This window comes from Poromitra crassiceps (assembly GCF_964638095.1).
Source record: "Poromitra crassiceps genome assembly, chromosome: 6".
Taxonomy (NCBI): Eukaryota; Metazoa; Chordata; class Actinopteri; order Beryciformes; family Melamphaidae; genus Poromitra; species Poromitra crassiceps.
In genome coordinates, this window is record NC_139627.1 from 749,807 (window position 1) to 821,895 (window position 72,089).

The 72,089-nt window shown below is 45.5% G+C and overlaps 3 protein-coding genes across 3 annotated transcripts in view; 2 read left to right on the forward strand and 1 right to left on the reverse strand.

Annotated features, from left to right (window-relative positions):
* Window positions 1-557: 557 nt before the first annotated feature.
* LOC310778778 (nuclear factor 7, ovary-like) lies at window positions 558-1,964 on the reverse strand (the record flags this gene model as incomplete). Its single annotated transcript, XM_083639225.1, has 1 exon — window positions 558-1,964. The coding sequence occupies one exon, from the start codon at window positions 1,962-1,964 to the stop codon at window positions 558-560; it is 1,407 nt and encodes a 468-aa protein (XP_083495351.1).
* Window positions 1,965-6,560: 4,596 nt separating this feature from the next.
* tafa5l (TAFA chemokine like family member 5, like) lies at window positions 6,561-36,612 on the forward strand (the record flags this gene model as incomplete). Its single annotated transcript, XM_083639176.1, has 4 exons — window positions 6,561-6,657; window positions 20,513-20,662; window positions 27,443-27,570; window positions 36,589-36,612. 4 exons carry the CDS (start codon window positions 6,561-6,563, stop codon window positions 36,610-36,612), a joined length of 399 nt encoding a protein of 132 aa, XP_083495302.1.
* A 31,973-nt stretch (window positions 36,613-68,585) lies between these two features.
* mapk13 (mitogen-activated protein kinase 13) overlaps window positions 68,586-72,089 on the forward strand; it is a 22,560-nt gene continuing 19,056 nt past the window's right edge. Inside the window, exons 1-3 of the mRNA XM_083639168.1 lie at window positions 68,586-68,768; window positions 70,297-70,426; window positions 71,300-71,358. Coding sequence (XP_083495294.1) covers window positions 68,656-68,768; window positions 70,297-70,426; window positions 71,300-71,358 — 302 coding nt within the window. The 5' untranslated portion in view covers window positions 68,586-68,655. The remainder of the gene's footprint in view (window positions 68,769-70,296; window positions 70,427-71,299; window positions 71,359-72,089) is intronic.

Consider the following 72,089-nt stretch of genomic DNA (forward strand, 5'->3'; position numbering starts at 1 on the left):
TTTTTTTTTTTTATCAAAGCACGTAAAAAAGGTACAATCATTTCCTAATCAAACTCTGTGTTTTTATGCAAATAAGAACTATAGATGACAATAACAATAACAAAGGAAATAATAATAATAATAATTTTGGATTGTTTACACTGACTTCAAGGAGGTTGAAATATTTTTTCTGGATGGTTCCGGGGCGGCGATGTCATTCTGCTGCTGCTATTTTGGTGAAAGTAATGCAAAAGTAGTGTAATAAGTAATGAGTTACTCTACACAGACAGTAATATTGTAAAGTAACTTATTACTTTAAAATGAAAGTAACTAGTAATATGTAGTATATAACATCTTGAAAGTAACTTGCCCAACAGTGCTTAAAAATATCTGTATAAAGCTGAGGGCACTTAATATGAACAAGTTTTCACAATTTCGTCTGTAACCTATGATTTTTATTACCTGGATAATTACAGCTTCAATTGAACAAATGATCTACAGTAATGGCCTTGTTGATTATAGTGTTGCAATGACTTAGTATATATAGAGAGTAGAGTATATATAGGCACAGAGAAGCCTCAGCTTGAGAAAACTTTGATATCAATGGTCTCTGCATCACCAGCTTTTCCAACTTCAAAATATGGGTAGAGTTTCTCAGTGAAAGTGCCTTTGTGAGTGTAGATGTGAGTGTTGTCCTCAGAGTTGTTGAAGGACAGCTCGCCCATGTCATAGTCCAGCTGGACTCTGATCCTCTGGAGACTCTCCTTCATTGTAAGGATCTTACCAAGCCCATTAGTGTATTTTCCACTGCGGTGCAGTAAAGCCCAGATTCCATCATCTGGTGAGGCACATCGCTCCCCCTTCCTGTCAACTGACTCTTTAGCCAAACCCACAGTCCAGTCAGGATGATCTCCCACCTCCACCTCCCAGCTGTGTTTCCCTGATCTGAAGCCCTCAGAGCCCAGAACAGTGGGATACTTAATGTGTCTCTCGGGGTTGTCAGGGAGCTCCTGGCTTGTGTCTCCACATCTCACACTGGTCAGGTCATCAGACAGAGAGAGACAGCAGTGTGCAGTGTTTGGGTCCAGAATGACAGGACTGAAGGTAACCTCCCCCTTCATCTTCTCCCAGACTCTGAAGGACAGGTTGCCCAGGTATTTGGCCACATCTATCAGAGCTCCTGAGGCCAGCTGCTGTGGATCTGACAGTGAACACTGAGCTCTGGCTCTGGTCTGAGTGGGTTTATAACTGGTGAGGAATGGCACATTGTGTTTCTGCAGGTCTTCTTCAACAGCAGAGATGCTGTCTGAGAGAGAGGAGATCTTCTCCTGAATGATCTTCATTTGTCTAGCGATAGTATTTTCCTTCTGCTCCTCTTCCTCCCTCAGAGCTGTCACTCTGGCCTCCTCTTCCTCTTTCAGGAACTGGTGGAGCTTGTTGAACTCTGCTCTGATCTGCCTCTCTGTGGCCTCCAGCTGTTTCTTGGAGTGTTGAACCACTTTGTTATATGTCTTCTCCACCTCTTTGTATTTGTCCCTCTTGTCCTGTAGAGACTTTAAGTCAGGTTTCAGCTGCTCCTTCAGCTCGCTGACTGCTTCTTCTATAGGAACCACCTTGTGACCATGGTGGAGAGAGAACTCACAGACAGGACACACAGCTCTCTGCTCTTCCTTAGAGAAGAATTTAGGCACTTCTGGATGTGTACACACCACCTCCACTTTCTCCTCTCCTTTAGCCGTCTCAGATGACCCAGCTTTCTGCCTAAAGGCGTCAGCTAGTTCCTTCAGTGTAAAGTTCACTCCTGGAAAACCCTTTGAGCGTTTTCTTCTACACATGGGACAGTTCCTGATTTCAGCTTGTTCCCAGAATAGTTTCAGGCAGCTGGAACAGAAGCTGTGGCCACAGCTCAGAGTCACAGGATCTCTAAAAGTCTCGTAGCACACAAGACAACTCAAGTAATTTTCCAAATCCATTTTCTCCGCCATTTGCTTTGGTATCCAAAATATCTTTCAATAGCAAGACTCACCAAATCACATTCACTTCAACTTGCTGCTTACAGTCCTCCAGATCTGTGTGTTTCAGTAGAGATCTCACACCCTGTAATGGCGTCTCTGCTCTGTTCAGCAATGTCAAAGTCTGCTTTTAATTTCACCTGCCTCTGTCATGAGTTAATTATTCATGGAAGTGCTTCTTGGAGTAGGCTACCACTCCGCTCAGAGCCTCCTGGGTAATCCTAAATGTGTATATCCATGGAATGAAAAGGTAGATGCTCCGGAAGTGTGGTGGGGGAAGGCGGGGATGACATGCTAAGCGAGCACATACAGACCATAAATGCCCCCGTGCTGTTTAATCATTTCATGAATGGACGTAGTTACGTGGCTCGATCATTTGGAAGAGAGCCAAATTGTGAGTAAAGTAGCCTAAAAGTTGAATTGTTTCTTTTCTTCCATCGGCCAGTTTGAAAATGTAACAAGGCGATGATACTGCACATTAGTCTATTTATTGAGTGATAAGTGCCCGGGGTATTAACGTTCACGTAGCCTATAATCGTTCCGCATATCAATTCAATGAATTTAAACAGAAAACTCGTGATCAGTGAGTGAGGACACTCAGGACAGCCACAGCCTGTGGGAGACACAACACTCTCTCCACAGACAGGGGTGAGTGAAAGCTCTTTAAAGTGGACATTTGTTCACTCGAAACACATTTTCGTTCTGAGCTTTTAAAATTAGTTTCTGCTGATTTTTTTTTAACACTCATAATTTGTTTGAGAATTGTGAAAATCGATTTTTTTCTGCCAGTGTTGGAGGGGGGGGGGGAGAAATTAATCCATAACTTCATTCTCATACAATGTAGTGTCACCAAAATCACAGCACACATCAATTACTTCCTGCTGGTGTAACCAAATGAATGTGAGTCCTCCTGATTCCTGAGTGGTAGTGAGTAGGTTGGTTAAACTCACTCCCCCAGTATAAAGGCACATTAATCAGCTCCGCCAAGGGAGCTAGCTCTCTTGGTGCAGTGGTTAGCACAAGCCGAAGGTCGACAGTTCGAATCCACCCCTGAGCAAGCCCTTATGGGTTGCTGCAAGTACCACCAACACAACACCGTTACACTGGTTATACTACAACACTAACTTTGGAAAAATATTATGTTGCATAATTTCAGTGAATTTGTATTGGGAAAAATAATCAATAACTTCATTCTCATACAATGTAGTGTCACCAAAATCACCTCACACATCAATGGCCTCCTGCTGGTTATACAGCACTACATTTGGAAATGGATGGATTTTGCATTACTTTTTTTTGGCTGATCCTAAAAATACCCCCCCCCCCCCCACACACACGCACACGCACACGCACACACACACACACACACACACACACACACACACACACACACACACACACACACACACACACACACACACACACACACTTGATATTGGGGGGATGTGTCCTTTATCTCACCCTGTTAGATAAATACCCCCCCCCCCCCACACACACACGCACACACGCACGCACGCACGCACGCACGCACACACACACACACACACACACACACACACACACACACACACACACACACACACACACACACACACACACACACACACACACACACTTGATATTGGGGGGATGTGTCCTTTATCTCACCCTGTTAGATAAATACCCCCCCACACACACGCACGCACGCACGCACGCACGCACGCACGCACACACACACACACACACACACACACACACACACACACACACACACACACACACACACACACACACACTTGATATTGGGGGGATGTGTCCTTTTTCTCACCCTGTTAGATCTTTGCTTTCAGATAGGCTACAACACTATAGCCTACAAGAAGTAGCCTACCACCAATTGAATGGAATAACAATTGCCACAATTTGCCCTCCCTCCATCCGTGCCATCTAGCCACGCCCACATCCCACCACGCTCTTTAAAAACAAAACATAAAAAAAAAAATTCATCTTTTTTTGTTTGTTTTAGTTTTAGTTGGAGTGAATTCCAGATTGTAAACGTAGGCTATACAGTAGCTGAATCGCTTGGTTTGACGAAAAATCTAACTATTTTTTATATGCATTTTACAAAATGTCAAGAATGCAGGATGAAACCGTTCTATGCCTACCCGGAAGGGGGCGTGACTTTGGCTGGAGAGAACTCTGGTGCAGCAACAGCAGCAGCAAGTCACTCCGTGGATCATCATCACAGCGAAGCAGCGGGAGAGAGAGAGAGAGGAGCCTCTTTTTCGGGGTCGGGCGAGTCGACCGGGACAGACAGAATACAGCGGGCGGGCGGACAGCTGGTCTGAAGCCTGCAGCAGCGCTACACGGAGAGCTGCCCTGACCTGAGCCGCCGAGCAAGGCAGCAGCAGCGCCAGCGTCTCTCCAGGCTCTTGGTGACCTGCACACGGCGCGCGGCGCATCCTGCTCTTTCTGCAACTTCACTGCATCCAGTGGCATCATGCACGCGCTCGGACCGGATGCGTGCATGTTTTGGTTTTGACGTGACACTATTTTTGCCGTTCACTCATATCATGTGTGGTCGCGTGTGACGCACCCCCCCCCCCCCCTGTGCGCGCGCATGTGTTGCGTTTATGACAAGTTCGTCACCGTCAGTGGCGGACAGTGCTATGTTCCCCTGCAGCCTGGCTCAGTGCACAAGTTGATGATGGAATAATAGTGCGGTGCGCAGAGGGAGATAAAAGGTGACTGAAGGCGGCTTCCAGGAGGTCTTCAGCCCGTGACTCTACCACCATCACCACCAGCATCACCACCATCACCACCATCACCATCACCACCACCAGCCCGGCGTGAGGACAGGAGCCAAGCTGCCGTCTGCCTACCACCCGCTCGCAAAACTCTCTGTCGGCGGCTCAACTTGTGGCAAACCTGCTGACATTAGTCTGTCTGTCTGTGTGGGGAGCAGCCCGGAGGACATTAGCCTGTCTGTGTGGGGACATTAGCCTGTCTGTCTGTGTGGGGAGCAGCCCGGAGGACATTAGCCTGTCTGTGTGGGGAGCAGCCCGGGGGACATTAGCCTGTCTGTCTGTGTGGGGAGCAGCTCGGGGGACATTAGCCTGTCTGTCTGTGTGGGGAGCAGCCCGGGGGACATTAGCCTGTCTGTCTGTGTGGGGAGCAGCCCGGGGGACATTAGCCTGTCTGTCTGTGTGGGGAGCAGCCCGGAGGACATTAGCCTGTCTGTGTGGGGAGCAGCCCGGGGGACATTAGCCTGTCTGTCTGTGTGGGGAGCAGCCCGGGGGACATTAGCCTGTCTGTCTGTGTGGGGAGCAGCTCGGGGGACATTAGCCTGTCTGTGTGGGGACATTAGCCTGTCTGTCTGTGTGGGGAGCAGCCCGGAGGACATTAGCCTGTCTGTGTGGGGAGCAGCCCGGGGGACATTAGCCTGTCTGTGTGGGGAGCAGCCCGGGGGACATTAGTCTGTCTGTGTGGGGAGCAGCCTGGGGGACATTAGCCTGACTGTGGGGAGCAGCCCGGGGGACATTAGTCTGTCTGTGTGGGGAGCAGCCCGGGGGACATTAGTCTGTCTGTGTGGGGAGCAGCCCGGGGGACATTAGCCTGTCTGTGGGGAGCAGCCCGGGGGACATTAGTCTGTCTGTGTGGGGAGCAGCCCGGGGGACATTAGTCTGTCTGTGTGGAGAGCAGCCCGGGGGACATTAGTCTGTCTGTGTGGGGAGCAGCCCGGGGGACATTAGCCTGTCTGTGTGGGGAGCAGCCCGGGGGACATTAGTCTGTCTGTGTGGGGAGCAGCCCGGGGGACATTAGTCTGTCTGTGTGGGGAGCAGCCCGGGGGACATTAGTCTGTCTGTGTGGGGAGCAGCCCGGGGGACATTAGTCTGTCTGTGTGGGGAGCAGCCCGGGGGACATTAGCCTGTCTGTGTGGGGAGCAGCCCGGGGGACATTAGTCTGTCTGTGTGGGGAGCAGCCCGGGGGACATTAGCCTGTCTGTGTGGGGAGCAGCCCGGGGGACATTAGCCTGTCTGTGTGGGGAGCAGCCCGGGGGACATTAGCCTGTCTGTGTGGGGAGCAGCCCGGGGGACATTAGCCTGTCTGTGTGGGGAACAGCCCGGGGGACATTAGCCTGTCTGTCTGTGGGGAGCAGCCCGGGGGACATTAGCCTGTCTGTGTGGGGAGCAGCCCGGGGGACATTAGCCTGTCTGTGTGGGGAGCAGCCCGGGGGACATTAGCCTGTCTGTGTGGGGAGCAGCCCGGGGGACATTAGCCTGTCTGTGTGGGGAACAGCCCGGGGGACATTAGCCTGTCTGTCTGTGGGGACATGCGCACCCGCACAGGGAATGTGATCAGCAGAAAGGAAAGGGGGGAATTACCAGTCCGTCTCCGGTTAGAAGCTCAAAATGGATGCCGACGACAGACTGTGGAAACGCCGCTGGAATAGCCGCTCTCCCCGCCGATCCCCGTGACCCCCCCACCCCCCACCCCCACCCTCTCTGGGCCGTGCAGTGAAGCTGGGCTGACAGAGAGAACAGGGCAGGAGAGGTGGAGGTGGAGGTGGAGGTGGAGGTGTGCACCATCACCATGCAGTCTGGAGCCAAGACGCTCTCCGCAAGTGGAGGTGCGTCACTCTGCTGCCTGCTGCTCCTCTGGATCATCTACTCCCACCTGCTCAGAGAGGGTAAGGACATCTACACCTGTCTGTCCCTCTGCCTGTCTGTCTCCTCTGCCTGTCTGTCTGACCCTCTGTCTGTCTGTCTGCTGAGGGAGGGTAAGGACATGTACACCTGTCTGTCTCCTCTGCCTCTCTGTCTGACCCTCTGTCTGTCTGTCTGTCTGTCTCGAAGCATCATTGCAACTTGAGTTTGCCTCTATCCAAAGATGGTTCTCATCTAACAAATTACTGTTGAACAAAAAAAAATCATGTAGCATGCTGTTCGGTATCAGACCACCTGATTCACCAGATCTGGTTGTTTCCTTTATTGATGGATCACCCCTCGAACATGTGAACACTTTCAAATACCTTGGTATCTGGCTTGATCCATTGCTTTCTTTTAAAGATCATATTCAATCTACGATAAACAAACTAAGTCGTAACTTGGGTATACTGTATCGCTCCATAAACTGTTTTACTTTTCAGATGAGGAAAAGAATTGTTATGCAATTGTTACTGCCTATACTTGATTATGTTGATATTGTCTATCAGAATACATTTGAAACATATTTGCAACCTCTCAATGTTATTTACAATAGCCTCTGTAGATTTATTTTAAGGTGTCCATTTCGAACTCACCACTGTTCCATGTACGAATCTTTAAACTGGTTACCCCTCTCAGCTAGAAGACAGTACCATTGGCTTCAATTCATTTTTAAATGCATTCACTTCAATTATCCCTCCTACTTAAAACAACACCTAATTCCATACACTTCTTCATATTCCCTTAGACATACGCATCAACCTTTCTTTTTTATCCCTAGAACTAATAAAGAAATTGGCAGACGTGCATTTAAATTCAAAGCTCCTTCTGATTGGAACAACCTGCCCAATACCCTTAGAACAATCAACTCATTTCACCTCTTCAAAAACTCACTAGTAGCATTCCTCAAAACACCATGCTGCTGCTTTTAATGGTATTGTCTTCTTGCCCCTTATTACTGCTTGTTTGGTCACTCTGTTTGAATCGTTAGTGCATTGTGCAATGTTTGTATAATATCTATGAGTATGTGTGTATGGTATATAAGTATATACATGCATGTGTAAATATGTACATACGGTATATGTGTATGTGCGTGGATATATACGGATATATATAATATAATATGATATGGTATATATAGAAATATATAATATAATATATATAGTACAGTATGTGTGTATTGTATATATATGTGTATAATATGCATAATACTATCTCGCTCTATCAACTTCTTACTTTTTTTTTTTTTTTTTTTGTAGGTTGTTGTGGGTTACGGGAGTGTATGGGTGGGTCGGTGAATGGAGCCTCCGTGTGCTGTGTGTTGTATGTTTGTTCATGTTGCATTGTTCTGTTTTTGTGTTGGACCCCCTTGAAAACGAGATGGTGCATCTCAAGGGGCTATCCATTAAATAAATTTCTTATCAGTCTCTGTCTGTCTGTCTGCTGAGGGAGGGTAAGGACATCTACACCTGTCTGTCCCTCTGCCTGTCTGTCTCCTCTGCCTGTCTGTCTGACCCTCTGCCTGTCTATCTGTCTGTCTGTCTGTCTGTCTGCTGAGGGAGGGTGAGGACATCTACACCTGTCTGTCCCTCTGCCTGTCTGTCTCTGTCTGTCTGCTGAGGGGGGTAAGGACATGTACACCTGTCTGTCCCTCTGCCTGTTGGGTCTGTCTGTCTGTCTGACCCTCTGTCTTTCTGACCCTCTGTCTGTCTGTCTGTCCCTCCATCTGTCTGTCTGTCTGCTGAGGGAGGGTAAGGACATGTACACCTGTCTGTCCCTGTGCCTGTCTGTCTCTGTCTGCTGAGGGAGGGTAAGGACATCTACACCTGTCTGTCCCTGTGCCTGCCTGTCTCTGTCTGCTGAGGGAGGGTAAGGACAGCTACACCTGTCTGTCTGTCTGTCTGTCTGTCCCTCTGTCTGTCTGTCTGTCCCTCTATCAGTCTGTGTGTCTGTCTGTCCGTCTGTCTGCTGAGGGAGGGTAAGACATCTAGACCTGTCTGTCTGACCCTCTGTCAGTCTGTCCCTGTCTGTCCCTCTGTTTGTCTGTCCCTCTGTCAGTCAGTCTGTCTGTCTGCTGAGGGAGGGTAAGGACATCTACACAGGTTTCTGCCTGACCTCTGTCTCCTGACCTGTTGTTGCTCAGAGGTGCATCCCAGCATGCCTCTAGAATATGTGTCTGTGTAGTGACGTGACCTTGTTGTAGGCTACTTCATTAAAGCAGGTTATACATATCCACCATTAACTAGTTGCTTATTAGCATGCTTAGTTATTAGTAGCATATTGGCTACTGCACTGATATGAACATTTAATTTTGGCAGATACCAATATAACCCATATTAAGATTGCTGTTATGGCCGATAACCAATATTTACTGATGTCGATATGATCTGTATAAAAACAAGTTTCTTCTATGATAATCAAATTTGGTAGATAATGAAAAACACGTGTAAAGACTGCATTTGAAAAAGTAATCTATTAGCTCAGTATAGGTCTTATAAGGTGGTAGACTGTATACTTAGTTCAGTATAGGTCTTATAAGGTGGTAAACTGTATACTTAGCTCAGTATAGGTCTTATAAGGTGGTAGACTGTATACTTAGCTCAGTATAGGTCTTATAAGGTGGTAGACTGTATACTTAGCTCAGTATAGGTCTTATAAGGTGGTAAACTGTATAATATACTTAGCTTAGTATAGATCTTATAAGGTGGTAAACTGTAGCTCAGTATAGGTCTTATAAGGTGGTAAACTGTAGCTCAGTATAGATCTTATAAGGTGGTAAACTGTAGCTCAGTATAGGTCTTATAAGGTGGTAAACTGTATACCGGTACTTAGCTCAGTATAGGTCTTATAAAGTGGTAAACTGTAGCTCAGTATAGGTCTTATAAGGTGGTAAACTGTAGCTCAGTATAGGTCTTATAAAGTGGTAAACTGTAGCTCAGTATAGGTCTTATAAAGTGGTAAACTGTAGCTCAGTATAGGTCTTATAAGGTGGTAAACTGTAGCTCAGTATAGGTCTTATAAAGTGGTAAACTGTAGCTCAGTATAGGTCTTATAAAGTGGTAAACTGTAGCTCAGTATAGGTCTTATAAGGTGGTAAACTGTATACTTAGCTCAGTATAGGTCTTATAAAGTGGTAAACTGTAGCTCAGTATAGGTCTTATAAAGTGGTAAACTGTAGCTCAGTATAGGTCTTATAAGGTGGTAAACTGTAGCTCAGTATTATGTCTTATAAAGTGGTAAACTGTAGCTCAGTATAGGTCTTATAAAGTGGTAAACTGTAGCTCAGTATAGGTCTTATAAGGTGGTAAACTGTATACTTAGCTCAGTATAGGTCTTATAAAGTGGTAAACTGTAGCTCAGTATAGGTCTTATAAGGTGGTAAACTGTATACTTAGCTCAGTATAGGTCTTATAAAGTGGTAAACTGTAGCTCAGTATAGGTCTTATAAGGTGGTAAACTGTATACTTAGCTCAGTATAGGTCTTATAAAGTGGTAAACTGTATACTTAGCTCAGTATAGGTCTTATAAGGTGGTAAACTGTATACTTAGCTCAGTATAGGTCTTATAAAGTGGTAAACTGTAGCTCAGTATAGGTCTTATAAAGTGGTAAACTGTAGCTCAGTATAGGTCTTATAAAGTGGTAAACTGTAGCTCAGTATAGGTCTTATAAGGTGGTAAACTGTATACTTAGCTCAGTATAGGTCTTATAAGGTGGTAAACTGTAGCTCAGTATAGGTCTTATAAGGTGGTAAACTGTAGCTCAGTATAGGTCTTATAAGGCGGCGTTCACACAGGACGTGTGTGAATGATTTGGAAATCATGTTGAGATTGCTTCCATTGTGCACAAAACACAGCGCGTGGAGCATCTTTGTGTGCTTTGTTTTGTTCTCCCCTGCAGTCATGTGCAGTACAGTTCAGGACACAACGATCACACGGACGGTAGCCAGCTGGTTTTGTCTGTTTGATGTTCACTGTGAACATGAAAGCCAGATTATTGCCAATTCTGGCAGCAGCGGAGGTTGAAGATCTCTCTGGGAGGAGAAGAGGTAGGAGAAGTGGAAAAGACAAGCAGTGTGCTTTTCCTCCAAATGTTCAACTTTTTTCAGCTTAAAGGAACAGCTCACCCTAAAATCCAAAATACATATTTTTCCTTTCACCTGTAGCGCTATTTATCCATCTACATCGTTTTGTGTTAGTTGCCTGAGTTTTGGAGATATGTTTTTGTCGCTTTGAGCGCCACAAGCCTCACAATAGCACCACAATAGCACCACAATAGCACCACAATAGCACCACAATAGGCCAAAAATCCTGCCATCACTGTCTTCTTCTGCCTCTCAAGCTATGGCATATTATCTGAGGAGTTACAGCACCACCCCCCCCCCCCCACGCGTCTGTTATTGACTTGTTTTCATCTGAAAATGATCTCATTACCTTGTTATTGTGAGGTGCCAAACTGGTGAATCAATTCCTTATGAACTTGACCACCCCCGCTGTTCCGCAGAGTAGAACTAATCTCCTCGGTTCACCCCCCCATCTCCTCCTCCAGATATGATTGGATCTTTGACCTGCTCTGCGTGCCTCGTTCACAGTCTGCTCCGCTCCGCCACAGTCTCCTCCACTCTGCCACAGTCTCCTCCTCTCTGCCACAGTCTCCTCCACTCTGCCACAGTCTCCTCCTCTCTGCCACAGTCTCCTCCACTCTGCCACAGTCTCCTCCACTCTGCCACAGTCTCCTCCACTCTGCCACAGTCTCCTCCACTCTGCCACAGTCTCCTCCACTCTGCCACAGTCTCCTCCACTCTGCCACAGTCTCCTCCTCTCTGCCACAGTCTCCTCCACTCTGCCACAGTCTCCTCCTCTCTGCCACAGTCTCCTCCACTCTGCCACAGTCTCCTCCACTCTGCCACAGTCTCCTCCACTCTGCCACTCTGCCACAGTCTCCTCCTCTCTGCCACAGTCTCCTCCGCTCTGCCACAGTCTCCTCCACTCTGCCACAGTCTCCTCCTCTCTGCCACAGTCTCCTCCACTCTGCCACAGTCTCCTCCACTCTGCCACAGTCTCCTCCACTCTGCCACTCTGCCACAGTCTCCTCCTCTCTGCCACAGTCTCCTCCACTCTGCCACAGTCTCCTCCACTCTGCCACTCTGCCACAGTCTCCTCCACTCTGCCACAGTCTCCTCCACTCTGCCACTCTGCCACAGTCTCCTCCACTCTGCCACAGTCTCCTCCACTCTGCCACTCTGCCACAGTCTCCTCCGCTCCGCCACAGTCTCCTCCACTCTGCCACAGTCTCCTCCTCTCTGCCACAGTCTCCTCCACTCTGCCACAGTCTCCTCCGCTCCGCCACAGTCTCCTCCACTCTGCCACAGTCTCCTCCACTCTGCCACAGTCTCCTCCTCTCTGCCACAGTCTCCTCCTCTCTGCCACAGTCTCCTCCTCTCTGCCACAGTCTCCTCCTCTCTGCCACAGTCTCCTCCACTCTGCCACTCTGCCACAGTCTCCTCCGCTCTGCCACAGTCTCCTCCACTCTGCCACAGTCTCCTCCACTCTGCCACTCTGCCACAGTCTCCTCCACTCCGCCGTCTCACTTCCCACTCAATTTCAAGGATGGAGGTTGTACTATTTTTATCCATACTGGCAACCTGCAAATCTGGAATCTGGAACTGGCTCCTTTGACTCAGAGCCGTATAATAGAAGAGTTCCGACATCTCCATTCACTCCATTGGACCAGTTTTTTTCCAGGAAGTAGAAAGTGGAACTCTTCAGTAAAAAAAGCAGCACTGTCGAGTTGCATCAAAATAGACAGTGTTGTACTTTGAAAGGGTTTTTCATCCCTTGAAATGAATCAAATTGTACATTATCGGCTTTATTTTAGCATGCAAAAGTAGCGCGAGACCCATTCCTGGCTGTTCATTGGCTAATGATTCTTGCATTTTGGTCCTCCGCTGACGCCACACTCTTACTAGAGGACACTACTTTGACTCAATCCTGTTGCAAGAGTCTGCACCTCTGACCACTTCCTGTTCTAAGAGTCTGCACCTCTGACCACTTCCTGTTCTAAGAGTCTGCACCTCTGACCACTTCCTGTTATAAGAGTCTGCACCTCTGACCACTTCCTGTTGTAAGAGTCTGCACCTCTGACCACTTCCTGTTGTAAGAGTCTGCACCTCTGACCACTTCCTGTTGTAAGAGTCTGCACCTCTGACCACTTCCTGTTCTAAGAGTGTGCACCTCTGACCACTTCCTGTTCTAAGAGTCTGCACCTCTGACCACTTCCTGTTCTAAGAGTCTGCACCTCTGACCACTTCCTGTTGTAAGAGTCTGCACCTCTGACCACTTCCTGTTATAAGAGTCTGCACCTCTGACCACTTCCTGTTGTAAGAGTCTGCACCTCTGACCACTTCCTGTTCTAAGAGTCTGCACCTCTGACCACTTCCTGTTATAAGAGTCTGCACCTCTGACCACTTCCTGTTGTAAGAGTCTGCACCTCTGACCATTTCCTGTTCTAAGAGTCTGCACCTCTGACCACTTCCTGTTATAAGAGTCTGCACCTCTGACCGCCATCGCACCCTATCGTCTCTATTCAGCATTAAGGCCTAAATATACTTCCACGTCAAACCCGTCGCCGAATGCGCCGAGAGCTGCTCCGCGGCCGGGGGGCCTGGCAGCGCAGCCTGCGTGTAGCTCCTCGGAAATGCGACTCGACGCAAACGAACACCGCGTGTATAATATAATATAGATAGAGAGATAACAGGAGAGAGTGAAAGCTATTACCAAGTATCTGCACTACATTCTCTCCTTGGGCTAACTTACTTTTTTCCCCGTTTGAATTGGGCCACGGGGTGCCAACGCTAATTTTGTCAATTTAAAACATAACTTTGCATGTCAAGAAAGTCACAGTTTGTCGTCAAACTGAAACGTAGGGGTTAGTTTTGTATAAAAACTACATAGCTTGTGGAAGCTCGTGGCATGTCGCCGGTCTTTCAACTTTGGCGGTAGAGAAAGTGACATCACTTAGGCGACAGTGTACAGTATGTAGTCTTTCTGATTTATAACTTCTAGTGCAACAGTTTGGCGACAAACTGCGACTTTCTTGACATGCAAAGTTACGTTTTAAGTTGACAAAATTAGCGTTGGCACCCCGTGGCACAATTCAAACAGGATCAAAAAAGTTACCTTATTCTCCGTCCACCGCCATTCATATTTTTCGCAGCGCTGGTACAGGGAGAAAGCAGGAAGTGACGTTTCACTTTGGCTCTCTATTGCAGCCTTTAGGTTAAGGCCAGCGGTGGAGATGAACCCTACATACGACCCAAATGTGGCGAAATTCCATCAAGGCGTTCCTGAGATAATGAATTAATGAGCTAGAAAATGGTGTTCGTGAGGTCACAGTGACCTTGAACTTTGACCTTTGACCACCAAAATGTAATCAGTTCATCCTGGAGTCCAAGTGGACGTTTGAGGCAAATTCGAAGAAATTGCGTCAAGGCATCAGCAGGCTGTTTGTAGTGCACTGGCCACTATGCTGTCTGTCTGTCTGTCTGTCTGTCTGTCTGTCTGCTCACATGAGGAGTCTGACCACCTCTTCTGAGAGAAAGCAGTAGATCGTTGTGCCGTTGTTTCCAATACAATAATGACACAACATGCTGGTAAGCAAGCAGTTCAATAAATGCACAGCCTACAAGTGGATCTCGCTCTGAATGTCTCTCATGTGCACATATCATGTCTGTGATTTGGCGATGCAGTAGCTCTGTACTCACCATGACCGACAGTCCGTCTCCCCTTGTGACTGAAAACGTTCGTAGAAAATATAAGATTCCACAATTTCCCTGAACTGGCATGTGTTGTTAACCTGACTCCGCCAGATGGGGCGCTATTGAGTTCACAAGGGTAAAGAGTAACGTTAACCTTTTACTTTCCAATCATCAATTAACGCTGATCAACGCTCAACATGCGGTGCGGTTGGAGACTTAATTGAAGAGGATGACAATTAAATGTGAAGATAGCCTACAAATACACAGCAGTTTCCTGCATGAGTTGTATTTCAGAAATCGATTGTATAGCTTATTACCATGCAAGAAACCTTTTTCTTCTTTTTTTAATTGCTTGGGGGGAGATGAACTGATAGTATTAATCGGTTAACGTTTAAACGGTCTGTTAACAGTTAAACAGTTATCGGTTGGAAAATGGAGCATAAACGAGCTCTTAAAGTGTTGATCCTTTGCTGGACGGGCGGGAGGCATAACTGCACCACTGCCTCCACGGCCCCCCCGGCCCCCCCGTGCAACAGAGCGATGTGTGGGTGAACGGGTGGGCCCCCCTTTCCCCCGTGCCTCATCCATCATGGCGGTTGGGACAGGAAATCAAAGCACAGTAGCCTGTGCGTGCACGCCATTGGGCCGGTGCCCGCCACGATGAATGGCCTGTCAACCCCGCTCAGCTCCCCCCCACTTCCACGCTGCCGGTTTATTCAACCATAAATTTGGAAATGTGTGGATTTCCTCGCTGGACCCCATAACGCTTCAGTGGAGCAGGCAGGCAGGGAGAGGTGGCAACCTGCCTCTGCTCTGTTAACCACAAACCGTGGCGGGGGAGGGGGAGGGGGAGGGGGAGGGGGGGTCATTGTGAGGTTGAAGAAAGAGGCATTTTTCTCCTATTTATAAGTTTGAGGTACTTGAACATTTGGCCTCTGCTGGAATTCAGTGCCATGAATCAGTGCTTTGACTTTCAGTGACAATACACAATGTGCTGCTACCAACCTGTGCTTCTGAAAGATGAAGCCAATGTGGAAGTGCCTTAGGGCGTCAGGGTTGAGGGTTCTGATCCGGCTCACTGGAGGATCTGCCTTGGCGGAGGCGGAGCTCTGCGCTCTCTTCAGTGCACGTCTAGTTTATTTTTGTATTTGTGTTTTTCTGATGTCTCATCTCTGTGCTATTTCTGCACTGCTCTTCCCAAAGATCACCTGTCAATCAAACTGTGTGGGCGGAGCTTGGATTTTCAGTTGCTGCAGTTTTAGTTTCTCTCTGTCTTTCAGGGATGGTGGCTCTCTCTCTCTCACTGCTCATGCTAACTACACAGCTCTTCTCTCTCTCTCATATATATATATATATATATATATATATATATATATATATATACACAGTATACTAGGCCTACCAGTGGGCCACAGCCCAGTGGTTGAGAAACACTGTATTAAAATACCAAATTTCCCCTCCAAAATTAAATGGACTCCTCTACAAAATCGCCCCAATCATTCTAGAAGTATTATTTTCTTTAAAGTAGAGCTATTCTGGTAATCTGGTGAAAATCGCAATATATATCGCAGGGGAGGGGTGGGGGGAATATTGCAATGTATTTCAATATCGTGCAGCCCTAGTGTGTGTGTGTGTGTGTGTGTGTGTGTGTGTGTGTGTGTGTGTGTGTGTGTGTGTGTGTGTGTGTGTGTGTGTGTGTGTGTGTGTGTGTGTGTGTGTGTGTGTGTGTGTGTGTGTGTGTGTGTGTGTGTGTGTGTGTGTGTGTGTATGAGGGGTGCGTGTTTGGGTTGGGTTGGTGCAGGGTGGCAGAGGCAGAGTAGGGTGGGCTGCCCCTGTCATCCTGCATTATAGAAATTTGCATATGTGGTCACAGCCATTGTGAATTTGCACTTGTTTATTCATAATATACATGAATAATAGTGAGGATGTTATAGGATCAGGCTTTCAAGGAAAAACGTATAAATGAATGCTTTTCTCAAAATATACATTTCGTTTATATTTGTGGCTGTTTGTCTTATTGGAGATCATAGTTCACCCTCCTTTTTATTCAACACTACTCTGTTTAAAAAAAAAGGTAATTGGTTTCAAATAGATAACTACAGCAGCTAGCCTAAGCCTACTACAAACAATGATTTTGAGTGATCACTTATGGGCTGTTAATGATGTCTCACAGCATTGTAATCTTGCACAGATGAGTAGTTGGGGTCATATCTGATTCAGTTAATATAATATGATTGTCATGCTCTAACCGTTTTACATTCACTGATGCCTTGTTAACGCTACCGTTTTCATACTTGAAAACACCAGTGCTATCAAGAGAGAAATGCTAATTGGATGAAGAGAATGACTCAGATGTATTATTAGTGTAGTCACAGTGATTAGGATTTGATTGGCTCACTTAGGGAACATTAGGGAACTTAGGGAACACTGGTTCAATTCGATGCCAGGAAATGTAGCCAGCACAGAATGTCCAAAAATATTTCCATGAATATTTACCTGCAGTAAAATGAGCAGAACAGAACAGCACTTTAGAATAAATATGTTTAGAAACCATACAGTGCCGTGATGTTAATTAAAGTAAAACCTCACTTTCGTCTTTAACAGCCCGCAAGTAATTACAATCTATAAAGGAATATTGTTTTAATATGGAAATGGGATCCTTGTCATAGTTCATTCAGTATAGCCTGTCATATATTTTTATAGCAATGTCAAGCCTTGCTAACAGCCACCAATCTGGACTGGAATATGTTTCAATGCAATTAGAATATTGCAGAGGTGGCTCGTGTGTGTGTGAGCATTGACTTATATGATTGCCTTGTCTGAAAGGTCTGAAGGTATTTAATCAATTAAGAGCAACAACTGATATTTCTGAACTTTCTTAATTTGAATTGACTTGTGAACAAGAAGGAAGCTAAGCTGAGATGTGAGATGTTCATGTTTGATTGAGTTCAACAGGAAGTAAAACATGTCGTTTGGAGTCCTGGCTGTTATCAAATAGTTTGAATCAATAACATTGCAGTGTTAACAGGTACATTAACATGAAGCACCAAATGGGTTGTGGGTTGTCCCCACAGAACATGTGGATAGCACGGTTCTTCCACTGTTCCATCAGCCATGTACATTTGGCTCGTACATTTTAAAATGCTTATGATTCAATTTCTATGGTGGTGACACAAACTCTGGGCATTCATGCTGTTAAGTTTATCACACTTCTGAGTGTTGCTGTTCATGTAGATGTATGTATGTGTCTGTTGCATGAGGGCTTAGCAAACAGAGTGAGCAGAATTTTGTTCGGCCACAGCTAGGCCGTTTTACGTGCGATCGGGCTGAAACGTTCAGGAAGTGTAAAGAGCACCCGTGCGGGTGACCTGACCAGATTTTTATTATTAGATAATTGCCCTAAATTACCCAATGATGTCACTTGAGCAATGATGACATCATCTGGTGACATCATCACTGATGACATCACTCACTGATGACATCATCAATCTGTGACATTACAGGTGACATCACCAATCTAATAAGTCAAGTTTATTTGTATAGCACATTTCATACACAGAGGCAATTCAAAGTGCTTCACATAAAATGGTTGACAGGAAAAGAAAAGAAAAGAAGAGAATAAAATGGACATTTAAAAGCATCACAACAAAACTAAAAAAAAAAGAGTATAAAAAGTGCATTAAGCAACTTCATTAAGCACACAGGAAAATAAACGAAAAGAATAAATAAAATGGACATTTAAAAGCATCACAACAAAACTTAAAAAAAAAAAAAAGAGTATAAAAAGTGCAATAAGCAACAGGCGCAGCAGTTGCAGAAAGAGCTAAAACTTATAGAGGACTCATTGGGTTTGCATAATTGGGTTTTAATAAGTGATATCATCAGTGATTTATGATGAATTTGAGTGTGGAGACCACTGTGTTCCAGACCAGGGGAGGCATCATCTGAAATAGAGAGGAGGCCAAGTGCCTTCACACAGAAACCCCCTGTCACATGAATTAACTCCCCCACGCATGATGGAACCCTGACTGCGCTGAGCCCCCCCCCACACACACACACACACACACCACATGATGGAACCCTGACTGCGCTGAGCCCCCCCCCCCCCCCCCCCACACACACACCACATGATGGAACCCTGACTGTGCTGAGCCCCCCCCACACACACACACACACCACATGATGGAACCCTGACTGCGCTGAGCCCCCCCACACACACACACACCACATGATGGAACCCTGACTGCGCTGAGCCCCCCCACACACACACACCACATGATGGAACCCTGACTGCGCTGAGCCCCCCCCACACACACACACACCACATGATGGAACCCTGACTGCGCTGAGCCCCCCCACACACACACACCACATGATGGAACCCTGACTGCGCTGAGCCCCCCCCACACACACACACACCACATGATGGAACCCCGACTGCGCTGAGCCCCCCCACACACACACACCACATGATGGAACCCTGACTGCGCTGAGCCCCCCCCCCCCCACACACACACCACATGATGGAACCCTGACTGCGCTGAGCACCCCCCCACACACACACACCACATGATGGAACCCTGACTGCGCTGAGCCCCCCCCACACACACACACACCACATGATGGAACCCTGACCGCGCTGAGCCCCCCCCCCCCACACACACACACCACATGATGGAACCCTGACTGCGCTGAGCCCCCCCCACACACACACACACCACATGATGGAACCCTGACCGCGCTGAGCCCCCCACACACACCACCAGCACCACATGATGGAACCCTGACCGCGCTGAGCCCCCCACACACACCACCAGCACCACTCCCCACTTCAGCTACCTCCCTCCCTATCCTCCATCTCCAGGCTTATCACGAAGAGCCCATTCACTGTTGAAACATGGGAGAGAGCGCCCATATCTGATTTGATGTTCTGTTGCACCTGTTTTCTTTTGGAAAAGTAAATGCATGATAGCTGTGGGATATAGGCTACTGGATTTGATTTTATTCATTGTATTTACACTCAAAAAAAGCTCTGTCCAGTAACCTGGAACACTTTTATTTTGAGATGTGTTTGAGTGAGATGGTCCTACCTCATGCAAATGATAAGAATGTGTAAGCTGTCAATAATTGTTCTTAGAAATAAAATTGAAATCGGCAAAAATCGTTATCAGCAAATCAGACTATTCAAAAATTGGAAATCGGAACCGGCCAACAAAATCGCAATCAATGCATCCCTAATTATAGTTCTTAATGGAATTAATTAATTAATGAGCGGTGTGCGTTTGAACTCACCCACTAAGTACGCCTCATGTTCCAGTATATCAAGAGTAAACCACACCATGATCATTTGTGGTCAACCCACTAGGAGGAGTACATCAAAGTATGAAACATGTTACTTCTTGTTGCTAGGTGGCACTATGATTATAACCCTAACCCTAACCCATGTAGATGTCTTCAGGCTGGGATTCTCATCAAACGTGAAATTTGGGGCAGATTTGACCATGTATTGCCAAGTTACAAACCACTTCCTATGTTGCCAGTAGGTGGTGCTATGCGCATGTCCAAATTTACCCACATTTACCCTGCACTTCCTCAGGTTCCCAGCAACAAACTCGCCAAGTCTGAAGTGGATCAGATGAACGGTTGTTGAGATAAACTATTTCCTGTGTTTTTACTAGTGGGTGGCAGTATGGTATGACAGTATGATGATGTGCATGTCCAAATTGTACCAAATTCGAGACTGCGCCTCCTCTGGCCCAGGAGACTGCGCCTCCTCTGGCCCAGGAGACTGCGCCTCCTCTGGCCCAGGAGACTGCACCTCCTCTGGCCTGGCCGGTACGTGGCAGAAAATAAGCTATTTACAGGACGTAAATACATGCTTAGCAGGTGCGCCTATGGCCTCTGTTCCAGGCCTTTGCGCGGTGTGTTGTAGCTCTAGAACCATTCATTTTCAGAAGTTTCTGTTCAGCGTGACTTGTAAAACATAAATCCAACTGGAAATAAGGTCCTGGTTGTAAAAAAAAAAAGATAATTCTCCTTTGAACTAAGGAATGTGTGTGTGTACTTTTCCCATCTCTGTTTGCAGGCCAGTTGGCGGTGGGAACCTGTGAGATAGTGATGGTGAAAAGAGACAGCAGCGTTCCCACGCGGACCGTCGCCCGGCAGACCGCCCGCTGTGCGTGCCGGAGAGGCCAGATCGCTGGGACCACGAGGGCCAGGCCGGCCTGCGTAGACGGTGAGTGAATGACTCCTCACTGACTCATGTTCCTGCGTAGACGGTGAGTGAATGACTCCTCACTGACTCATTTTCCTGTGTAGACGGTGAGTGAATGACTCCTCACTGACTCATGTTCCTGCGTAGACGGTGAGTGAATGACTCCTCACTGACTCATGTTCCTGTGTAGACGGTGAGTGAATGACTCCTCACTGACTCATGTTCCTGCATAGACGGTGAGTGAATGACTCCTCACTGACTCATGTTCCTGTGTAGACGGTGAGTGAATGACTCCTCACTGACTCATTTTCCTGTGTAGACGGTGAGTGAATGACTCCTCACTGACTCATGTTCCTGCGTAGACGGTGAGTGAATGACTCCTCACTGACTCATGTTCCTGCGTAGACGGTGAGTGAATGACTCCTCACTGACTCATGTTCCTGCGTAGACGGTGAGTGAATGACTCCTCACTGACTCATGTTCCTGTGTAGACGGTGAGTGAATGACTCCTCACTGACTCATGTTCCTGTGTAGACGGTGAGTGAATGACTCCTCACTGACTCATGTTCCTGTGTAGACGGTGAGTGAATGACTCCTCACTGACTCATGTTCCTGTGTAGACGGTGAGTGAATGACTCCTCACTGACTCATGTTCCTGCGTAGACGGTGAGTGAATGACTCCTCACTGACTCATGTTCCTGCGTAGACGGTGAGTGAATGACTCCTCACTGACTCATGTTCCTGCGTAGACGGTGAGTGAATGACTCCTCACTGACTCATGTTGTCATCTTTCTAGCAACTCTATGTCAACGTGAAAGCAGTGTCCTGTCTTGTCTGAGGTGAAATGCAAATGAACTAGAGTTACCTGATCAAATGTTTCATGTCCTCTTTAAAAAGCCCATATCGGGATATAACAACATCAATTTGATAGTGCTTACTAAGATCTATTCATGACTTGCACGGAATGTTTGTTTTTGTTGTGGGGGCCATCTTGAAGCCTAAACGCAGCACCCAGTTGCCCTACCTGTGTTTACAATGTAAGTCTATGCAAAGACTGTTCAAAACCATGCCCTCTTTGAACTAACTACTCTTTCATACTTTAAGCTACCTGTAGACACTCCATTCTTACTTTAAAACAGGTCACCACTTTTATTATTTTAGTACTCTTATTCAGCTTTTTGCTACCTTTTGTACTATTTGATAACACAATTTAAAGTTTTCCTACTTTTCTCTACTTTTTTCAACCTTTATAATGGGAGCTTATAGAGCCTAGCTAGAACAGTGATTTCATAATTCACTCTAGCTGACTGTACAAGCTGCACTTTTGACTAAATCACAGTAGAAAAAATGGCCTTCCTCAGTGGCTTCCTCAGTGTCACAACACTGAGGAAGGCCTGCTGCCGAAATGTTTGTTGCTGTGTTCCTGCCCTACCCAGACTAAGGTATTCAATCCTGCGTATGAGGGGCGGCTTTAGCTCAGGAGGTAGAGCGGGTCGGCCAATGACGCAAGGGTTGGCGGTTCGATCCCCGCTCCCTCCCAGCTGCTGTCGTTGTGTCCTTGGGCAAGACACTTAACCCTCCTTGCCTCGTATGATTGGTATGAATGTAGACATGAATGATGGTGGTCGGAGGGGCCGTTGAGCGCCGATGTGTGGCTGCCACGCTTTCGAACCACCGGTACGAATGGTGTGAACGAATAATGATTCTGTGAAGCGCTTTGAGCACTTGGAAAGGCGCTATATAAATCCAATCATTATTATTATTATTATTATTATAATCCATAAAAGGACATTTTGTGTGCTGGCTTTTTTCTACTGTGACTTGATATTGCGTGTGCCCTGCACCGGAGCTGTATATTTTTTAGAGTGTGCTCGCTGTTCACTTTTTCCACTGCACTTTTTACTAAATTCACACAATTAAAGCTGTGACAGTTGATACAATTTTAAGATGACCTACATAATTATAATGTCAAACCCTTCAGCTACTTCTGCTCTCACTCACAATGTAAAAATAGAAGCAATGTGATGTATAGTTTTTGAGATATTGACGTTTGTTTGACACTAGTGTTCCAATCTATTTCCAATTGTGCAGAAAATACAGCTCATAAAGATGGCAGCCAACAACAACAAAACATTGGGTTCGCACAACGCAAGTCATGAATACTATGGATTTACTATTTATTCTCTATCCACCTTATTTTTGAATGCCCCGCATAATAGGGTGACTTGATTGTTGCAGCTTGCGCAGAAATGAGCAAGCTGCAACAAGTGTTGCTTGTGTTGCTTGTCACAATAAATAAGACTGGTTTGATGACTTATTTGAGGGAATGTAATAATTGTATCTATCACATCCGCTATTTCTGTTGCTCTTTGAGCAACTGGATATTTATCGATGAGATTTTTGCCAAACTGGACCTGATTTGCTCCGTTCGCCTGCAGCTTTGAAACATTACAGACGGGTGTCAAGCTGTCAGCAATGTAACGGGGGGCGTAACACCGGAAGAAGCACCCATAGGCATCATGGTTAGGGTTAGGGTTAACCCTAACCCTAACCCTAAGCACCCATAGGCATCATGGCAGCTAGAAATAAGGTGGATAAAGGTTTATGTCAGCCTAAAAGGTGGTGAATAAAAGGCAAATAAAAAGGTGGTTGTGTTAATAAATAAATAAATTGGTGTTAGTGTTTCCCCTCCCTTATCTACAGCCTAACATAGGAAAGGGTTTGCGTCTCTCCCTTTTCTCATACATAGACTCCTATTGGTTGTCTTTATGCCTCCCCCACCGATTCAGTATGACACCAGGTTGTCTTTATGCCTCCCCCACCGATTCAGTGTGACACCAGGTTGTCTTTATGCCTCCCCCACCGATTCAGTGTGACACCAGGTTGTCTTTATGCCTCCCCCACCGATTCAGTGTGACACCAGGTTGTCTTTATGCCTCCCCCACAGATTCAGTGTGACACCAGCAAATTGGTCAAGACATTGTGTCTCTCCCATCGTTCTCGGTGTAGCGCTGCATTTTCCTGTTGATTGTTGTGTGATGCGTTCAATATGCTCTCGTTCAATAAGCAGCACTTTTAATGGACAGTGCGTAGCGCCCGTCCATTTCCTCATTGTTATTTTGATTGGACAGCAGCATCTAGTGGAGAGTGATGGAAGAGATGAGAGGGAGGGGGCGGGGGATGACACAGGCAATGCAGATTGGATCTCACAATATCACAACAAGCATCAGATGCACCATCAGGTCAGCGACGTTACGCTATGACTCAATCTTAATGTAATAGCCTTGTCCCATAGAGCCAGTGCCATGCTTTCCACACTCCTTTTAACCACCTCTCTCTCTGCAGATGGTGCTCTGTAACCCTCAACAGATGCTAATTAACTTAGCGAGAACTATGATTACAGCGGCAGGAAATGGATTATTACTGGCTGCGCGCCGCACCCTATACCCCATTAATAATACCCAGTGCATTAAAGACACCCTATACCCCATTAATACCCAGTGCATTAAAGACGGAACCTGACCCTATACCCCATTATTAATACCCAGTGCATTAAAGCACCCTATACCCCATTAATACCCAGTGCATTAAAGACACCCTATACCCCATTAATACCCAGTGCATTAAAGACACCCTATACCCCATTAATACCCAGTGCATTAAAGACACCCTATACCCCATTAATACCCAGTGCATTAAAGACACCCTATACCCCATTAATACCCAGTGCATTAAAGACACCCTATACCCCATTAATACCCAGTGCATTAAAGATGGAACCTCACCCTATACCCCATTAATACCCAGTGCATTAAAGACGGAACCTGGCCTGCTGACAACTGAGATGGTGTCTGTCATCACCCATATTACACAGGAACGCAAGTGGGTTTAGTGCTTTCACTATAAACGTGTTCTCTCTGACCTCTATTCAGAAGATACTCAGTTACGCTTTGTGTTGATGTGAATTCCCCTAAATTATTCTTTGCCCTTTTAAGTATATAAAGCCATTTGTGGACTAAACATATTTATTCTCACTCAGCAGCCTCTGGGTCACTCAAGGTCAATTTCTAGTAACTCTCAAACTCGATGAATCTCAAAGCCAAGCAAGTAGTGGGCCGCTCTCTGCAGTTTGGGGAGATGTGTGAGACAATGTTCTTAATACATGAGATTTGATTTATTGTTATTTTTTTAGAATAGTGAGGAACTGTCCATGCCGACTGAATAAAGCATGAGGAACTCCAAGCCCAGTGGTGTCAGATCTTTTCAGCCAAGTCCTCAGTCAGGAGGTTGATGCAGAGGTAGGTTATTTTAGAGAGATAGAGATTTATGGTGAGAGGGTATTTTTCCTTTGTGGAAATGTATGCAGATTTAATGCAAATCTGCATTGTGTTTGAAAGCACTTTGACCATGTCTGCAGGTTCCTTTCATCTGTGGCTTTATTATCTCTATTCTTCTCTAAATTCATTTGTATTGTGGATATCATTTCTTTATGTGAATTTATGCTCCTAAAGCAGACAAGATTTAGCTCTTATTGTCTTATTGTAGAAGTTAGTGTAGAAATTGTGCCCCCATCCCCAGAATCTTGCCTTGCATGAGGCACCTGCAGCCTGCACCTGGTGCCTGCACCTGGTGCCTGCACCTGGGGCCTGCACCTGGGGCCTGCAGCCTGCACCTGAGGCTTGCACCTGGGGCCTGCACCTGGGGCCTTCACCTGGGGCCTGCAGCCTGCACCTGAGGCTTGCACCTGGGGCCTGCACCTGGGGCCTGCACCTGGTGCCTACACCTGGGGCCTGCACCTGGGGCTTGCACCTGGTGCCTGCACCTGGTACCTGCACCTGGGGCTTGTACCTGGTGCCTGCACCTGGGGCTTGCACCTGGGGCCTGCACCTGGTGCCTGCACCTGGGGCTTGCACCTGGGGCCTGCACCTGGGGCCTGCACCTGGTGCCTGCACCTGGGGCTTGCACCTGGTGCCTGCACCTGGGGCTTGCACCTGGGGCCTGCACCTGGTGCCTGCACCTGGGGCTTGTACCTGGTGCCTGCACCTGGGGCTTGCACCTGGGGCCTGCACCTGGGGCCTGCACCTGGAGGCCCGCCCCTGCGCTCTGGTAGTTTCAAAATGAGAATGCTTACAGGTTAAACAATAACTACTACTAACTACTAACTACTAACTAATCTCCTTCATGCTTGAATGATGCACATACGTAAAGAAGAGGAAAGAAGATTGCACACTTCTCTCTTTCTTTTTTTATATTTTATTTTCAATGTTTTATAGAACAATATACCCAATATAACAATATATGTTTTATAGAACAAGACAAACAGGCTCAGACACAGGAAAAGAAAGGAAAGAAAAAATATATACATACATCATTGACATCCAACATTACAACATGGTGCTACCAGCCGCATAAGGTGCTTATGTGCTTGTAAGAGATAGTGTGCATGGGATCCCACGCAAGGGGTCCATGAGAAACCAGCCAGGCGAGCCAGCCGTCACCCCTGACCTCAGTCACTTGTCATTTGGCCCATTTCCACCGCTGGTATAGAGAGGCAAAGCCAACGTCACTTCCTGCTTCAGCACTGTACCAGAGATTTTCTTCCACAATTTATAGTTTTGTAAAATGCCTATAAAAATAGTTTTACTTGGTCAAACCAAACGGTTCAGCTATATTTAGAATCGGGAGAGACCATAGAACATTTCACTCTGACCAAAACTTAAAAACAACAACATCGAAAAAATATTTTCTTTAAACCCGCATTTTTTACATTTTGGTCCCAGTGAAATGTTATGCAGTCTCTCCTGTTTCTAAATATATCTGAACAGTTTGGTTTGAACAAGTCCCTCTCTTTCAATTTGCTGCCCATGTTAGCTCGTTCCACCGTGCGCTGTCCTGAGGGATCGGCCCCGGCCAGGTCTACAGACAGCTGCTAACCTTTCAGTGTTGCTTCACCACCCTGTGTAAAGAACAATCAGTGCTTATCAGCGTGGAGCTAACAGGCCGATGCTAATTTAGCATCGTGCAGAGAGAGAGAATGAGGCCGTCGCGGGCTCTCACTCCAAATGCCTGACATCTACCACAGACAAAACTTTCATATGGTTGAAAAGCATTTCATTTGTATTGCCTTCCTCCTCTGTATCTACTTCAATCTGGGTTATAGGTTACTTTGGAAATATATCCATTACAGTTAGCCTACTAGCATAATGGATACACCATTTCCTGCAATTTTACATACTAGATATTTTTGTATTAGGTTTGTATACTGTGATGCTTGATTCTCAGTGCTACATTAGCACCCAAGATCCACTTCAAACTTGGGGAGTGTGCTGCTGGGAACCCCACGTAATGCAGTGCCAAATTCCATGCAATTCGACATAGCGCCACCTACATCTACTGGCAACACAAAAAGCGGTTTATCTCGAGAACCGTTCATCTGATCGACTTCAAACTTAGCGGGCGTGCTGCTGGGAAGCCGAGGAACTGAGGTGAATTTCATGCAATTCATGACTTTCATGACGTATGTCCATGACTGTGTCCGATCGAGTTCAAACTGGGAACAGGCACTGCACTATATACTGTACAGTATACTGTATATATACAACAATTTCTGTTTCTTTTTTTCTTTGGTCGTCATGGCAACCCATTACCGTAAGTTTTTTGTGAGTTTGGGTCCCAGGGAGACACACAATTTATCTTTTGGGTCTCAAGATGAAAAAGTTTGGGAACCCCTGTGCTAGCATAAAACAGGATTGATCGATCTATCTGGTCTGTCCATCTAATTGGGCCTGTCTCCCTCCCCAGCACGGATTGTGCGGAGCCGTCAGTGGTGTGAGATGGCTCCCTGCCTGGAGGGCGAAGTCTGCGGCCTCCTGTTCAACCGCTCCGGGTGGACCTGCACCAGAGGCAGCGGGCGCATCAAGACCGTCACGGTAAGGCACAAGCCACAGCGCTGACATACAGTATGCTGTTTGGTGGACCTGCAGCTAGGCCTGTCGCGGTTATCTCATCACCGTGGTAACGTGGTTATCACATCACCGTGGTAACGTGGTTATCTCATCACCGTGGTAACGTGGTTATCTCATCACCGTGGTAACGTGGTTATCTCATCACCGTGGTAACGTGGTTATCACATCACCGTGGTAACGTGGTTATCACATCACCGTGGTAACGTGGTTATCTCATCGCCGTGGTAACGTGGTTATCTCATCACCGTGGTAACGTGGTTATCACATCACCGTGGTAACGTGGTTATCACATCACCGTGGTAACGTGGTTATCACATCACCGTGGTAACGTGGTTATCTCATCACCGTGGTAACGTGGTTATCACATCACCGTGGTAACGTGGTTATCACATCACTGTGGTAACGTGGTTATCACATCACCGTGGTAACGTGGTTATCTCATCGCCGTGGTAACGTGGTTATCACATCACCGTGGTAACGTGGTTATCACATCACCGTGGTAACGTGGTTATCACATCACCGTGGTAACGTGGTTATCACATCACCGTGGTAACGTGGTTATCACATCACCGTGGTAACGTGGTTATCACATCACCGTGGTAACGTGGTTATCACATCACTGTGGTAACGTGGTTATCACATCACCGTGGTAACGTGGTTATCACATCACCGTGGTAACGTGGTTATCACATCACTGTGGTAACGTGGTTATCACATCACCGTGGTAATGTGGTTATCACATCACCGTGGTAACGTGGTTATCTCATCACCGTGGTAACGTGGTTATCACATCACCGTGGTAACGTGGTTATCACATCACTGTGGTAACGTGGTTATCTCATCACCGTGGTAACGTGGTTATCACATCACCGTGGTAACGTGGTTATCTCATCACCGTGGTAACGTGGTTACACACTCATGTCTTGCCCACCGCAGACTCAGGCTGATATTGTATTGCATCACCACATGCAAATGAGTAATTCACGAGTAATTGATTAGAATTGCGACTGTGCTGATACAAGGACCAAGCAACACAAACAATAGCCTCTTAACTGACAAAGAAACCTACTCTCCAGTTGGCTTGAAAGTGTTGGTAGCAGGGAAAGACAATAGCCTCTTAACTGACAAAGAAACCTACTCTCCAGTTGGCTTGAAAGTGTTGGTAGCAGGGAAAGTCGTGTAGATAAAAGTCACTCTGGAACAACAACAGTGAATGCAGTCGGGTCGGGGGAACCACAAGCGTGATTTAGTGCAGGTAAAAAGCGCTGGTATGACGAGGTGAACCAAAACACTTCCCACAAATACATCCAACAAGTTGCATTACATTACATTACATTACGTCATTTAGCAGACGCTTTTCTCCAAAGCGACTTACAATATCACAATTTGTCAACGGTATAGAAAACCACTATGCAACACAATCAATGACAGCTAAGATATTTTGATAGACTAGCACCATGTAGGAAGTAGTTTGAGAAGGAATAAGTAACATGTAGCATTAGTATTTTTTTTTTCTTTTTTTTAAGATGTTAGTTCAAGAAGGGCCAAGGTGTAGCCTGAAAAGGTGAGTTTTTAGTCTCCGCCTAAAGATTGGCAGTGATTCGGCCGTTCTGACCGAAGGGGGGAGCTCATTCCACCATTGAGGGGCCAGGGACGAGAAGAGTCGCGATCGGGACGGGCGACTTTTGAGCCCACGTAGCGGTGGAGGAGGAGGCGATCTGGACGGGTGGAGGAGCAGAGGGAGCGATGAGAAGTTTGGAACTTGACCATAGATTGCAGATAGGAAGGGGCTGACATGTGGACTGCCCTGTAGGCCAGTACCAGTGTCTTGAATTTGATGCGAGCCGAGATGGGAAGCCAGTGAAGGTCCCGGAAGAGGGGAGTGACATGAGAGAATTTGGGTTGGTTGAATACCAGACGGGCTGCAGCGTTCTGGATGAGCTGAAGCGGACGGATGGCTGCAGCAGGTAGCCCAGCCAGAAGAACATTGCAGTAGTCCAGGCGAGAGATGACAAGTGCCTGGACCAGGAGTTGTGTTGCTTCCCTTGTGAGAAACGGACGGATTTTGCGGATGTTGTACAGGGAGAACCTACAGGAGCGGGCAGTTGCTGCGATGTAGGCTGAGTTGGACAGCTGATTGTCAAGGATCACTCCAAGGTTCTTAGCTGTTTGAGAGGGAAACACAGTAGTGTTGTCAATGGAGATGGAAAGGTCAGTGAGGGGACAGTCTTGAGTCTTTCCCGGGGAGGAAGAGTAGCTCTGTCTTACCAAGATTCAGCTTGAGATGGTGGGCAGACATCCAAGCACCAATGTCTTTGAGGCATGCAGCGATACGTGCCTCGATGTGGGTGTCTGAGGGGGGGAAAGAGAGGTAGAGCTGAGTGTCGTCAGCATAGCAGTGATAAGAAAAGTCATGAGATGAGCTTCTCTTATCCTACGAAAGTTGCCTTTCGTAGGCTTTGATCAGTCAATGAGAAGAGCCTGACACAGTCTCTCCACACACTCCTCTCTCCACTGCACACACTCCTCTCTCCACACACTCCTCTCTCCACTGCACACACTCCTCTCTCCACACACTCCTCTCTCCACACACACTCCTCTCTCCACACACTCCTCTCTCCACTGCACACACTCCTCTCTCCACACACTCCTCTCTCCACTGCACACACTCCTCTCTCCACACACACACTCCTCTCTCCACACACTCCTCTCTCCACTGCACACACTCCTCTCTCCACACACTCCTCTCTCCACACACACTCCTCTCTCCACACACTCCTCTCTCCACACACTCCTCTCTCCACACACTCCTCTCTCCACTGCACACACTCCTCTCTCCACACACACACTCCTCTCTCCACACACTCCTTGGGAGAGTTGCCAAGAGCTCTGGTATCAGAATCACTATCGGTATGGGAGTTGGATCGCAGCTGAAAGAAGTGGATCGGTGCATCTCTAGAGACCTCAAGCTCAGAGATGAGCTCCAAGTGTTTAAGCAATTAGCAAAGCGCTTATTGGTGTGTTTCTCTCTCCACCCCTATCTTTCAATCTCGCTCATCCTCGTGCCAGCGGTAGATTAATACGTCTGCGATGTCTTTGGATTTCGGTCTTGTAAACAGCGTGGGCAGTGAGCAGCGCTCTGTGCTCAGCTTGTAAACAGCGTGGGCAGTGAGCAGCGCTCTGTGCTCAGCTTGTAAACAGCGTGGGCAGTGAGCAGCGCTCTGTGCTCAGCTTGTAAACAGCGTGGGCATTGAGCACCACTCTGTGCTCGGCTTGTAAACAGCGTGGGCAGTGAGCAGCGCTCTGTGCTCAGCTTGTAAACAGCGTGGGCAGTGAGCAGCGCTCTGTGCTCAGCTTGTAAACAGCGTGGGCAGTGAGCAGCGCTCTGTGCTCGGCTTGTAAACAGCGTGGGCAGTGAGCAGCGCTCTGTGCTCGGCTTGTAAACAGCGTGGGCAGTGAGCAGCGCTCTGTGCTCAGCTTGTAAACAGCGTGGGCAGTGAGCAGCGCTCTGTGCTCGGCTTGTAAACAGCGTGGGCAGTGAGCAGCGCTCTGTGCTCGGCTTGGCAGGCGAGCTGAGCAAACTCACCTCGTTACCCTTTTAATTAGTCGGAGCAGTTAATAGTGCCGACCGCTTCTGCCACCTCAGCACTCTGCTGCTACTTCAACAATCCCTCCAATCGATGGCTAAGAGTTGGCCTGAGACACAGAGGAGAGGAGAGGAGAGGAGAGGAGAGGAGAGGAGAGGAGGGGGGCACCACGTTATGGGAGCAGCTCAGGTACAGAGAGGAGAGGAGAGGAGGGGGGCACCACGTTATGGGAGCAGCTCAGGTACAGAGAGGAGAGGAGAGGAGGGGGGCACCACGTTATGGGAGCAGCTCAGGTACAGAGTGGAGAGCAGAGCAGAGGAGAGGAGGGGGCACCACGTTATGGGAGCAGGTGCACTCGTCAGAATCGACCGTCTCAAATTATGGACAGAGTCAGTGTGATGTTGCCTGTTGTTTTTTGGACTCCCGTTTTGAAGCCTAGTGTGGCCGTTGCCATCTTGGGTTTCTTGTTCAGCTCATGGAAAATGGCAAAAGACCAGGGCTTTCCCAGCGACCTGTCAATCATGCCCAAAACATAGTCTTTTCTATCATCTATTTTACTATTCACCTTATTCTTTGCCCACACATGGACGCTTCCGCATTACGTCATTTCGTAATAGTATTTCCGTTTTGACTTGCCAAAAACCCCACAGGCAAGATGGCCGCCCACACTCCTCTCCTAAACTGGCAGAATTACTCCCCCATAAACGAACATATCTTGGCCAATAAGTATGTAACATACAAAATAAAACAACCCGTAATATCTTAATTTTATGTAGAATGCAGAGGACATGTTTAGTTAAACTTGCATTCCAGGAATATTGTGCTCTAAAGATGACGTTAGTGGCTCGAGACTGTTTCGTCCTGAAACCCACACGTTTTGCGCCAGCGTAACCTATGTGGGATTCGGAATAACGCATCCGAGATAGAAAATGTTATGAATATAGCCACGTTATAAACAACAAACTAACGCTGGTGATCCGTATGGAAACAGTGTTACTCGAAATGGTTAAAAGTTATATCAATTTGGTCATTCAGTGGCATTTTACTGCCATATAACATAACTAACTAGTGGCTAATATTAGCCACAGTAGGCAACTAGCGCTGAACCGGAAGAACAAATACGTTTGCGTCGAACGCGGAAGAGAGAAAAAGTGGGCGTGGTGAATAAGGTGAATAAATGGGTGAGTTATATAAGCCGCAGCGACCTGTCAATCATGCCCAAAAAAAAAAAGCCAAGGGTTTACTATTGTGCCCTTATAGACCTTATTCGATTGACGTAACTCACGTACGGGCACGCCCACGCAGCTCTCAAGTGACAGCCTATGTAAGAGCAGCGTTTATAGGAAGCTAGCCGCTGTCAGCATTACCTGTATCGTTCCTGTTGTGTTCGGATGGTGACCTGTGTTAAACATGGCTGTAGTAATGACAGCAATAAAGACTGTCTCTATCTCTACCGTCCACAGACGTGAAGGGAGCGAGACTGAGGATACGTCAGCAGCACAGGAGATAGAGAGAGAGACAGCTGAAACTCCTGAGACAGCTCCTCACAGCAAAGTCTGTTCACCTCATTTTTTCTTTTGTTTATTATTACAGGCATTAACGGCAGCATACAAACAACAACTGTGTTTTTTTTTATTGCTGTCATGATCACTATCGCTATTTTGTAATGGAACAGAAAGGACAATAAGGCTGTTACTAGTTGTCAGCTGCAGTGCTGTGCGTGCAGGAGAGTATGTCAACAATATGGTGCCGTCCAGGGTTAGCGAATAAGGTCTATAAGCTCTTATCGCTTCCAACCCTTAAGCGCCCTCCAGGCCTGTTTTCTCTTCTTGTTTTGATTTCCAGATGCAGTGGAAGAACTTAGCATTTAGATGACCTGCTGCCAGAGAGCTGTGAGGGATCACTGCCTCCTCGGAGGGGCTGTGCTTTCGTGAGGCTGGTTCGGCGGGACAGACAGATCCAACAGATCGCAGAGCAACAGGCAGGGCAGCAGAATACCAAGTTAGCCTGGCTGCTGCTGCTGCAGAAAAAGCCTGACACAGCCCAGAGAGAGGAGAGGGGAGAGGAGAAGAGAAGAGGGGAGGAGAATAGAGAGGGGAGGGGAGAGGAGAGGAGAGAAGAGGAGACAGGGGAGGGGAGAGGAGAAGAGAGAAGGGAGAGGGGAGAGAAGAGAAAAGAGGGGGGAGAGAAGAGGGGAGATGAGAGAAGAGAGGGGAGAGGAAAGGAGAAGAGAGAAGAGGAGAGAGGGGAGGGGAGGGGAGAGGAGAGAGAAGGGAGAGGGGAGGGGAGAGAAAAGAGGGGGGAGAGAAGAGAAAAGAGGGAGGAGAGAAGAGGAGAGAGGGGAGGGGAGAGGAGAGAAGAGAGAAGGGAGAGGGGAGAGAAGAGAAAAGAGGGGGGAGAGAAGAGAAAAGAGGGAGGAGAGAAGAGGAGAGAGGGGAGAGGAGAGAAGAGAGAAAGGAGAGGGGAGAGAAGAGAAAAGAGGGGGGAGAGAAGAGGGGAGATGAGAGAAGAGAGGGGAGAGGAAAGGAGAAAAGAGAAGAGGAGAGAGGGGAGGGGAGGGGAGAGGAGAGAGAGGGGAGGGGAGAGAAAAGAGGGAGGAGAGAAGAGGAGAGAAGGGAGAGGGGAGAGAAGAGAAAAGAGGGGGGAGAGAAGAGAAAAGAGGGGGGAGAGAAGAGAAAAGAGGGAGGAGAGAAGAGGAGAGAGGGGAGAGGAGAGAAGAGAGAAGAGGGGGGAGAGAAGAGAGGGGAGAGGAGAGGGGAGGAGAGGAGAGAAGAGAAGAGGGGAGAAAAGAGAGGAGAGAGGAGAGGCTGCTGAGAATGCCAATGTGCTTCCCAGACAGCCGTCTCGCCTGGGCTACTCTGATTGGCTAAACAGACCATTAGCTTCCTGATTATGATTAGCCGAGTCATCATCTATAAAGTGGCTGGTTCACTAATATGAAGAAGCCCAGGGAGCTGTTGTCTTCCTCCAGTCAACCAGCTACTGTACTTTAACACTATTCACCTTATTCCTGGACCTACGTTTCCCATGATTCTTAGTGGTTGCTGGTTGTCGACTTCCTGTTAAAAAAAGATTCACTCGCAAGGAGGTGCGCGCCGCTGTCAAAGAGTTTGGCTTATTTTAGCTGATATGGCTAAAAATAGTATGTGGTTGCATAGCGGCAGCTTTTGTTTTGAAGGCTAAACGTCCAAACCGGAACTCTTATTATTTGGTCATTGAACAGAGCTTTAGCGGTCTCTCTCTTTCAAGATTCAAGATATTGTCACTCCGTTGTACAATTATGCATGTTAGAAATTATTGTGCTGGGGGGCTCCATTACAAGACATAGGTAGGTACAAAGTCACAACAATTATTATGATTATTTTCAGTCTCTTTCTCTATGAACGGTCCTGGGCGGAAACAGGCAACCAGCAGCTGGAAACCGAGAGGGAGGGTGTCATGGAAGCGCCCACGGTCTCACCAGGAAACTCGTGAATACAGTAGAGTACAGTACAGTATAGATATTATACTTACAGTATACAGTAGAGTACAGTATAGCTACTGTACTTACAGTATACAGTAGAGTACAGTACAGTATAGCTATTATACTTACAGTATACAGTAGAGTACAGTACAGTATAGCTATTGTACTTACAGTATACAGTAGAGTACAGTATAGCTACTGTACTTACAGTATACAGTAGAGTACAGTACAGTATAGCTATTGTACTTACAGTATACAGTAGAGTACAGTATAGCTACTGTACTTACAGTATACAGTAGAGTACAGTACAGTATAGCTACTGTACTTACAGTATACAGTAGAGTACAGTACAGTATAGCTACTGTACTTACAGTATACAGTAGAGTACAGTATAGCTACTGTACTTACAGTATACAGTACAGTACAGTATAGCTACTGTACTTACAGTATACAGTAGAGTACAGTATAGCATTCATATATGACACGTCAATTGGCAGTGTACTGTATTGTACACATACAGCCAAGTATCCCATAATGCAAAAAATAATAATAATAATAATAATAATCCATAATGCAATTCTTACCTGCAGGCAAGGAGAGCTGTAAAGCTGAAAACTTTGTCTATGAGCATGTTTAAGCTGTTTATGAATGTTAATATGACACTTTATGAAGTTGTAATCATTTTACTAGACAGACGTAACAATGTAGATTCACGTTATGAAGTCAGTTGATCAAAATAATATGGAATCTGGAAATCGAATTTTTGAAAACCACCGACCAACCATCTCAGCTGATGCAACCCGTCCAGACTGCTCCTCAGGTGGACAACAGAGATCAGCATACCTGACTGCTCCTCAGGTGGACAACAGAGATCAGCATACCTGACTGCTCCTCAGGTGGACAACAGAGATCAGCGTACCGGGGAAATGATGATGTGATGATTCCCTAATGTCTCCACAAGAGAACAAAGTAACCGTCCACTTCCATCGTCTGGCCTCATTATATAGATGAGAGCGGTGCCATCTGTGCTTTAAGGCAGACATGCTGCTCCACGTCCAAGGCCAATGTTCTGAGGGAAACAGCCTGACTGTTTGCTTCAATCATGGGAAAGACATTGAAGGCTGCTTATCTGACGCTGACCATCTCCTCTCTGCTCCTCTGACACTGACCCTCTCCTCTCTGCTCCTCTGACACTGACCCTCTCTTCCTCTCCTCCTCTGACACTGACCATCTCCTCCTCTGACACTGACCCTCTCCTCCTCTGACACGGACCCTCTCCTCTCTCCTCCTCTGACACTGACCATCTCCTCTCTGCTCCTCTGACACTGACCCTCTCCTCCTCTGACACTGACCATCTCCTCTCTGCTCCTCTGACACTGACCCTCTCCTCCTCTGACACTGACCCTCTCCTCCTCTGACACTGACCATCTCCTCTCTGATCCTCTGACACTGACCCTCTCCTCTCTGCTCCTCTGACACTGACCCTCTCCTCTCTGCTCCTCTGACACTGACCCTCTCCTCTCTGTTCCTCTGACACTGACCATCTCCTCCTCCTCTGACACTGACCCTCTCCTCCTCTGACACTGACCCTCTCCTCCTCTGACACTGACCATCTCCTCTCTGCTCCTCTGACACTGACCCTCTCCTCCTCTGACACTGACCATCTCCTCTCTGATCCTCTGACACTGACCATCTCCTCTCTGCTCCTCTGACACTGACCCTCTCCTCTCTGTTCCTCTGACACTGACCCTCTCCTCCTCTGACACTGACCATCTCCTCCTCCTCTGACACTGACCATCTCCTCTCTGCTCCTCTGACACTGACCCTCTCCTCCTCTCCTCCTCTGACACTGACCATCTCCTCCTCTCCTCCTCTGACACTGACCCTCTCCTCTCTGCTCCTCTGACACTGACCCTCTCCTCTCTGTTGCAGCCTTTGCCAAAGGAGCCATCGTAGAAAACGCAGGAAAACAGGTGAGTAGCTGAGTTTGTTTCATTACATATTGTATTCTGTGCAACACTGAACACTGAATGTTGTAGAATGCAATGCAGTGTTCGAAAGAAGAAATAATGCGGTGAAATGTGAGTCACATGGCTCACCGCACTGCGGTCGAGCTGCAGGGCCAGCTCGGTGAGGCCGCTAGCGAGCCTAGGAATCGAGCGCTGCCTAGTGCTTTCAAAATCACTTTCTAAATTTGGGTCATATGAAATCAGTTTTTTTTCTTTCTCCAAATTCCATTTTATTTCTTCCCAAATTTATATATATATATATATATATTTTTTTAATTAGGGTTAAGTTAGGGTCGATTATTTTGTTTGTTTGTTTGGTTGATGAACGCAATTCTTCCTCTGTGGTGTTTTATGGCAGTTTTTTCCTTTATGTTGCATTACCGCCTCCTTCTGGATTTATCCATCTACTGTTTCCCCACATCTCTGCTCTACGCTGAAAAACTCAACCTCCCTCCAACGCAGGAGCGGAAGTCTGGACTCCACTGTTTCCCCTTGAAAACACAATTATTTCTTGAGGCCTATTTTACAATGAAATCATTTATTTATGTTACTACAGTAATTAGGCTTACTTTTTTCTCTCTCTTTTTTTTTTTTACAAATGTCAGCCAAATTATTTTTGTTTTAAATTTGATTACATTTTTATGGGCAAATTCTGTGATTCTGTCCATTTTTTCTGTATTGCGGAAATCATATGACCCTACTAAATGCCATTGACTAAGGTGATTAGTCAAATTAATGAATAAGACCAGGCCGATATTCACTGAATAAACGTTGCATCGAGGTTCGCCTGACATTCACTGGCAGGTTAACTTCACTTCCAGAAATGTTGTTGTTTTCTTTAATAGAGAAGGAAATCGACTGAAATCTGCCGAGAACACGACGCAGTGTCTGTGAAGCTTTTATATTGGACAGAACCAGAGGCATGTGGAATCTGCATGCTCTATGCTAAGATAGATTTTCCCTCTTCCACCAAGAAAACAACATGAATCACACACAATTACCAAGGACAGGGAGAAGAGGGGAATTGGGGGCATCATAAATATTGATTTGCCAGGCCTGGGAATTCATGCCATTCTTTGTAGATTTGCCAACTCATATTTAAGCGTCTGAAATAGGGATGTCAACCGGTAACCGTTTAACCGATAACGACCATTTCAACATTAACAGATTTTTTTAGTATGTTGCGGGTGTCCTTTAAGACACATGCCATGCCATGTGGGTGGGCGGCGCAAATGCAAGTAAAGATTTCACAGGGTCGCACCGCCTGATAATCATGTTGTTGTTATTTCCCTCTGATCCTCAGGTACGGGTACATTAGTGCCTTAATCATTGTGGTTGATAGTAAGTACTGTACTGTACTGTGCTGTACTGTACTGTACTGTACTGTGCTGTACTGTGCTGTACTGTACTGTGCTGTACTGTACTGTACTGTGCTGTGCTGTGTGATAGATTTCTCTCCCCAATCTCTATTTTTTGATCAAACATTTCCTCCATAGGCCCAGTTTGGACTCAACAGAAGGTGGATACTTCAGCATGGCGGCCCTGCATGCTGATATGAAAATATGCAATTACAGAGATGATCTTGTCATTTGTTAATTCAAATATATCTTTAATTATGTTTAACTGTTCTGATCTAGGTCATCGGAGGAGCTGCTGTGAGTGTGTTTAGATAACCTTCTCCCTCTCTGTTAGGAGACGTGCAGGCCATGGAGAGGTTAAATGACCTAACTGCACTAGGTTGTCAATTAATGGATTCAACAGATGGTTGAATGGTTCTGGCTAGCAGTAAAACTTCTCTTAGACTGTTATCTGAGGATGGTCTATTAACCTTTAGTGGATATATGTCTCTGCTCAGTCACTTAGTCACTTTGGGATAAGGATAACAACACAGAGTTTATGGCTTTTCTCTAGGAGCCACATTCCACAAAGCCCCCAGATGAGGGGTTTCGGTGAGAAGCATCACAGTGTTGTATGTATATTGATGCATATTGTGCATATATATCTTACTGATTGACTGACTGGTTTTGATATCTGATATGAAATAAAGTTTAAGAGCATACATTAGATGCGCTGATTTTTCCACAGAAAAGAGAAGATATGCTCAAGGACACAGCACCAATGAGAGGAGAGTCTGATGTTGTGTGTTGATCAACTTCAATTTGTCCCACTTGCTGCACGATAGGAGAGTGCTATAATATTTAGATAAATGATAGCCTATTGATATTATGTAATTATAGAATGGAAAATAAAGGTATAGTCGAATTAGTTGATAAGTGGTATTTGATAAGAGTTTCTCATCCGGGTTAAGCAGGGTGAGTTTTTCTCTGTTTTGATTGAAGAATACGCTCTCATTCTGGTTACATCCTTATAAGAGTGGTTACAGACCGAGAGACAGTAAGTCTGAACTGTAAGATGTTTTAAATCCAGTTCAGACTGGGATTAACCCAAATATAGCTGAATTCGATCCTATCCAGAATATAGTTTAGTTTAGCAAGTCTAACAATAACCTTACATAATGTTCTAAACCATAGGACTTTAATAGGTAAATAGCTAAATTAGCTGACCCAAATTATAAGAATCAAAATAGGAATTTAAAGTAAATATATTAACAGCTGCTTTGGTAGATAGGAACCAATAGATAACTATTTCAAGGAGAAGGTTAGTGCTGTGACCTCCAGTGGAAGCCAGGTCACATGATTGCGGACCAAGAGGAGGAGAAAACATGCCTATCATAAGAGTGACAGACCAATGACAGCTCAAGCAGTGAAGGATGTCCCCCAGGAGGAGGAACTTTCAAGGAGAGACCAGCCCACACATGAAGATGCAGTTTAAAAGGACAGGCAAAAGAGAAGGGAGGGGTCGGTTTTCAGGGGTCTTTTTTTTGACCTGCTACATATTTTGCTGTGAGGGAAAGACCACTGGAAAATCCACCTCAGAGATCTCTGAATGGGTAATATAAATACTTGACCTGTCTTTGTACTGAATATGCTAAATCCTCTATATAAAATAATGTTCTAAATATCAGAATTGCTTGTTGTATTGATTTTTCATATATCTGGAATGATTGGACACACTGGAAAGGTATTAACATATGTCACACCTTCTGATTGGAGTGAGCTGTTTTTAATTAGGTTGAACGAGGTACAGAGAAATCCTTTCCATCAAATGGTGTACCCCGACGTGATTATGATCCATATTTTGAAAAAGCAAGCATTCTGATCAAGCATTTCAGGAAAACAGTGGCTTAACATCCCGGGAAAATATCAATAAAGGGTTTACGGATTACCTTTTTCATAAAAATATCTGCATTGGCTATTCTAAATTATTGTTACACTAACTGGATTCCACAAATGCTGTAATTTATCAATCAAATTTAGAAACCAGTACAAAGCTGGTCAGACACGTGTTTTGATATTTTGGAAAGACCTGTGGGCGAGATTGTACGTCAAAAACATCTGCCCAAGGCCGCTAGCATATGTGAGGGGATAAAAGTAACTTTCTCAAGATCATATTGCTGATTGAGTGCATGTGAGGAATAACAGTAATTTTCCAAAATCATAGCAAAAATGTGTTATTTATACAGAACCGGCGTGTTCTGGGGGAGTCCGTTTTGTACAGAGAGCATTAAGGCTCAGGTTTTTGCATTTTATTGTAATATATCTTGAAGGTTTTGCTATAATATGAATTGTGAAAAAATCAGCTAACTAAGATCATAAAAGATTATTTAAAATGGGGAAGAAATAACACTGAATTGTCTAATAGCCTATTAGTAATATCAATATACATATTTTGAGTTGAATTTTAGATTCTTCCAATTTATGTTGCTATGTAAATTAGACACAAAGGTTTATGCTATAAATTCAAACAACAAGGTGAATTTAATGCAAGATTAGGTCACGTTGGGTTAGTATTCCTTTGTATTTTTGTGTTATACTGCTTTATGATTCATAACTTTGCTGTAAGTTTGAGAAGAAGAGAATGAATGTAAATGATTTTTAAATTCACTGTGCAGGGACGCCTGTCACAGTGGAACGGTAATATGTAAGAGTATAGTATATAAATAGAATCAACAGTATTTTGACGCTTATGAAAAAACTGTTTGTGGAAAATACACCACAAGTTGATGCGCGCAGCTTCTAACCAAGGGTCCGGGTGCAGGCAAATGGCCACGGCTGTGATGGTGCTGGCACTTTTACTGTCTGAGTGGGCTCTGGAATGTGGCAGGAGAAGTCTGTGAGGAAACGCCGCCCCGTCTGGCAGGCGGAGAATTGTAGATAGCCTAATATTGTTAATAAATGGCAAATTTGGTCATGGAATGTGACCTCCAAATTATTCAATTTATTGGAGAACAATTCGAGTATTAAGCGATGTTTGGCTATTTTACTGAGCATTAGGCTTGCCGTTACCAAATAGCCTATTAGATTATTGATTATATTTGGCTGCATGCGCGGGATCACTGAGGTAATGTTATTTTAAAATAAGAGCCTTTGGCAAGCAAATTCTGAGGAATCGATATTTGATCAAACTGCGTGAATAACATGTTTTTTGGCCAAAACGTGGGATCTTTTCCCTCGGTCTGGCCTACGCCCTGCACCCTAAATTTGCGGCTAGGCCGTCCTGCAACACGGGCGTCAGTAGGCAGTCGTGAAGTCAGCTCACACTTACAGTAAAACGACCATGGAGCCGGGATTAATATTGCATGAAATAAGTCACGCTATGCACAAAAGCGAGTCTGAAAATCAACACCGCAGTATTGTAGTAATTATAGTAAACGATTGACTGTTAAATCAAAACAGACATCGACAACCTTTATTTAGTTTTTGTCTGCCTGTTAGTCTGTCTGTCTGTCTGTTTGTTTGTCTTTTATCTGTTGGTCGCAAGCAAAGCAAACTTCGCATCTCGATGGGCAGTGTGTGCCCTCAGTCTGGATTTGAGTGTGTGTGTGTTTGCTCATGTGTGGCGCTTCCATGTAGACAGATGATCAGGATCACATCACACTTTTCGCATTTCTCTGAGTTTTGCCTCTCCTCCGTCCGTCTATGTGTTAACTCTGTAAAGCAGTAGCAGGCAGAATCGATTCACTTGTAGATTGGCTGAGCAGCATCACGTATGGTGAGATACAGTGTATGCATTGGTCTGTGAGCTTCCTGACAGATAAACCTGTAGTACCGTAAAGGCTAGAAAAGCCTGTGCCGGTTAGAATGAAGACGCTCCGTGAAAATGTAACTATTTAATGATTTGTTTGTTATAGGGCTCGGTCCGGATGGAACGGCGTCTAGGTCTGGATGTGGACCGCTTGGAAAAACGCTATGTTTGTTGTTCTTGGGAGGGGGGTTTGAGGCGCTGTGTTGTTTGAGGTGAATGTGTGTGTCTCTATGCCTGTGCGGATAGGAGAATGGAGTAATGTGTCTGTGTGCGCGAAAAGGGGAGAGCATGTATGTACCGTATGTATGTTTGTGATTGAGTGTGTCTCGCGTTACTTTGGTAATATACAGTTTGATCCAAGGGGGGCTGCTCGGGTAGTAGCCTATAGGCTGCAAGGCATTACACCAGGAGGCTGCTCTAAGTGGCTGATTATCTAGGGATAAGTTCATGAATGTTTGAGTTGATTTGAGTGTGATAATTACAGACAGATAGGATTTGAGTGGGTTGGTATGTGTGATGAAGTTTGTGGAATGTGGGTTTTTATGTGGATGCGTGGGAATACAATGCTGATAGTATGGGGCGTGAACGTTCATTGTTTCTATGGAGAATGAAAGCATTGATTATAATATTTAGATTGGCGAAATGGTGCTGTGTTTTGTCGGTGTGGCTGTGATATGGGAAGTGATGTCTGTTACTCGTTTGAGGTGTCAATTGATCTGAAGATTATTGATAGTTGTTTGATTAATTTAGACCAAAGGGGGGTCCCCATACATTGTGGAATGCATGGTGAATGAATGCATAGAATATAGAATGGACCCAGATGGAGGGTTAAATCTCAGCAAAACACACTGACGACGTGTCAGATATAATGAGTTATGAAAATAGATTGGACTGGGAAATTACAGCAGTGGGGAACACTGTATACTGTACATTATATAGTAATACGTACTGAATAGAAAGTTTGCAGTGACACATAAAATAACAATAGTTAGGCCTATATAATGAGTTTGTTTAGTTGACAACTTTGCATAAATGAAGGGTTTGTTGATTAACTTGAAAATTCTCTCTGTCGTCCCTATAGAAGAACTAGCTCAGACCCAGGTAAGATACACTATCATTTTTCCGTTTGAGAAAAGCTACACATAGTTAAATTTATACTTAAAGTACGCTGGAGAGGTTTTTAAAAGTATTTATAAATAAGTCAATGCCCTCTGAGGACAGACAGTCTTGAGTTTGCGTTTGAAGTATTGTGAACAATGTTGGCCCTCACTGTTTTACCTAGTGGGGTTATGCCATCCCCAAAATTACTCAAGTGAACTGCCAGGGGTCTAGCCCGCCCCTCCCCCACTCACAGCACCTTCTGGGGTTACCCTCCGCCCCATTGTTTATTGCCACAAGTCTACAAGGTCAATACATTGTCTCTCTGTAAGCTGTGAATGTTCACTCAGGAGCCATCTTGTTTATGAGGTGCATTGCAAACAAATTATAAAAGTAAACAATTGGATATGTACTCACAGAGTATCTCAAACATTATCTGCCATACAAGCGACTTGTTGTACTAATAAAAATACAAGAAATTATTTTGTTTAAAATACAGGCACATTGTGAAATCTGATGTTTTCAGGTACAGTGGTACGTCACCAGAGGACCACACACCGGGACAATTCCAATATCAAAGATGTGGGTTTCATTTTTGCATAGTGGGATCTAAGCAAATCATCATGCACTCATTTGGTTACAAATGGAATCAAGGGGGTATGGGTGCAAATTGGGACAAGGGGGCAACCAAAATATGACGAATTTGGAAATGAATACATGTACTAATGGGGTTAAGTTGTGTTTGTGCTGAGGTTTAATGTTGTCTAAGTGGGTTCCAGGAAAAATATGGGAACAGTTATGCTACTGAATGAACTGAATGTTGTCGTTAGGGGGGTTTCAACTGGGGGTTATGTTAGATTCAATAAGGAGCAAAGATGAAGAGCCAAGTTGAAGAATATGTTTAAGATAACTCAAATCACAGTGCTATAATATGCTATGTTTCAGGAGAAGTAATTGGACCGTCCGGTGCCGCATTGGGACGAAATAATGGAGTAAAAAGTTCACACCTATAGAATAGGTGTGAAAGGGGGATTGATAGATTTCTCTCCCCAATCTCTATTTTTTGATCAAACATTTCCTCCATAGGCCCAGTTTGGACTCAACAGAAGGTGGATACTTCAGCATGGCGGCCCTGCATGCTGATATGAAAATATGCAATTACAGAGATGATCTTGTCATTTGTTAATTCAAATATATCTTTAATTATGTTTAACTGTTCTGATCTAGGTCATCGGAGGAGCTGCTGTGAGTGTGTTTAGATAACCTTCTCCCTCTCTGTTAGGAGACGTGCAGGCCATGGAGAGGTTAAATGACCTAACTGCACTAGGTTGTCAATTAATGGATTCAACAGATGGTTGAATGGTTCTGGCTAGCAGTAAAACTTCTCTTAGACTGTTATCTGAGGATGGTCTATTAACCTTTAGTGGATATATGTCTCTGCTCAGTCACTTAGTCACTTTGGGATAAGGATAACAACACAGAGTTTATGGCTTTTCTCTAGGAGCCACATTCCACAAAGCCCCCAGATGAGGGGTTTCGGTGAGAAGCATCACAGTGTTGTATGTATATTGATGCATATTGTGCATATATATCTTACTGATTGACTGACTGGTTTTGATATCTGATATGAAATAAAGTTTAAGAGCATACATTAGATGCGCTGATTTTTCCACAGAAAAGAGAAGATATGCTCAAGGACACAGCACCAATGAGAGGAGAGTCTGATGTTGTGTGTTGATCAACTTCAATTTGTCCCACTTGCTGCACGATAGGAGAGTGCTATAATATTTAGATAAATGATAGCCTATTGATATTATGTAATTATAGAATGGAAAATAAAGGTATAGTCGAATTAGTTGATAAGTGGTATTTGATAAGAGTTTCTCATCCGGGTTAAGCAGGGTGAGTTTTTCTCTGTTTTGATTGAAGAATACGCTCTCATTCTGGTTACATCCTTATAAGAGTGGTTACAGACCGAGAGACAGTAAGTCTGAACTGTAAGATGTTTTAAATCCAGTTCAGACTGGGATTAACCCAAATATAGCTGAATTCGATCCTATCCAGAATATAGTTTAGTTTAGCAAGTCTAACAATAACCTTACATAATGTTCTAAACCATAGGACTTTAATAGGTAAATAGCTAAATTAGCTGACCCAAATTATAAGAATCAAAATAGGAATTTAAAGTAAATATATTAACAGCTGCTTTGGTAGATAGGAACCAATAGATAACTATTTCAAGGAGAAGGTTAGTGCTGTGACCTCCAGTGGAAGCCAGGTCACATGATTGCGGACCAAGAGGAGGAGAAAACATGCCTATCATAAGAGTGACAGACCAATGACAGCTCAAGCAGTGAAGGATGTCCCCCAGGAGGAGGAACTTTCAAGGAGAGACCAGCCCACACATGAAGATGCAGTTTAAAAGGACAGGCAAAAGAGAAGGGAGGGGTCGGTTTTCAGGGGTCTTTTTTTTGACCTGCTACATATTTTGCTGTGAGGGAAAGACCACTGGAAAATCCACCTCAGAGATCTCTGAATGGGTAATATAAATACTTGACCTGTCTTTGTACTGAATATGCTAAATCCTCTATATAAAATAATGTTCTAAATATCAGAATTGCTTGTTGTATTGATTTTTCATATATCTGGAATGATTGGACACACTGGAAAGGTATTAACATATGTCACACCTTCTGATTGGAGTGAGCTGTTTTTAATTAGGTTGAACGAGGTACAGAGAAATCCTTTCCATCATGTGCTGTGCTGTACTGTGCTGTACTGTGCTGTGCTGTACTGTGCTGTACTGTGTGCTGTGCTGTGCTGTGCTGTACTGTGCTGTGCTGTGCTGTACTGTACTGTACTGTGCTGTACTGTGCTGTGCTGTACTGTACTGTACTGTACTGTCACCCTGAATCATAGATTCATCCACATCATGGTCATGATATAGTTCTATTAAAAAGTTTTTTTTAAACTCTAAGGCCCTTCAGCCGGAGGCAGAACTTGCCATCTTCGGCTGCTCAGAGTCCTCTCTGAACTTTCCTACAGCTGTGGAACAGTCTCTGACACAGGGGACAACTGTTGCCAAAAAACAAATTCTGAAGGAATGGCAATCTCCCTCTCCACCCTCTTTCCAATTGTGGTTGACGGACATGACCTCTGTTATACGCATGGAGAGACTTAGGTTCCTGAGAACCAATGCACTTAGAAAGTTTGTGACTATCTGGGATAGTCTATTTTGGTCTACCTCAACGAGGCTAGGGGTGACGGGTGACTCGCCCGGCTGGCTTCTCATAGACCCCTTGAGTGAGATCCCAGGTATATCGTTTACAAGAACATAAGAACCTTAGGTGGCTGGCGGCACCACTTTGTAATGATGATTATATATTTTTGTTTTTGTTTTTTGTTTTGTTTTTCATTTCTTTGTCCTGTGTCTGAGCCTGTTTGTCTGTTTTGTCTTGTTTGTGTTCTATACAAATTTAAAATAGGAAAATAAAATGTAAAAAAAAAAGTTTTTTTTAAGTCAGTTGATTGAGTAAATTAACCCATTAACTGCAGACTTCCACTGGATGTGAAATGAATTAGATTGGAAAACACCCTAACCTAACCCTAACCTAATATTTATAGGTTCTTTCTGAAGAGGGTAAAATCTTCTACAAGTAGAGCTAGAGGAGAGGAAACCCCCCACAAAAGACTGTGCTCAAATGTGAAATGTCTTCATCTCACGTTTCTATTTCCTTCTGTCTGTTTTTCTCCCGTTCCTCTGCAGGTTTATTGACATCCACAGTACAACAGGGACTGGGGCCGCTCACCACACCAGAACATTGTGTCCATTCCCCAAGGCCCAAACCTGACCTTCTGTTCAAAACACCCGGAGCCTCGCTCCTATCACCACAACCACAAGACTCCTCTTTGCTCGCTCCCAACATCTGGAGATCTCTCTGGGGAAGTCTCAAGCTAACCACACCGCACATGATTGGCACTGAGCCTTCACCAGTTCACCACAACCGATCCATGGAAAGACATCGACAGGGGCAGCGGAATATTTAAAGTATTTTGAAGTACTTTTTGCCCCCACTGTCAGTTTGCGCCAGCAATGACTCCTTCAAGATATTTCTACCTTGGTAGCTTGATTTTCGACTTGACTCCGAAGGCCTTTCGAAAGTCCTCTTCTTTTCTGTCTCTGCAGTGAAGCCAAGTAATGACAGTGCTCTCTGAAGACTGAGCCAGGTTGTATCTCCTGCGGGACTGAGGGGAAACCTCAGAGGGTCTAGCCTGCAGAATCTCAATATACATAGAGTAGGATGGACATGGTGAAGCAGCATGGAAGTGTATTGTAGTGTCACGTAAGTACAGACGACTTCAATGAATTGGATCTGTCTTGCTTCAGTGAATGAAGGTCATGATGGTGAAATGTGGACACTTGGCATATAACATGTTTTTTATGTGGTGCAAACATAGACTAGCCCAGTAGGTGGCCGTGAAGTGCAAATCACACTGGTAGATACAGTAGGAAGGAAGACACAACAACAAATAAAACAAGGGCATATTCGGCCCAGGACCGCATGCGTCGTGTACCAACCACGGGGGCATGCTTACCTGGGATGTGGCTAGATGGGGTACCGGCACGGATGGAGTGACATCAAATCGTGGCAATTGTTATTCCATTCACTTCCTATTGTGTTTACACTTCCTGTGACAGTACAGTACTAGTGAGCAGGTAAAACAGACGGTGTTTTGAACAGGAAGTCATAACACAACTGGGTCAAGTGGGCGGGGCTACATAAGGTGAATAGTGTCATTACGAAAGCAAAGATCTAACAGGGTGAGATAAAGGACACATCCCCCCAATATTCAAGTATAATACAGTGTGTGTGTGTGTGTGTGTGCGTGTGCGCACGCGCAGGGGTGTAGTGCTGCCGGAGTGCTGCCTCCCAAGTTTTTTTCCCCATGTCATCAGTCATGGGGGAGCCAATAGAATGAGTGAAATGGGCAAACTTGTCATATCTACATTTAAGGTGGGCTGAATGATTCACACGGCATCAACCCGTGCTTTGATTAAGGAGGAAGGAAACATTCCACCTTAAGTAGCTGGTAGCCTTTTGAGCAGCAAATAGTTTTTTCTCCCAGAGGGTCAAGTGACAGTAAAATTGACCAATCATATGGTCCCTCTAACGACCAATCCTCATCCCTCTAACGTTAAATGGGTGGGCCAAATCAGCTAGCAAGCACACAAGCTTTGAACACAAGCTTTGAACACACAGCTTTGTCAGTTCCGGGTCCGGTTTCTCAGTTTCTGCACATTCGCAAGCGGTTGTGTTTACTATGGGGAGTACACGTGTTACCGACGAGAGGACATTAAACGTTTCACATTGATTTTCAATGCAGTTTTACTTTGAATGAAAAGTTAGAGTTCATCAGAAAAGGAAAGCTTTTGGAGGAATGGTTTTACTGCTGGGAGAGTGGCTCTGTCTGGGCCTAAGTAGGAAGTTTCACATCCAGAAGTCAAGTCAGTCCATTGCAATTTGCATCGGCAGAATTCACCACCAAATGGTGAGTTAGTTCAACTATTTAAAAATGTCGGCCGCCGTGCCAAATGATGATCAATGCGTCTGTCATGCTGAAGTGTGCACACCTGTGTGATGCTAGCTTGAGAGATTGTTTAGCTGTTTTTGTTTTGGTCATAACTGACTCTCTGCTGACTACTACTGGTAGTGAGAAAACACTGTCGATGTGCTTTTGTAACTAACGTTAAATGCCGACCGGGTACAGCCATCGGCTCCTCGCAGCAGTAACGCTATGAACATGTAACTGAAGTTGGCCGCAGTGTAGCTGCTGAATGTTGCCAAACTTCATTCATAGTTACGTTTTGTTTTGAAATTGGCCGCCAACTAGCGCTGAACCGGAAGAACAAATACAATAGTATCTAACACGGAAGAGAGAAAGTGGGCATGGTGACATAGTAAGCTAACTAAGTCGTGTGTGTGTGTGTGTGTGTGTGTGTGTGTGTGTGTGTGTGGGGGGGGGGGGGGGTGTTAGGACCTGCGCCTGTATCCAGGTAGCTTCTTCCACTGCTTCCACTTGGATTGCACCTGAAGAGGGCAGTATGGGGGGGGGGGGTTTACGCTTGAAAGTTGGTCCCAATTCACTTCATATTTATTTTCCCTGGGAGATGTTTTTTTTCTGTCCCCCCCCCCCCCCCCCCCCCACCCCACCACTCACTACTGGCATGGGGTTGAGTAGATAATAACTAATCATTTTTGGGTGAATTTATCCTTTGAGTTAATGTGTTTTCTGCTTTGTGGTTGTGGTTTTCAATTTATTGTCATGTTTTCCCTTTTGTTAATTTGATTTTCAATCTGTATTTTCCTATTTGTCGTGTTGTGATTTGCACTTCACGGCCATGAACATAATGTACATTAGATTTTGTCAATGAACCTCTCACATTCTGTTCACACCACTGAGAGCCTGCAGCACTACGGAGCTGGCTGGTTTTACTGGTCCATATTCGTGTGTGTGTGTGTGTGTGTGTGTGTGTGTGTCTGTGTCTGTGTCTGTCTGTCTGTGTATGCAATGCATGTGTCTGTATGCATGGGTGTGCATGTGTGTAGGGATTGGCGATATGGACCAACAATCATATCTCATTATTTGTATAGACAAGCATCGCCTCTATTGCGAGCATACAGACGATAGCATGCACTTTTCGGGGAAACGGCTGGTTTGGCATAGGGCACGCTCACAGCTGTGTTAGCGCACAGCTGTGTTAGCGCACAGACCCCGGCGCAAAACTGGCTGTTATCATGCCTGGTGCGCAAATTGGACACCTGCGCGAGACAGATGATAGCATACAGTAAGACACGTGTTACGGCGCGCAAACCTGTGCGCAAGCGCAAAAAGCAAATAGCGCTTGTACAACAACAGGGCCCCTAGTCTCATATCGTGATATTGAATTGATATTGATTATTGCCCCGCCCTACATGTGTGTCGGTTCGTGTGTGTGTGTGTGTGTGTGTGTGTGTGTGTGTGTGTGTGTGTGTGTGTGTGTGTGTGTGTGTGTGTGTGTGTGTGCGTGCGTGCGTGCGCCCATCTTGAGATACACTGTGAAATAAATCATCTCTGATACATTCATGCTCATGCCGTCATTTGTAAAGTTACAGACTTTCATTTTCATTTCAATCATCATGGATGAATTTTGGTTTGATTCTTACTTTCATTTTGGTCTTTTCTTTAAAGGAAGATTTTGACCATTTTCAACCAGCTTTGTATCATTACAATGTTGGCACTATATGCAAATTAACAATGTTTACCTTCTCTGCATGTTGACTGCACCTCGCATCACTGAGCGGTATTTCTGCACCACACATCACCTGGTGGAGTTTCTGCACCACACATCACCTGGTGGAGTTTCTGCACCACACATCACCTGACAGAGTTTCTGCACCACACATCACCTGACAGAGTTTCTGCACCACACATCACCTGACAGAGTTTCTGCACCACACATCACCTGACAGAGTTTCTGCACCACACATCACCTGACAGAGTTTCTGCACCACACATCACCTGACAGAGTTTCTGTACCACACATCACCTGACAGAGTTTCTGCACCACACATCACCTGACAGAGTTTCTGCACCACACATCACCTGGTGGAGTTTCTGCACCACACATCACCTGACAGAGCTTCTGCACCACACATCACCTGGTGGAGTTTCTGCACCACACATCACCTGACAGAGTTTCTGCACCACACATCACCTGACAGAGTTTCTGCACCACACATCACCTGGTGGAGTTTCTGCACCACACATCACCTGACAGAGTTTCTGCACCACACATCACCTGGTGGAGTTTCTGCACCACACATCACCTGACAGAGTTTCTGTACCACACATCACCTGACAGAGTTTCTGCACCACACATCACCTGGTGGAGTTTCTGCACCACACATCACCTGGTGGAGTTTCTGCACCACACATCACCTGGTGGAGTTTCTGCACCACACATCACCTGGTGGAGTTTCTGCACCACACATCACCTGGTGGAGTTTCTGCACCACACATCACCTGACAGAGTTTCTGCACCACACATCACCTGACAGAGTTTCTGCACCACACATCACCTGACAGAGTTTCTGCACCACACATCACCTGGTGGAGTTTCTGCACCACACATCACCTGACAGAGTTTCTGTACCACACATCACCTGACAGAGTTTCTGCACCACACATCACCTGACAGAGTTTCTGCACCACACATCACCTGACAGAGTTTCTGCACCACACATCACCTGACAGAGTTTCTGCACCACACATCACCTGGTGGAGTTTCTGCACCACACATCACCTGACAGAGTTTCTGCACCACACATCACCTGGTGGAGTTTCTGCACCACACATCACCTGACAGAGTTTCTGCACCACACATCACCTGACAGAGTTTCTGCACCACACATCACCTGGTGGAGTTTCTGCACCACACATCACCTGACAGAGTTTCTGCACCACACATCACCTGGTGGAGTTTCTGCACCACACATCACCTGGTGGAGTTTCTGTACCACACATCACCTGACAGAGTTTCTGTACCACACATCACCTGGTGGAGTTTCTGCACCACACATCACCTGACAGAGTTTCTGCACCACACATCACCTGACAGAGTTTCTGCACCACACATCACCTGACAGAGTTTCTGCACCACACATCACCTGACAGAGTTTCTGCACCACACATCACCTGGTGGAGTTTCTGCACCACACATCACCTGACAGAGTTTCTGTACCACACATCACCTGACAGAGTTTCTGCACCACACATCACCTGACAGAGTTTCTGCACCACACATCACCTGGTGGAGTTTCTGCACCACACATCACCTGGTGGAGTTTCTGCACCACACATCACCTGGTGGAGTTTCTGTACCACACATCACCTGGTGGAGTTTCTGTACCACACATCACCTGGTGGAGTTTCTGCACCACACATCACCTGGTGGAGTTTCTGTACCACACATCACCTGGTGGAGTTTCTGCACCACACATCACCTGACAGAGTTTCTGCACCACACATCACCTGGTGGAGTTTCTGCACCACACATCACCTGACAGAGCTTCTGCACCACACATCACCTGGTGGAGTTTCTGCACCACACATCACCTGACAGAGTTTCTGCACCACACATCACCTGACAGAGTTTCTGCACCACACATCACCTGGTGGAGTTTCTGCACCACACATCACCTGACAGAGTTTCTGCACCACACATCACCTGACAGAGTTTCTGCACCACACATCACCTGACAGAGTTTCTGCACCACACATCACCTGACAGAGTTTCTGCACCACACATCACCTGACAGAGTTTCTGCACCACACATCACCTGACAGAGTTTCTGCACCACACATCACCTGGTGGAGTTTCTGTACCACACATCACCTGGTGGAGTTTCTGTACCACACATCACCTGGTGGAGTTTCTGCACCACACATCACCTGGTGGAGTTTCTGTACCACACATCACCTGGTGGAGTTTCTGCACCACACATCACCTGACAGAGTTTCTGCACCACACATCACCTGGTGGAGTTTCTGCACCACACATCACCTGACAGAGTTTCTGCACCACACATCACCTGGTGGAGTTTCTGCACCACACATCACCTGACAGAGTTTCTGCACCACACATCACCTGACAGAGTTTCTGCACCACACATCACCTGGTGGAGTTTCTGCACCACACATCACCTGACAGAGTTTCTGCACCACACATCACCTGGTGGAGTTTCTGCACCACACATCACCTGGTGGAGTTTCTGTACCACACATCACCTGACAGAGTTTCTGTACCACACATCACCTGGTGGAGTTTCTGCACCACACATCACCTGACAGAGTTTCTGCACCACACATCACCTGACAGAGTTTCTGCACCACACATCACCTGACAGAGTTTCTGCACCACACATCACCTGACAGAGTTTCTGCACCACACATCACCTGGTGGAGTTTCTGCACCACACATCACCTGACAGAGTTTCTGCACCACACATCACCTGACAGAGTTTCTGCACCACACATCACCTGGTGGAGTTTCTGCACCACACATCACCTGGTGGAGTTTCTGTACCACACATCACCTGACAGAGTTTCTGCACCACACATCACCTGGTGGAGTTTCTGCACCACACATCACCTGACAGAGTTTCTGTACCACACATCACCTGACAGAGTTTCTGCACCACACATCACCTGACAGAGTTTCTGCACCACACATCACCTGACAGAGTTTCTGCACCACACATCACCTGGTGGAGTTTCTGCACCACACATCACCTGGTGGAGTTTCTGCACCACACATCACCTGGTGGAGTTTCTGTACCACACATCACCTGGTGGAGTTTCTGTACCACACATCACCTGGTGGAGTTTCTGCACCACACATCACCTGGTGGAGTTTCTGTACCACACATCACCTGGTGGAGTTTCTGCACCACACATCACCTGACAGAGTTTCTGCACCACACATCACCTGGTGGAGTTTCTGCACCACACATCACCTGACAGAGTTTCTGCACCACACATCACCTGACAGAGTTTCTGCACCACACATCACCTGACAGAGTTTCTGCACCACACATCACCTGACAGAGTTTCTGTACCACACATCACCTGACAGAGTTTCTGTACCACACATCACCTGACAGAGCTTCTGCACCACACATCACCTGACAGAGTTTCTGCACCACACATCACCTGACAGAGTTTCTGCACCACACATCACCTGACAGAGTTTCTGCACCACACATCACCTGACAGAGTTTCTGCACCACACATCACCTGACAGAGTTTCTGCACCACACATCACCTGGTGGAGTTTCTGCACCACACATCACCTGACAGAGTTTCTGCACCACACATCACCTGACAGAGTTTCTGCACCACACATCACCTGGTGGAGTTTCTGCACCACACATCACCTGACAGAGTTTCTGTACCACACATCACCTGACAGAGTTTCTGTACCACACATCACCTGACAGAGTTTCTGCACCACACATCACCTGACAGAGTTTCTGCACCACACATCACCTGACAGAGTTTCTGCACCACACATCACCTGGTGGAGTTTCTGCACCACACATCACCTGACAGAGTTTCTGCACCACACATCACCTGGTGGAGTTTCTGCACCACACATCACCTGACAGAGTTTCTGCACCACACATCACCTGACAGAGTTTCTGCACCACACATCACCTGACAGAGTTTCTGCACCACACATCACCTGACAGAGTTTCTGCACCACACATCACCTGACAGAGTTTCTGCACCACACATCACCTGACAGAGTTTCTGCACCACACATCACCTGGTGGAGTTTCTGCACCACACATCACCTGGTGGAGTTTCTGCACCACACATCACCTGACAGAGTTTCTGTACCACACATCACCTGACAGAGTTTCTGCACCACACATCACCTGACAGAGTTTCTGCACCACACATCACCTGACAGAGTTTCTGTACCACACATCACCTGACAGAGTTTCTGCACCACACATCACCTGACAGAGTTTCTGCACCACACATCACCTGACAGAGTTTCTGTACCACACATCACCTGACAGAGTTTCTGCACCACACATCACCTGGTGGAGTTTCTGCACCACACATCACCTGGTGGAGTTTCTGCACCACACATCACCTGACAGAGTTTCTGTACCACACATCACCTGACAGAGTTTCTGCACCACACATCACCTGACAGAGTTTCTGCACCACACATCACCTGACAGAGTTTCTGTACCACACATCACCTGACAGAGTTTCTGCACCACACATCACCTGACAGAGTTTCTGCACCACACATCACCTGACAGAGTTTCTGCACCACACATCACCTGGTGGAGTTTCTGCACCACACATCACCTGGTGGAGTTTCTGCACCACACATCACCTGACAGAGTTTCTGTACCACACATCACCTGACAGAGTTTCTGCACCACACATCACCTGACAGAGTTTCTGCACCACACATCACCTGACAGAGTTTCTGTACCACACATCACCTGACAGAGTTTCTGCACCACACATCACCTGACAGAGTTTCTGCCACCAAATGAACAAGGTTCAGGCAACATGCAGGGAAGTAAAACATGCTGCTCTCCTACCACCACGGAGACCCGGGTTCAATTCCCGGCACCAGTACTTCCGGCTTGGTCAGACTTTCCTACAGACACAATTGGCCGTGTCTGTGGGTGGGAAGTCGATGGGGTATGAGTCCTCGTCGCTGCACTAGTGCCTCCTCTGGTTGGTCGGGGCACCTGTTCCGGGGGAGGGGAACTGGGGGGCATAGCGTGATCCTACCACCCGCTCCGTCCTGCCGGTGAGTTCCTCCCTGTCAGGTGAAAAGAAGCGGCTGGCGACTGCACATGTGCTCGTCTACAACTCTCCCCATATCAGCAGAGGGGGTGGAGCAACAACAGCAGGGCGAAATGGCCAAGTAAAATTGTGGAGAAAAAAAGGGAAAAAGATCTGGGGGGGGGGGAATCATATAGTATTTATATATATATTTTCCCATTTGCATAATACTACCCACATCTCATTAATATAATAAGGCGAGGGGTTCCGCATGGTGCACGGCTCACAATTGCTGAACTCAGGTGAGCAGGCGAGCGAGCACGCAAAGTGTGCAAGGCATGCTCAAAATGAGAGCAGGAAGTGCGCAATATTTCTAGTTGTAATGATGCAAAGCTGGTTGAAAATCTGCAAAGTAGCCCTTTATGTACATAGATCTATTTATATCCAGGAAATATTGAAAAAAGGGGAAAGATCTACAGTGTGTCACATAAATTAAATTCTGTAATTAAAAATCTGTTCATGTGTGATTCAATGTTTCAAAGTCGTTGCCTAAATTGCCTATATTTTGACTTGGAATGCATTTTGACATAACAGCGGGACAATGAGTGGGATGCACCATTTGCAGATGCTTAATATGTTTTAAATAATGTATACATTATATCAATTATTCAATGATTTTTAGACACCAACACACTCCTGAGGCTCAGACTTGCTAAACAGCATCATTGGAACAGCGCTACAGCGTAGCAAATTAGCATTTATCTGCACATAAAAGTCTATTTACTGATCCATTAGCTTAGCATAGCATTAATGAGATGGCAATGTCGAGTCACAAGGGACTTTGGTTAGCTAGCGCATCATCATTGAGGGTAGATAGATACTTAAAATGAGATATTCCTCTAAATATGTCTAAAAAAGGTTAAAAAAAAATACATTTTTTTTTATTTAAAATTATATATTACTCTAAATATGGCTAAAAAAAAAGGGGAGGGGGGGGACTCAATTTTTTTTTCAGGCGCCACCGAATCCGCCTCCCCTTGCCATGTCTGGACCTCCCCAATTTCGAAACCCTGGATACGGGCCTGCCAGTCTCTACAGTACCAGTCGTAGTCCTGCTCCAACAGTTCTAAAGTAACAGTTGTAGTCGTAACTCCAACAGTCCGGGGCCCTCTGGAGTGCTTCCACACTGAGGGGGAAGGGGGAGGGGGGAGGGGGGTGAAGGTATAAAATGACCGTTTTGCTAGAGCAACACAAGCTAATTTATCATTTTCCCAGGGTCAGGCCACGCTCCCTTGGTTGTGAATTTTAATGTTCTTTTTTTTATGGGTCTTAATAAACTCCATTTTGCTGTGAGCGCTTATGCAGGAGAGCAACATCCTTCACTCCTCTCATTTAGTGAGTCAAGGAGAGAGTGGGCCGCGGCCAAACTGAACCAATGGAGCCGTCATTTCCGCACACTACACGACGCAGTGAGGCGAGCTATTCAAGGTGTTATGAAGAGTATGGTATTCATTTGCACTTCTTCACGGGCTTTGAAGATACGCTGAGTGGGAAAGAACAATGAGGGGCGATGTGGGGTTGGGATCTACTGTAGTAGGGCTGAGCGATATGAATCAGAGCCCGCCAAGCGAGTGAGACCTCAAGGCCAAACCAACAAGGCACGGTAGAAATGAGCACTGCCAGTTCAGCGGGCGAGGCAGCGAAGGACACTGGAAAGGAGTGCTCAATTTCTAGTAACATTAGCCAACCGCTCATATTCAGTTGTTTGTGTTTCATTGGAAAGAAGCAGTTTGATTATAGCAACGTTATACCGGTACTAATGTTAGCAATTGCAGGCAGCAGCTAACGTTAGCTAACCAGCAGCACTATCAGAGGCTAGGGCTGTGCAATAAAATCGATACTGCAATATATTGCGATACTTTTTTCCGCAATACTGTATCGATATTTCAGAAAAAATATTGTGATATATCGCCATATTGTGTGTTCAGTGACACAATAAGAATACTTTTTATTTCAGTGCGTTCAGTAAGAGACTCAACACTCAGTAGTTTTGACTAAATTTGTCCACTATTCATCAATATAAAGTGATGTACATATTATTACACTACATGGGTGGTACACAGCGTGTTGTATTTTTAGCTATATTTTTTATTTTCAGTAAATTATGTAGAGTATTGCAATATATCACAATATGTATTGTATCGCAATGTATCGTAATACAATCGTATTGTGACCCATGTATGGTGATACGTATCGTATTGTGAGGTCCTTGCCAATACCCAGCCCTATCAGAGACAATACAGTGTTGTGCAAAAAGCAGACTTACCAAATGTTTCCAATACATGTCTGGTATAATCCATACTGCATTTATGATCGCTGATCCGCTGACAGAAATGCACTTTTACAACGCCCAACACTAACGTTACCGGTAACTTCTTCACCGCTCCCATGTCCTTATGGAAACCAGACTGCGTCTCACGTTGACTCTATCCCTACTCCGTCCGTACAGTCATCAATAGCATCAAACAATGCAGTATGCATACTTGAAACATGTCGCTTATGTATAAACAAAGCGTAAAACTGTCTGACAGGGGAGAGAAAGTCCAATCTCTTGTCTTGCCCAACCAGACTGACTGACTTCCCCCAAAAACACACACGTCATTACCGTAAGTGACTGTGAATTCAGTCTGAGCGCAACACAAAAACATACCGTAATGAAAAGGTAGCCGGCGTCTGTTTGGGACCGGCATTTATTTACAAAACATGTAACCAGACCCGGCGTCTATCAGGGACCGGTGTCTATTTGGGACTCTGCGTTTATTTGAGGTTTTACGGTATTTAAAGGACGTAATACATGCTTTGCAGATGCCCCTATGGCAGGGGTGTCCAAACTTTTTTGAATGCAGGCTAGATTAGATAATGTGAAAATACCTGGGGGTCAGCTGCTTCTCTCATCATATGGGTTATTAAAAAAATCACATACAATAAAATGTTTTGTTTACCATCTGAAACATTAATTCCACCTGCGTTGTTCCTCCTTGGCGCTTGTCTACAAACTGTATGATAGTGCTGTCATTGTTAGGTGAATGGAAAAAAGTGAACTTGCTTGATTTGATTAACCAATACTGTGTGGAGGCGGGGCCACATGATAGTATATTTTGAGAGACAAGCCCCTTAATATCGGTCCACGGGCCATAATTGCCCCCGGGCCTGATTTTGGACATGTCTGCCCTATGGCCTCTGTTCCAGGCTGTTTCACGTTCTAGCTTTATAGTGAATCATTTTCTGAAATGTCTCATCAGGGTGAGTTATAAAGTATAAATACAGCTGGAAATAAGGTCCATGTTGTAAAAAAATAGAATTCTCCTATAAGTGTGACTCAAGTCCAAGTCGCAAGTCCAAGTCCCCATCTCTGGCCCTATAGGATCTTATTTACTAGGATTTTACTTCAAGGAACACTCCGCCGATTTTCGACCAGCTTTATATCATTAGAACATCAGTAGTACATCAGAAAACCGTAAACAGGTTTGAAGTCGTTCATTTAAGTTGACAGTTATTGAGAGTTGATTTGAGTAAAGTTGTGGACCAGTGATGTCATTTGTGCATGAATAACATTACTGGTCCACAACTTAACTCAAATCAACTCTCAATAACTATCAAACTAAATTAATGACTTCAAACCTGTTTACAGTTTTCTGATATACTACTGATGTTCTAATGATATAAAGTTGGTTGAAAATCGGCGGAGTGTTCCTTTAAATTGCTGGGGACATTTCTGGGAAAAGTAACAATGTAGCGCAGCTGCCCCATACACTGACTTTGATGTGCTGTGTTGACAGTAAATCGTCCCTCTGGCCCTCCTGATGAGGGGAGGTCAGGGGTCAGATTTTTCAATTGACCCACGTAAGGAGCAGGAAATTCACCTATCGACTTGTTTATTGAATTTGAAAAGGTTGAGTGGCACCATTTAACACCTGGGTCATTTATCACCTGGGTCAGTTCATCACACGGTTGTTTTGGAGATGCAGACGACTTCAGATTCAAGATCATTTTAATGGCCATAGTGAGTAATCATATTACAAACGAGGAATGAGTTTTTGTGCAGCATGCAGCACAGCGATCACAGACACAAAGACGATCTTCAACTTATCAATTATAAAGTGCAAAGTAAAAGTCCTTTAATGTGACATATAGTGGGGTTCATGTAAATGTCCATGTAATAAGTGTGTGTAAAATGTCCAGTATATATAATGGTGTGTGTGTGTGTGTGTGTGTGTGTGTGTGTGTGTGTGTGTGTGTGTGTGTGTGTGTGTGTGTGTGTGTGTGTGTGTGTGTGTGTGTGTGTGTCTGTGTCTGTGTCTGTGTCTGTGTGTCTGTGTGTCTGTGTGTGTTGGGGGGGGGGTGTTTCTCAATGTGTTTCTAAAGCTGTTTCTCACTTTGGCAGAGAGCATCAAGAAGACAGTACAGTATGTCCAGATGGCTCATAAAGCCCCTCCTCTCTCTGTCTCTCATGCAACACAGACGGCTTGTTGTCTCGCACAGTGACTCAATACCATGTTCTTTGCTCTCTTTGGTTACTTTTCAAATGTATACAGATAACTGAATACATGCCCTAAAATGTATCTGTAACATAATATCCATTACATGTAGATGACTCAACTTAAGTAACATATTCTAAATACTTTGGATTACGTTTGGGATACTCAGAATTGCTCAGCCATTTGTCTGGGTCACTGTGAATGTACACAAACGCGAGGGCAATGTGGTGGCGATGCACACTGATGTAATGTTGTGACCTTCTTCAGAATGTTTGTAGTAAAATGTTCTTTATATTTCTATGTCAGAAACACATTCCTGACAGAGTCCTGGCTGTGTCTCCTCTGACATTGCCAGTGTCTTGTGCTGTGTGGCAGCTGCACTGCATGCACAAATAGTTGCACATTTCTAAAATGCGTTCCTCATATGAATTTTAGAGCAAATAAAACAAAACAAACAAATCAATCAGTCCCTTGAACTAATCTATTTTAAAGTAATGTATTCAGAATACCACTAATTGTTTAAACTGTAACTAATGGAATACTCATATATTGTATTTTAAATACTACTAGCCATGTACCCGGCATTGCCTGCGTTGACTAGGCACAAAGCAATACAACTGTGCCTTAAGCTTGGCAGGAAATGATGGTGGTTTTGACGTAGTTTCCCGGACTTTCCAGGTGGTTTCCAGGACTTTAGAACCTGCCCATTACATTCCCTGGATCATAACCCACCACAATGCAAAACTTCAGCCCGATCCGACCTGGGGTGTAGGTCTGACGAGGTTTCCAGGTGGTTTCAATATGACTTTCCAGGTGGTTACAGGACTTTATGACCTGCCGATGACCTTCCCCAGATCATAAGACACCACCATGCAAATTTTCAGCCCAATCCGACCTGGGGTGTGGGTGTGAGGTGGTTCTTCTGTGGTTTCCAGGTTAAACCACCTCCTTGAGATTTTCAAGTGGGCCCTGAGTTGGAAAAGGTTGGGAAGCGCTGCCTTTATGAGGAGTAAGTAGCTGTTGTAATCTATCCTGCAATAGGTATAGATTACAACAGTTTCTATGTAGAGTAGGCTATAGCTGAGGCCAATGCACTGGCCGCCGTATGCAGAGTTACAGACACCCACTAACCACTTTTCCCTTGCTTGGTCGGAGTCCGTTGTGTCATTTTTCAAGTCCCTCCCAGCATTTCAGAATAGTTGATGCATTGAATTCTTATGTTTGAGTGCATTTCAGTGTCAATCCCAATAGACACAAAATATGAGTCTGCATGAGTGAAAAAGTGCTGGATGGTATTAAAGGGGGAACGAGCGGTTGAATAATTCTTCCATTTAATGTCAGCACACGCTTCAGATGAAATTTCAAATCCTCTTCGTTCTTTGATTTGCAAAGAATAAAAAAAACTCCCACTCAGCAGTACAGCCTTCAGTGGGCTTTTAGTGTGTACTTCTCCGGCATGCAAATCAATGAGTTAGCAAAGCGGTGATTGGAATTCCACACGTGTGGGCTTTTGATCAGAATTTGCACGAAGATCCATGGGGCAAGTCGATGGAGGTTAATTCGCTATGAAATATCCAGAGTTACGCTTCGGCGAGCGCATCTGGCCCCCGCCATTCATTTTGTTTAGCCGTTCCAATGTGGCAATCAAAATGAATTAACATGACAATTTGATTTCTGAAAAGGCTTCGGCGGCCCGTTTTTATTGATGCATTTCAATAAGGTTGTGACAAAAGGTCCTTTGAAATTGACTGCCCCCTCCCCCTCTTCCACTTGACCTTCAAGTGTCTGGCCTCCTCTGTGTATGGGTGTGGGCGTCGTAAATGTGCGTATCAGCCGTATCATTTTATCATATCAGCACTTAGAACTGTATTAGCGCGGGCTGGAGAAGGTAAGAACCTGAGCTAATGGAAAGAGCTGAATAGATGATGACTAACACAGTAATAAATCTCCCTGGAGAGCCTCGCTGCTCGTCCAAGTCCTTTTCTGGAGTTGTTTGTAGGTCATTATTGCTATGTGGATGGTTATTGTCTAATTTCTCAGCTATAGGCCTACTGGTGATATGGGATATGTAAATCTAAGATAGGACTATATATCAGGACTATATAGTCCTATCTTAGTCCAGGGGTTTACAGATGTTTTAATGACCTGGACCCACAGAAAGATCCATGAGGCCACGGGGAGGTGGAAAAGTGGGCGTATCCATAAAAGGTTAATGTGAATGCAGTGGAGAAACAGATGAAGTGAATCTTGTGTCTCTCAGTTACCTCTTGTTTAACCAAAACCCATTCAAAAACCATGCCATTTACCTAAAGGTCTGAAAAAGTCACAATCTAAACGTAGGGCATTATTTTTTTTTATTTTTTATTTTTTTATTAGATTGTATTAACAGACAATGGGTCTAACTATAACAAGACCAAATGCTTATCTACAATATAAAACACGCACTTTCACACATTCTGAAATACTCATTGTGTTTATGTCTTTAGTGACAATATACACTCAATGAACTACTTAGTGGAGGTGTGGATGACCTGTTTTGTATTCCAGTGTGAACAATGCAGGCCTACTATGCTCGACCTGTCGTGTCCTAATGTGAATGTTCCTCATATAAAAATGTTAATCTGAGGCCCATGGAACAGAAATATGGAAAATCACAGGAGAAGGATTCAGGCTTTAGGCACTCATTAACATCATTATTATCGCCGCTACTTGCCACCACATGTGCATGCTAGTGGACGTAGGTGTACGAAGGCTTTGAGGGATAATACGCTAACAGGGATGGTACATTTAGCAGAAATGAGTATATAAGTAATAGTCAGTATAGACGGTTTTCACCAGCTGCAACAACACAGCACTTCCTTTTCCTCAGCTTCTTCTTCTGTGTTTTATGGCGGTTGGCATCCTTAAATGTTGCATTACCGCCACCTGAATTGTATCAGCTTCACAGTGCAAACTATTGACAGTGTCCACTTTCTCAGCTATTCAGGGGAAAACACTGACATAGCCTACTTCTATTTCTATTTTTTTATTTTTGCTATGTAAACGTTTAAATGTAAAGATAGGCCTATGCGTGCAATAACGTACTGATAGTCAGCTTACTCTGTAACATGTAGCTTTTTTTAGCCTCTCAGGCTAGCTCCGGGACGCAATCTTTTTTTTCCTGTGATGGCGAAGGCTAGGCGAAGGCATGACCCGCCCCTCTCTGCCTCTAATTGGCTGACTGCACTCGGCTGCTCTCGCCTGCTTCCCAGGCGAGCCAGAAGTCATCTCAAAGGAGCCATTATAGCCTATACTTTCATTCAATGTCACGATGCTGCGGGGGGAAGTAGGCTACTTCATAGCTTAACTATGAAAATAGTGTCCGCTGTTTATCTCCCTTTCTGCTGCAGCATGTTGAAGAAATAAATGTTCAGTTTGAACAACACCCATTCTGGTCATTATAGAGCAAGATGATCGCTTCCACTACCAGGGCCGCCCAGAGAGATGGCAGTGCCCCTGGAAGGGTCCAGCCACTATGCCCCCCCCCCTCCCCCGCACGCGCTTTACTCATATCAACGCTGCAGCTTTCGGAGCTGACTGAAAAAAGTTTAACAGATTATTATTTGGGACTAAGCCCTTGCCTGCTCCTGCTTTTTGTTTTGCCTTGCGATTTTGGCATCCTGACTTTTGTTTTGCTCCTGGCATTTTGCCATCACCGGTCTTGTTTTGTTTGCCATCACCTGTCTGTGTTGTGTGTTACACTATAAATGGTCCCTGCACTGCTGCCCCAAGCAAAATGGTCCACCCCAAGCCTGCCATGTTCTTCTTCTTCTTTTGGCTTTCCGGCAGACTAGATGCCTTGCGGCACATTGCTGCCTCTCACTGCACTGGTCGGATGGGGGATTACATCAGAATGGCACTATTTTCCACAGGAGCACTCCTGCCCAAGCATGCCTTGTTACTGCTGCTGTGTTTTGTGTATTTGTTCGACTCCTTGCAAAAAAATAAATTAGTTGTCGCATTTTCAGGATGGGAGATATATTTTAGTGTAAAAAAAAAATTGCCTGGCTCCAGCGCCCCCCCTAGTGGCGACGCCCCTCGAAGCTTACCCCTTTACCCCCCCTTATGGGCGGACCTGTCCACTACACAACACTGTATTTACATAGGCTATGTTACATATTTGCGGGAATGAGAGGGATCTCACACTTGTACTGATGTCCAGCATGACTGGTGACGAGGGAAACATGAGTTTGTTTACTGCGTCGCGCCATGCACCGGGTCCGCCTGGTGCGCGGGGTTCTGGAGGGGGGTCTAATTAGCCGGGGGTGTGGGACCTGGGCAGGGCGGGTGGTGGCAGCCTGGTGGTGGGAGTCCTCTCCTCCCCTCTCCTCTGGTTCCCCCCACCCACCCCACTCCACTCCTCTCCTCTGGTTCCCCCCGCCCACCCCGCTCCTCTCCTCTCCTCTTCTCCCCCTCTCTCCTCTCCTCTCCTCTCCCATCCTCTCCCCCTCTCTCCTCTCCTCTCCCTAGGCGGTCGCCTTTTATACACGGTCCAAACAGTGCAGGATAACGGGATTGGCTGGCTCAGATTTGAACTGAGCCAGCCAATCGCGTTATCCTGTGATGACGTAATGTCCTGTGTCCCATGACTGGATGGACCATATATGGACTTCCTCCCCCCGAGGCTAACGGCTAACATTCGCCAACCAGCAGCTAACATTAGCTAGCTAGCGAAGGCATAACCCGCCCCTGGCCCTCTCTGCCTCTGATTAGTGGCAGCGTTAAACCATAGATATGACTATATTAAAAAAGAGTTTGACGGTCTGACCACAGACTGTAGAAAGAGATGTAATGCAGGATAGCCAAGCGAATGTGTTTGGATGGAAGTTTGACGCTAGACCAATCAGAGGCAGAGAGGGGCGGGTTATGCCTTCGCCATCATCAAAAAAAAAATATCGCCTCCAGGACAGCGCTTCCTACCCAGCATGTGCACGTCTTTCCGACAGGGGTGGTTGTTATGGCAACTATCAACAACAACAACAACTACAAGACATAAAGACTGAAATAGGCTACCTTGTTTTAATGTGTCTGTCGGAGACACGGCCTAACGTTAACATTTAATATGAGCCGAATATCAGCCTGCGCTCAGCTATGTATACAGGAAGTAAACCGGATATTCAGGTGGGTTGTGACGGTTGTTGTTATTGTTGTCAAGTTAAAACTGTCTATAGACTGAATATGAGAGACAATTAATTTGCTAACTACTTTATTAAAAAAAAAGACTGCATTAATTCTGCTCAGAAACAGAAAGAAAGGATGTAATCGTTTGATTTGAAGTTAAGCAACCAGCACCATCCACTTCCAATTGTGAAGGTCTGTGCGTGCGTGCATGTGCGTACGTGTGTGTGTGTGTGTGTGTGTGTGTGTACATGCGCCTGTGTGTGCATTTTGGATGCCGAGTGTATGGGTGTTCCTAGCAGCCCCCCCCCGGAGGTCACTTTGAAAGGGAATAGATTTTTCTAGAGCCCAGCCAAGGCTGTAGGGAAGGTCAGTTCATTAATCACAGCTAAATGCCACTGTCTGCCCGTTTCCCTCCTTAACCAAGTCACAGCCACAGATAACATCATTGATTGATACTAATAATTAATTCTCCTTCAGTACAGAGAGTGAGGGAGGATCATTCGGTGGGGAACCCTTAATTACTATGTAAAGACTCATTAGGTTAATGCCATTGTGTGCCCCACTGGCACCAGGGCCAATAGATGTCTTCCTCCAGCCATGGCCTTTTGTGAAACAAGCTGCTCTCTCTCTCTCTCTGATCTCTCTCTGCTCTCTCTCTCTCTCTGATCTCTCTCTGCTCTCTCTCTCTCTGATCTCTCTCTGCTCTCTCTCTCTCTGATCTCTCTCTGCTCTCTCTCTCATTCTCTCGCTCCCTCTCTAGCATCCATCTATGTGCTCTCACAGTCACAGTATATGTGTCTCTATCATACAGTCATGTCATATACTGTATGATAGTCTTGCTTGCCAGACTCTCTCCTGTGCTGTAGGCCTACAGTACAGCACAGGAGAGAGTCTGGCTGCTCTTACTCTCACTCTGGTCTAGTAGCAATATTAACTATCAATGTGCAATACCCTTTGATTCACATGCCAACCTGTCAAATGTTTTCCTCCCTGAGCAGTTCCAGCACATGACAACACGCCCCCTTTCCAAGATGGCAGCATGCCTGTGTCTCTTTTTATTGGATTTAGTGTCATCTTCCTACTTTTTACTACATTATTTTCTTACATTGTTGACTTTTAACTTGTTTGAGATAGCCTACATGTTTTAAACTGTGGACTATACGTGCTTTGAGAGCTGCTCTACAAACTGTGGCCTACTCTTAAGCCTACTGAGCAGCAGCCCTGCTACCAGCCTGATTCACAGTAGCACAGCTAGCTGCCCAAACCCAGGCAGCACATCCACCAAGCCACGACAGCAGCCCAGCTACCAGGCCGCACATCCACCAAGCCTCTACAGCAGCCCAGCTACCAGGCAGCACATCCACCAAGACACTACAGCAGCCCAGCTACCAGGTCGCACATCCACCAAGACACTACAAACAAAGACAAAACAGAGGTGATCGTCTTTGGTCCCAAAGAACAAAGGCTTAAAATCACTGCACGCCTTGAGTCTCGATCCCTGAAGCCTAAGGATCAAGTCAAAAATCTTGGCGTTATTATTGATTCTGATCTCAACTTTAACTCCCACATTTTTCCACCATCAATCAGAAAATCAGCTTTTTATCATCTTAAAAATATAGCAAGAATTAGGGGCTACATGTCCAGACAGGATCTAGAAAAACTAATTCACGCCTTCATCTATAGTAGGTTAGACTACTGCAATAGCATTTTCTCTGATCTCTCCAAAAAAGAACTTAGGCAACTTCAACTCATTCAGAATGCTGCTGCTAGAGTTCTAACGAAGACTAAGAAAGCTGATCATATCACTCCAGTTCTTAAGTCCTTACACTGGTTGCCAGTGTGTCATAGAATAGATTTTAAAATACTGTTATTAGTCTATAAATCACTTAATGGCCTACATAGCTGAATTGCTCTGAATTACTTATTTTTTAGCAGGAAACAAAGGAAACAGTAAGCCACACCTAGACAAAGCTAAACTGCTGATTGATGGTGTGATTTCTTGATAAATGTGGTTGAATGCAGACCAACATCCATTGACCAAATAGCTCATCCCACATTCTACTAGACATTGGCTCCATCTTGTGGGCAATACCAGATCATTTCCAGAATATGTGACTGTGTGAATTCTTCTCACTTGACCTCACAGATTTAAAATGTTACTGTAATGGCCTATGTCCACTGGCTGCGTTACGGCTCTGTGCAGATGCCTGAACAGACCCACACCCATGTCATTTGTCAGACATGCGGATCCGACAAAAATAGAACAGGTGCGTATTCTTTACGTACCGCATGTATTGCCCATCCATTAACATGGGCGGGAGTGTGTTCCGGGCAGTTTTACTGGACCCGCACAGAGCTGGAACGCATCTGGTGGACATTGGGTTTAAAGGAGAGAACCTTGGCCTGAAAACGTTTGAGAAGAACCATGTTTGCTCTACCTGCTCAAAATGCCTGGCCCGACTCACCACTGCCCAGCAGCTATATATATATACTAGGTAACCCTTCCTTTTACAGTGCGGTAATTACCAGGTATTTACCTGGTAACTACCAGGTATTTACAAGTATTTACTGGTAATTACCATGTAATTACCTGGTAAATACAAGGTAATTAACCGGTATTTACTAGATATTTTCCTGACAACTACCAGGTATTTACCCGGTAATTACCTGGTATTTACCCAGTAATTATAGATTATAGATTATAGATTATAAACCACTATTACCTATCAATTTGTGTAAATGTGACCATGTTAGGTTGATAATAACTCAGATATTTACCAGGTAATTACCAGGTATTTACCCGACAATGGCCAGGTATTTACCCGGTAATAACCAGGTATTTACCTGGTATTTACCAGATATTAACCTGATAACTACTACCAGGTATTTAACCGGTAATTACCTAGTATTTACCCAGTAAATATACTATACAATAACTTGTACCATGTACATTCTAAAACGTTATCAAGTAAAACCTCACAAGTTACCCAGTAAGTAAGCTTAAACTGTACTGTAAAAGGAAGCCTTGTTTGTTTCTATGGAATTACCATGTTCTTACTGTACCATATCCTTTGGAATAGAATACCCCATTGCCCCTGCTATCAACACAAACTTGTACCATGTATATTTTGGTTGTCAAAGGTCATAGTTCAAGTTCACTGTACTGTGTGACATCAGGAATGCCATTTTCTAGCTTGTTAACACAGGAATGCCTTGACAGAATTTCTTCAAATTTGCCTCAAACATCCACTTGGACTTGGATGTACTGATTAGATTTTGGTGCATGGTCAAAGGTCAAAGTTCAAGGTCACTGTGACCTCAGGAACTTTCTAGCTCGTTAACGTGATATCTCAGGAATGCCTTGATGGAATTTCAGGACATTTGGCACAAACGTCCACTTGTTTAATAGTTGTTATTCCGTCAGTGACCTTGAACTTTGACCTTTGACCTTCACTTGGTTCGTGATTGAGACTTTTATTTTGAATATCGTAACCGTATTTGGACTTTATTTTGAAAATCCTTCCCGGAAGTTGTACATGTGTGTCTTCTACAGCTTAATCCTTGTGTTTTTGCTGTACCTACCTTTTCAACAAGTGACTGCTGGCTGAGTGCTGACAGGCTGCGTACAGGAGAAGAGAAGGGGAGAGGTGTTTCTCCCATTCGTTACTAGTTAACAGGACGTGTCCAACATGGAGGCTGCAGCACATTTCTCCCGTGAGGAGATCAACAGCACGGTGTGGGAGGTCCCGGAGAAGTACACCCGCCTGAAACAGATCGGCACAGGAGCGTACGGCTCTGTGTGGTGAGTGATGCTAGCTGTCATCCAGTTTACATCAAGGCAGCTGTGTTGTTGTTGTCTGGGACTGGACGGGACTGGACGGGACGGGATGCAGTCTGGTAGTAGACTCGTTTCGCCTCCATAACGTTACAGGCAGCACACGGCCGTTAGGGCCTTGGTTTACATCCTGTGCATGATCCTGTGTGTCAACACAGCCCCCAGCACTCGATAGGGCTCGGCCTCGTCGATATATCAATCAATATCACGATGATCATAAAGATTTTTTTCGGTATTGATAAACGTATGCAACATCTTGTTAAATCCAGAGCTGAATGGTAATTTAAGGTGTGATGTCAAACAAAATATAAATTATTTTTCCATGTTTCATTTTCTCGAGTAAAGTTTGTAAAATTAGTTTATCATCAATTTAGACAGCAGAAGTGTGTCATGGGGTGCATTCGGAATAAACATCGAACAAAAAGTTGGGAAATTTGTGTTTGGTAGATTATTTCTCTGTTGTAACAATGCTTCTTGGCAATACATACCGTTCGAAAGCCTGTTTATTTCCCTTTTAAATGGTGCCCCATTTGTAAGGAACATGCATTTGTGGAATGAGCAGCACAGCTGAGTAGGTGGGTTGCGCTCATGAAAAATTTGACAACTCTTCTGTGCCAATGCCAAACAGCTTATTCTGCTGTTGCTATTGACTCTTGTTTGGTGTTGTTTGGTGGATTGGATGAGTTGAAGTCTATCAGTAACAAGGAAGAAACGATAAGACATAGTGGCAATTTTACAATTTATTAATTTAACAGTCAGGAGCCTCAGTAGCATGTGGAAGAACCATACACAGCCATAAGAGCCTGGCACCAGGCTTGTCATCATTGGAGGCAATCTCAAAGCAGAGAGATATCGAGATGAGATTGTGCAACCAGTGGTGATCCCATATCTCCACAGTCTGGGACCGAACTCCATCCTCCAAGATGACAACGCTCGCCCCCACAGAGCGGGGTTTATCAGAGACTACCTCCAGAATTTGGGAGTAGAGAGAATGGAATGGCCTGCCAACAGTCCTGACCTCAACCCAATTGAACATTTGTGGGATCAGCTTGGGTGTGCTGTTCATGCTAGAGCAGGGGTGGGCAATTATTTTTCATGGGGGGCCACATGAGAAACCCAGATTGTTGCCGGGGGCAGAAGAAATATTGTCATGCCGTAACCCAGGAACTTTGATGATAGAGAGGACCACAAAAAATGTCCTCGCTACCAGAGGGCCAGATTTTGCTGAGGGTTGGGGGCCGAACGGCGCCGGCGCGAAAAGATTTGGGGCATTTGAAGTCAGGTTTAGAGGAATAACTCATTTTAAATTAACAGTTAATTAACACTGAAAATGGCGAGTTTTGATGAAGATTTGGATTGTGCAATAAAGCAGGCCTGCTTGGTTTTTCGGTGGATGGTTGTCAAGATAACAGAGCCAGCGCAGGAGAGTCTGGCAAGCCTGACTATATTGATAATGCTGCTGTATGCTTATTTGTTATTCTGTTATGTGTCACAGCTCAACAATAAACGAGAAGACGAAAGAGAAAGTGGCCATCAAGAAACTCCACAGGCCGTTCCAGTCGGAGATCTTCGCCAAGAGGGCGTACCGGGAGCTCCGCCTGCTCAAACACATGAAGCACGAAAACGTGAGGCGCTCAGAGCACCACACTGCAAAGCTTTCTCCCTGAACATGAACAAACCCTAGTGCTGATAGTGTAGGGCGTGTGCGTGTGTGTGTGTGTGTGTGTGTGTGTGTGTGTGAAGTGCTGATAGAAAAGTCTATCTCTGCACATGACATCTCTGCCTGTAATAACACAATCATCCATCACCAACGCCCTGCAGAGATAATGATTCATGGTGAATCAGTGTGACATCACGACCACAAAAAAGTACTTCTGGGTGCCACTGCAGCAGAAACTAGTCTGAAATCAAGCTGAAAAGCTGTGCCAAACAAACATGAATATCTCAGACACTAAACATCACACTGCTTATATTTTGACATTGTGAGCGAGAGCAGAAGTAGCTAAACTGATGTATGTATATGTGGTGTTAAAGTTGTGTGAACTGTCGCAGTTTTAAAATGTGTGAATTTAGTAGAAAGTTCAGCTTGCTAGAGTGAGTTGTGACACGCTCAAGGCTGGCTCCATAGGGTCGCATTATAAAGGTTGAAAAAAGTAGAAAAATTAAACTGCAATTTCTCAAACAGTAGAAAAGATCAATTTAAAGCTGTATTAAATGGGATGGAGTCCTAAAAGTGGTGACTTGTTTAAAGTTTAAAAGGAGTGTCTAGCCTAAAGTATGAAGGAGCAGTTTGAGTTCAAAGAGGGCGTGGTTTCACCATGAACTGCTGTTTAAAACCAACGGCAGTTACAACTGGAAGTATAGCTAATCCATTTGTTTACAAACTTGATTACGGTATACCATAACTTCCAAAGATGAATGAGCATGGACATTTCACTCGCACACTGGTGACAGACACCCTTGCCTTATTGTCACCTTCCTCTTCCTTTCCCCACCAGGTGATCGGCCTCATGGAGGTGTTTACGCCAGCCTCGAGCCTGGATGACTTCCAGGACTTGTGAGTACGTCTTGGCCCTCAGGCAGGCAGGCAGGCAGGCAGGCAGGCAGGGAGGGAGGCAGGCAGGCAGGCAGGCAGGCAGGCAGGGAGGCAGGCAGGCAGGCAGGCAGACAGGGAGGCAGGCAGGGAGGCAGGGAGGCAGGCAGACAGGGAGGCAGGGAGGCAGGCAGACAGGGAGGCAGGCAGGCAGGCAGGCAGGGAGGCAGGCAGGGAGCGCCTCTCAGGCTGGGTTCACACCGGGGACCCAAGCCTTGCCTATGCCTTGCCTTTACCCACGCTTTTTAATAGGCGTCTGTTTTAGTCAACGAGGCTGTGTACACCGTGCGCCTGAGCGTGAACCCTGCGTGTACCCACGCCTTGCCTGTGCCTTGCCGATTTTATCGAATAGGCGTGAGTTCTATTTTGAAGCCGACAAGGCGCGTGCAGGCAGACTTCTTCTGTCAAGCCATGAAAGAAAAACGCACAATATCCGTCGGAAATGGCAAAATCAACTGAATTTCAAAATAAAATGGAGTTACTACAACATGTTGAGCAGAGAGACAGAGAGATTGACGGGTGGCTATCACGTGGGGCTTTCTCCCCGTCGGCAAACAAATCTTCATGAGAGAGAATAGCGACCGAAGAAGCAAGATGGACAATGTTGTTGTGCCAGGCTGCCAGCACATATTCTTGCAAGATCACCTCTCTAAAATGTCCGACTATAGTCAGACCTGGTTATACATATCCAGCAT